Here is a 71,599-nt window from a genome sequence, read left to right as displayed (position 1 = left end):
TTTTATTTCACTTGAGATGTTGTATTTAGCTTGAAACATTGACTTCATGAAACTGATTGTGACACTTGATTTTCTAGTCGAATTTACAAGTTATTTAGCCTGAGATGAGAGCCTTAGACGCAAAGTTATCATTCATTATTTCATTGGCCCATAATCGAAATAATTGAACCAAATCGAATCGAATTATTTCAATTAATCGAGTATTTGATTATTTCGGTAATTTGATTAATCGCGATTATGATTTTAAAATAATCGTAATTGAATGATTATGAAAAATTTAGTAAAAAACCGAACCGAACCGAACCGAACCGCGCCCACCCCTAGCATTATTTACTGACATATCACTTGTTTACTTATTGTTCTTTTATAACAATCAGCACTGACCATTGGAGCCGATGTTGATGGTTTTGCACAAGCAGCTAGTGTCGAAAAACCTTTCATGCCAGACTTTCACAAGTGCCAAAAGGTTACTCTCTAAACTCTCAATTGATTAATTTTTTACTTTCACTAAAACATCTTTTATAAGAAAGATACTAATTTTTTTTTTGCTAGATTTACGTTCCGATTAACGACGGTGCCTTTCATTGGTTCTTGTTCATCGTGAATGTCAAAGAAGGCTATGGTGAGGTTTGGGACCCTCTTCCTGATGGTCGAAGCAATCGAAAACGCGAGCAACAAGCTGAACGCATAGTATGTTACATGTGTATATGTTGTTCATCAATTTCGTGTAGGTTTTTATTGTTTAATAATCTAATTTGCCATTTTGTTTTGAACTTGGCAGTTACATTCTCTTGATTCCATATTTCATTCTAAGTTACCTTGAAATGCCAAGCCATCAACACGGTTCATTTGGCTCCTTATCTGGTCTAGAGAGGGGGTTCCGAAACAACCAAATGGATTTGATTGTGGAATTTATGTCATTAAATTCATGGAAACTCCAGGGCTCATTCCCAACAAATCATCTATGGTAAAAATTAACAATTTTTATGTACATATTTTAACTCATTGTCTCCTTATTGTATTGATCAAGTATAACAACTTATTCCAAAATATTCTTCTTGCGTAGCATGATTCGCAAGATGATCGTGGAAGACTAGCAGTTCAACTTATCGACTCGGCCTTCAACGAAGCACAAGTTGGATTGCTTGCTCAAGCAAATGTAACATTTGATGAGCATACTATCTTAACAAGGGTCGTAGCCTCTATGCAAAAGGCAAACACATATAGAATAGGCATGAAAGGTCTTGGGAAAAGCCGAAAAAAAAAACCAAAAAGATTACGGTCGTAAATGTTAGGTCTTCGTAATGGGGTTTGTGTGAAATTTCACATTTTGTGGAATCAAAATTGTTCATTTTAGGCATTGACTTTTATAGTATACATTGCTCATAGTTTACCACTAACATTGTTCTGATGAGTGTATTCAAATAATTTTTTGTCATGAATACTACTTCGAATGCACTCTGTTTGTACAATGTATATTTTAATATACGAAGGTGTTGTAGTTCATGCTACCTTGGGTCGTACGCAATTATTTTAGTATTTTAATTGTTTAAATACATGTGAGTTCATAAATCATGCATTAATCTGGCCTTTAACATGTGTTGGATCAATAAAATGATCTCAGAATGTATTATTTGTTGGCCAAATATTAAAACAAATATGCGAAATCATAGATAAAATAAACGGATAACCGTTTCTAAATAAACAGTGTACCATTTAATTCCAGAAGCTAGGATATGTTGCCTACCAATTACTCATTTACCGTTGAAAAATAGAAAAGTCACTAGAATTTACTCCTTCACCGTTAATGACTACCCGTTAACCATTTTCTATTAAGTTGGTCTCTGGAATTTACTCTCTCGCGGTTTACAAAAAATGGCTCGCCGTTTACATATGATATAAAATGGTTCCAAGGGTTTTTTCTTCCTCTTCATTTACTCTTTTACCGTTTTCGTCATTAACGCGCAACCGAAGTTTTCTCTTCCTTCAATCCTCCATGTTTCTCCATTTTCTTGCCAAATCACGGCTATAGAAACATTTTTACTCATCATTAGATCATTCTTACTGATTCAAAAACTCAAATCGAACCTCAAATTCAAAAAACCCAAATCTAAACCCTAAGAGCAGCCGAATGGATTTCATCACTTTTAACCGAATTTTTGCCCTTTCTTGGCCAAATTAAGCCTCAAAATCACTTCTTCTACTCTCTTTTAACCTAATAATTGATTCATTTTCCTCCATTCTCATCTTCCTCAAATTTTCTCCATTTTCTCAAGTATCACCATTGCTGCCTCATCTCGTTCAACTCAGACAAGAAAAAGGGCTCCCACTAGGAACCCTATACCACCACAGGAAACTTCAGAATTCAAAAGAATTCATTTTCCCACAGCCCTATTGGTCAAACACTTCGAGGACCGCTTCATGGGTCGGAAGGTACTTGACTCTTACTATGTTGATATTGAAGATTTTAGAGAGTTAATTGTATGTAATAGAAGTGTTAAGAATATGCTTCAACCTTGGGAGTTAGCTATAGATTTTGATGATCGAGTGTATCCTAATTTAGTCCGAGTTTTCTATTTAAACATAAAAATTTTCGCAACTCGATTAGATAGGATAGTTACTTAAGTTGGGGGTGTTTTCATTGAATTTGATGTTAAGTATTTAAACAACTTCTTAGGAATTTCGAATGATAGACAAAGGATTTATACATCCCTGAAAGCTCTGTCTTTTGATAGCCTTGCTCATTGGAAGGGTGTCCGAAATATTTGTCAGCGTCGAGACCTTAGTGGTGACATTTGTGCTCTTCTTTTTCGGTCTTAATTGTTACCTCTTCAAGTTCGCATCTGTCATACTATTTTATAGTATATCATTACACCTAGGAAGGGTCACTTAGATGAGGTGACAAGATTAGATGTTGGGTTATTAGATAGTCTCATTACGAGGTGACTTATTAACTTTATATATGTTATTGTGCAACACATGCTGAGTACTCCCGCGATTAACCACCGTGCTTCTTAATGGTAGTATCATTTCTAAGATATTGCGGCACTTCCAAGTGCATCTTCGAGATATTGTGTATACGGAGACCAAACGGATTGGTCCGGAAGCCATGACTAATATTGGCTTTTCTAGTAAGAATAGCAAATATATCAAGACCTCAAACTTTAAAAACTGAGATACTTTGCCTACTCCAGAGGATGATCTGATGCTTAATGATATTTATCCCCCCTGATCAGCTTTCAGATTTTAGACTAGGAGCTCACCCTCCACCTTCTCGTAGACGATCTGTCCCCAAGCCTCCAACTGATTCCGATACTGAGGAGCGTGAGATGGATACTGATCTTCCCTCCGCTCCCGACCAACCTTCTGCTCCTGAGTAGTCTTCCACTCTTGAGCAGCCTCCAGCTCCCGTACAGCCACCAGCTTCAGACACTTTGCTGCAGTTAGTTGATGATGTTCGCAGGCTTTTTGAGCGACAGCAGCATATTCTCGATCGCATAAATACTCTCTGCCAGCAACAGCAGCAGCTTCACTCTCAGTTTCAGACCTTTCAGCAGCAGAGTATCGATCAACAGCTTGAGCTCATTGCTGGACAGTGCACCCTTCTTCGATATTTTGATTATGACCCTGACAATTCATCTTCGTCGCCTTAGTTTTGTTCTTTGTTTTTTGCACATACATTTCATATTATTTTATATGTGTGTTTTGATATCTATATCTCTTTGCTTGGATTACATTACTTTTTCTAGATGATTTTGATTATGGATGATTCTATGACTATGGATTGATGCTTTGATGGAGTTGGTATATGAAAACTTGTTTAATCATATTTGGAAGTGTTTTCACCTTGATTTATATTTGAGAATTTGTTCAATTTTAATGGGAGACTCTACCGAAATATTTGCTCGCCTAAATTGGGTCATCTCTTCATCTTGCTCATCATGCTTACAGTATTCTTTTTCTATATTTTCTTTTTGATGATGAAGGGGGAGATAATGTATAATGGGTATAAAATTTATCTTGAAATAATTTATTTTGAATGATTTATAAAAATTTATTTTTTTGGTTAAAATTTATAATTAGCCATACATTTAAGGGAAGCATACATTTAGGGGGAGTATATGAAATATTGATCAATTGACCAATTCCAAAACCATTTTATGGTCCCACAAAATTTGAAACACCATTTTTAATGCAAATTATCATTAACTTTAATGTTAACCATTTTATAATATTTCTAAATGTGTTCATAAAATATGAATAATCATTAACTCTAAACCGAAAAAAACATTCCCTGCGAAATTCTGTTAAAAACTGTGATTCTGGAAATAAACGGTGAACCGTTAACTTTGAAATGGTTAACCGATAATTTCCAGAAATGGGCAATCCTTAAACTTGAACTGGTTAGCAAAAACAGACATTACAAGTATGCTGAGCATATTACTGGAATTAAACAGAGAACCGTTCACATCAAACGATTAATTGATAATTTCCATAATGGAATTATTTCCAGTAATCTTGAACCGTTGAATAGAAACATATAAGACTATTTTGTTTTCCAAGTTACTGGAAATAACTGACGAATCGTTAACTTCAAACGGTTAACCAATAATTTTCAGAACTATGATGGTTAATATTATGCCATCGGAGGATTAAAGTGCATGACAATATTACATGGTAAGGAACATTAAAAATAGCTTCAATTAAACACACGTCTTAGTTTTAGTGAAAAGCTTCAAGTAGATACATTTAAATACATGTTTTCCAATTAGTGAAAAGAACTGTCACGAGGCCACATATCAGAGTGCATGGTGGGATATGGAAGAAATGTAACGGTATTCCTTCCCACCGATAGTGGCATTGATGAATTATTCCAAAAGTGATATGTGGATTCAGAGCACGGTTGAGAACTACTCCTACATTCATTTTGGGTTTCAATTTCATACGAGACTTCACTATTGAACCATGGAAATTATTCACTCGAGCAAGCTAACATAGATGTTCCCCAACTATCGTTTTTGCTAGCATTGGCTTTGCAACTCCTGCAAATAATCAATCGTGAATGAAATTTTATTTAGTTGCCAAAAATGGACCAAACAAGCAATAACAAACATAAAAACAACTTACCTCGCACAATTAGTGGCAGTAGGACATCATCTTGCTGTATGGCCAAGCTTACTACAAACGCTAAACTTCCTGTTGTTTCTAGGGGATTTTTTTAATATTCTTGCAGCACCTTTTGTCCTCACCACAACTGGATCTAGTACCCTGGAATTTTCTGTGGACCGTATGCATGACTTCTACGGCTAGTTCTCTGTTCTTCAAACAGTTCATGAAATTTTGATGTCAATTGATTAATTGCAGCTAAAGCTTCTTTATACGAGTGCTCGTTTTTTGCCGCATAGAAACACATTTTGTTAGTTACAGTGCTCAAAGCACTGAATCCAGCAATATCGAAAATCTCACTATCAACTTATGATCGGGCTAAGCTGCACGATATATAATCCTTCGCCTTTTTTGTCCTCCGATGAAGAATCATATTATGAAGAATATTTCTAAACTGTTCCACTTTCATGACATGAAACATGTATCGACACGGGATTCCAAGAGAATCCATGATTTGACAAGAGCAATCGATTTTGTTAATAAGTTTATTATAAACCACTGTCCACTTTATGTCTGCGTTTCTAAATTGTGTCAGTGTGTAGTAGTGAGTATCAGTGCAGTTCAAGGCTTCAAACTGAATCAAAGTGGCTTCTTGACGAATTTCTTTCCTAATCCAATGGAATACCCTAATTGAGAAAACATTTGTAAGTGTGTGGTCAACATAGGAGTACTAAGTTTTGTTTTCAACTCATCTTCAGCTTATGTGGTCTGAATGTTGCGAAGTGCATGATCAATTTGTAACACAAATTCATATAATTTCAACTTGTACTGCAGAAAATGATTGAGATAATAATGCATACTTTCACACCGTTGAGTGCTTCATATACCGGCAAAAAATGTTCCTTTAAGGAAAGCTTCAGCCCATTTATGTCGCTTTACATACATTTTTTTAATCATATCATGTTCATGCAGCTTGAACTCATCAACTAAAGCAAACCGCCGTTGTCAAATTCACATGGACTCATGCCTGTCAACATAAGATCACGAAATTGACGAGTGAAGTCTTCGTTTTTAATATTTGCTTGTGCATTTCTCTCTAAATGCCAGCTACAAAGACGACGAGTAGCTCCAATAAAAATTGTTTTAATTGCCTTTGACATTGATTTATCGCTATCAGTAATCATAGACTTCGACTTCTGGTTACCCATAGCGGACAAAAAAGTTTAGAGTAACCATGTGTATGATTCAACGGTCTCATCTCCCAGTAAGGCAAATCCAAACACTGTAGTCCTACGTACAATGATGGTTAGTGCCAACAAGGGTCATAAGTGATTTTTGATATGCATTAGTTTTGTACGTCGCATCAAATGCCAAAACATCACTGAAACATTCATAATCATACCGTGCCATATAGTCGGTCCAAAACATGTTTCTTAGCCTATTCTCATCATCTAACGTGTACTCATGATATAGACCAGGATCATTATCAGATTTTATCGTGAAATATGCTATAGTTGCCACAGAATCAGTATCACCAATTTTAGCACATCTATTTGCATCTAATGTATTGTCTAAATCCTTACATTTGAACCTGAGATTTTGCAAACCCCCAACTTGATCACCCATGTAATCCACAACTTGGGACGTCTTCACGCCAACATGCCTCAATGCCTTAGCTTGAGCAAGGTCTCTTTCACTAACATGCCGATGTGAACGAAGGAGATGTACTTCGTTTGGAGAAGTCAACGGATGATTGTGCTCAGTTTTGAATTCTGTCACAGTATACTTGCCACTGGAATTGTCGTAATTCACTCGAAATGATGTTTTACAACCCGTACGCGTTATTGGTCGTGGTACCCGCACTCTATTATCTTTTGCCAAATATTTTTCAGCCTTATATCCTTCCAAATTACAAACCCACTGACGGATCATAGTTCATCCAAACTTGGAACGATGTAGCTCATTTTTTCTAATACTAAAACCAACCATTCTTGAATAGTTCATGTACCATGCATCTGCATCTTCTACTAAATCAAACTGAGCTCCAAGCACATTCGTCTGAGGTAACTCAAGAACATCAGAGGATTTACTCATCTGTAAATCTTGAAAGGTAATAGCACGAAATTTGATAATAAAAATCAAATACAGTGATCAAATACAATGACAATGGGTATATTTTAAAAGATCAATCAACATTCATCCAACAGCACACATCATTCATATATTTTAAAAAGTTAATGAAATTGACCATCAAAATCTACTTGCTATAAAAAAAATTAAAAACAAAACTAAGGTGTGGAGATAAAACAAGTATTTAAGTCATAAACACTTACTTAAGGAACAACACAAATTTTTTCAACGACCGAAATTTACACCTGCAGTAGCTATGCAGATGAAACAAAATCTTAGTCCAAGGTGAGTGAGTTATGATGGGAAAGTGGCATTTAAAATGGAAAAAAAAAAGTATATATACATAGGTATATTTATGAAGGAAGGGACAATGATATTAATTGGTTCAATAGTGAGTTAGTTATCAATGCAACAATAAATATACTGCTAGATTTGGTGAAAAAATATGAGTACATTTAAAAAATAAATACATGATACATTGAACAAAACAAATGAAAAAAAGTACTTAACACATGTAATACTGAACAAAAAATATGAATACCTCCGTAACAGTGAACCTGAAACATCAAACATAAAAGAAAGAACATGAAACATGAAACTTGAACGTAAACATGAAATGGGGGCAAAAAAGAAAATTTTCAAGGTATTTGGAAATCAGCACATGAAACATTGAACAACAAACATGAAACATATCACTTAAAATATGCAACAACGAATATAAAATATGAGTACCCCTGTAACAGTGAACATACAACATCAAACATGAAACATAGAATAGCAAACATGAAACATAGAATAGCAAACATGAAACTTGAAAGTAAACATGAAACGGGGGCAAAAAAGAAAAATTTTGGGGTATTTGGAAAATTATTACATAAAACATTGAACAAGAAACATGAAACATATCACTTAAAATATTCAACAGCGAACATAAAATATGAGTACCTCTGTAATACTGAACATACAAAATCAAACATGAAATATAGAACAGGAAACATGAAACTTGAACGTAAACATGAAACGAGGGCAAAAAAGAAAAATTTTGGGGTATTCGAAAAATTATTATATGAAACATTGAACAACAAACATGAAACGGATCATTAATATAGCAACAACGAACAAAAAATATGAGTTGCCCTGTAATAGTGAACATACAACATCAAACATGAAACTTGAATGTAAACATGAAATGGGGGTAAAAAAGAAAAATTTCGGAGTATTTGAAAAATCAGTAATGAAACGTTAAACAACAAACGTGAAACATGTCACTTAAAATATGCAAAAACGAACATAAAATATGAGTACCTCTATAACAGTGAACATATAACATCAAACATCAAACATGAAACATGAACAACAAACATGAAACATATCACTTAAAATATGCAACAACGAATATAAAATATGAGTACCCCTGTAACAGTGAACATACAACATCAAATATGAAACATAGAATAGCAAACATGAAACTTGAAAGTAAACATGAAACGGGGGCAAAAAAGAAAAATTTTGGGGTATTTGAAAAATTATTACATGAAACATTGAATAAAAAACATAAAACGGATCACTTAAAATATGCAACAACGAACATAAAATATGAGTACTTCTATAACAGTGAACAAAAAACATCAAACATAAAACATAGAACAGCAAATGTGAAACTTGAACGTAAACATGAAACGGGGTAAAAAAAATTGGGGTATTTGGAAAATCAATACATGAAACGTTGAACAACAAACATGAAACCTATTACTTAAAATATGCAACAACGAACATAAAATATGAGTACCTCTGTAACAGTGAACATATAACATCAAACATGAAACATAAAATAGGAAACATGAAACTTGAACGTAAACATGAAACAAGGACATAAAAGAAAATTTTCTGGGCATTTAGAAAATTATTACATGAAACATTGAAAATAAAATATGAAACTTGAAATGTTAAATATGAGACAGATTTCAGTAAAAAATGAATTAAACTTTTGTCTTTATGTTAACACACATTTTATTTTATTTTTTAAAATATTTATAATAAGGGTTCCTCTATGATGCTGTAAAAAATTTACAGCATCAATAATGTATTAATTGTGAACCATTAGATTTAATCAATGGTATACAATATTTGTACTAAAAAAATAATTTAAAAATAATAGTAAACAGTTTGTTAACCGTTCAAGTGGGTGGAGAATTTTTGTAAAATAATTGTGACCACCCTTAGAGTTTGAAACAATTTCACTTAAATAGCATATTTTATTTAACATTACTTTTCAGTCCTCCTTTAAATTTGTAATATGATAATCTTTTTTAAATAAATCTTCAAAATCAATTATCATTAAGTATAAAATATAATATCAAGTAGGCTATTTAACACAAAGTCTTATAATAATTTGTATTGTATGAATTTAATTACAAACTATTAATACCTAAACAATAATGATAATAGAAGACATTTCAATAAACTATTTTATGTGTTTTATTAATAATACTATATGAGTCACAACAAATGAGAAATATTTTATTCACCAATTATTATTGAAAAATATAAATGTCTATATAACTATAGAGTGAGAAATATTTTGATTTAAATTTTTAACAAAAAATTAAACTATTTATTTCATGCAATTCAATGGTGGAGGATATAACATTATGAAATGTTGCTTTGACTTTCAATATCAATCATTAGATTATGATATATTTATTAATGGCTCAAATATTGTGTCAAAATTTTAAGTTAAAGTATCCCAAATCATATCTTTATAATGGAAATATAAAAACATGCAATAATTTTTTTCCTCATTTTGTCCATTAAATATTATTTGATGTGATATTTTATTTATTGCCACTATTAATTATCACAATAAAAATAATGACTCTTCGTAACATAAAAAAATTATAATTACTATCAAAGAATAACAATAAAATAATCTTTCATGATTCATAAACTAAAGTTAATTAGGAATTTGTGTTAGATTTAACTTTTATGAAATTAACAAAATGACATTTGAAAATAAAATGAAAATAAGCTTGTGAAAGTTAAATTTTATAAGGCTCGGATAATTTTCTACCATGTCAATAAAAATCTAAAAATATAAATGATTTTCTTTCACTTTTTTTCCCACGTAAATATTATCGGAGGCAATATTTTATTTATTGTCACTATTAACTATCATAACAAAAGTAATGACTCTTCATAACATAAAAGTTTATAATTACAATCCAATGATATCAATAAAATAATCTTTCACGATTCATAAATTAAAACTCATTAGAAATATATATTCGATTTAACTTTTATGAAATTAACAAAGTGATATTTGAAAACAAAATGAAAATATATAAGCTTATAAAACTTAAAACTCCCATGATGTAAGGATATTAATTGTAAGATAAATATAAAGTTCAGAAAATAAGTATGTTAAATGGGTGTTAAAAATGATACATATTTCATGATCAATTATACAATGGCCCTTAATATTATATAAAATAATGAGTATTTTAATATACGATATTAAATTTTATTAAAACATGTGATCAAGTAATTTTTATGTTACAAGCAATCTCAACAATGAGTTTATTGATATAACTATGACATTTACTTAACTATATGTACTTAGTTGTGTTATTTATCAGTGTTATATCATATATAAATTTTGCAATTGCAACTTATTTATTTGATTTGTGTTAAATAACCTACCATTATATTTAATACTTAATGGTAATCGATTTTGGAAGATTTATTTAAAAAAGATTATCACATTTCAAATTTAAAAGGGGATTGAAAAATAATTTTAAATAAAATATGCTATTTAAGTGAAATTATTTCAAACTCTAAGGGTGGTCATAGTTATTTTACAAACTCCTCCACCCCTTACAAGTTTTTTAACCATTTATCATTATTTTTTTTTTTTACCTACAAATATTGTGTACCATTGATTAAATCCAATAATGCACAATTAAAAATATTATTGATGCTGTAAAAAAATTACAGCATCATAGAGGAACTCTTATAATAAAAATTTTTTTTATTATTTTGCTTGTCCTTTTTGCTTCTAATTATTATTATTTTTAAAATTTTATTCATTTTTTATATTTTTTATTTTAATTTATTTAAATAAAAAAATACATATTAATGGCAGCAACCGGCTGGAAAACCGGTTGCTGCCAGTCATAAAAGTTGGAGGCTTAAGAGCGTACAAAACAACAGTGGGGTCAATTCTATGATACAGGGACTGAGCCATCCCCCAAATTGCGATGCCTAATTAAACCTCTACGAAAAAAAAGCGTACAAAACAAATGGAGGCTTAAGAGTGAACTTAACCACAAACAAGAGATAAAGATAAGCTAACCTCAAATGATGAAAAAACCAGACCAAAAGGAGACTCACCGAAACTATCTGACCTCAATTTCTCACAGCTTGTTTTTGCTTGGAAAATAAAAATAAAAAATTCACCATAAACCTTCACTTCACTTCACGTATTCATAGGTAAACAAGTTACATTCATCATTATCGTCTCTGTTGATTGATGATATGTCACCTGAGCCAGGTCCAAAACCAATCCAAAGCAGTGGCAGTATCAAAATCATCAACCCTCCTGCTTCAATCCTCGCAGCATTTTCTGTCCTCTGCCTCTTCACTTGTTCAAAACCTTACAACACCACCAGTACCCTCAAAATCCCATTCCTTACTTTCCCATCAAACCCTCGCCGTTTTCTCAAAATCCCCATCATGTCCCGGACCAATCACCAACTCCATCACCACTCTTTTGCGACGCCGCAGTCTCTCTCTGATTGGCTGAAGCCCCGCCTGCCCTCCGATTCTTTCGCTTCATGGGGTGTCAAACCCGGCACTAAGAACGTCCACAACCTCTGGCTTGAGCTCTCCGACGGCGAGACCTGTCTTGCTGACGCCATCCCTCCAGTTCGTACTGTTAACGTTGTCACTGTACGAATCATCGGGAAAGACAACCAAATTTTGGTTGAGTCCCATCAAGAATTATCAGACGGTAGTGTCAGGAATCGGTGTCGTCCCTTGGCGGAGAAAATGAAATCCAATGAAACCCCAGAAGAGGCTGTCATTCGGGCCGTTAAAGAAGAGTTGGGTTCAATATTAAATGATTCAATTACCGTGAGGATTGTTCCTGGGTCGTACTCAAAGAAGCTAGACGAGCGCAATTCGCTTTCGTATCCGGGTTTGCCTGCACGTTATGTGTTGCATTCAGTGGATGCTTTCGTGGATGGATTGCCTGAGGAGGGAGAGTTTTGTACAGAAGAAGCTGAGGAGTATGCAGATTCTTCGGCAGCTGACAAGGCTTTGTTTGTTAAGAGGCATTACTGGAAATGGGTTAGTTCTGATCTTATCCCAACATGAGTTAGCCTTTGTTACTGATTTTGAGTTCATATAAAGGTATTTCTATTGTCTTTAATACGTTTTCAGAGAAGGGCAATGAGGGAGCTGAGAATTGACTGATTTGGTTTTGAGTTTATGTGAATGTGATTATTTGATTTTGTGATAGCAAAATTTTGTTTTTGTGATTCAATTACGAAACTCTGTATTAAGGTATTAAGTTCAGTTTTGATGTTGTTTGACGCAATGATGGTCACTGGTTCATTGTTATAAATTTAACAATGTGGAAAACTCTTCTGTGATTCCGCCTAATATGGAATTTCTTTTGTTAGCATGTTTTGACTTGACTTTTTTTCAATCACTGGTATCAGCCACAATGTTAAAGTCTGATGTTTGTTTCGCATTGGCAAGCTTCGTCCATTTAAATGAAAAAATAAATAAATAAAATAAAGTTTAGACGAGATTAAATAGTGCAAACGGCTGTATTGTGTGTGTATAAGGGGTCGTTGCGTGCTGGAGTTGGGGAGTGGAAAAAGAATAAATAAAAGAAAAAGTCAGTTGTCCATCCATACTATTCTGCCTGAGCAAAGAGTACAAAATCTGCAAAATGTAATGATTCCTAAACTTATTTCATGAACAATAGGCAGGCTATTAACTTTCCATCACCATTTGCTGTCAAAGAATTTTGAAATTTATGTTGGCCTGATGCTTGTGGCTCATTTTGTTGTTTAACTTTTTCTGGTCATTTTTGCTCCCTTCTTCAGGAGTTAAAATCGATTTTTGTCCATTAGCTGTGCTTTAATGGTGCATGAGTTTAAATTTACAAAGTTTGGCACAACCAGATATGATGCAGTGCTCAAAAGAGTATATATTAAATGAATTAATTTGACAACTTACACAAAGAAGCCCTGGAAGCCTCATATAGCATTTTGGATTTATGCATCTTGATTTTGCTGTATTCTTAAAGTTTTGGTGAATCATTCCATTCTTTTCCAGTCTATCTTTTGTATAATCGACCGCCTTACTTGTACAACGACCTAACACGCTTTACACTTTCATTGTAATGGTAATATTCCAAGTATGGATATGTATTTTTCACCCAAACCCAGGAAATTGCCATTTGAATTCCAAAAACATTTGCAAATTTGAGAATCCATGGAAATATGGACGTGTAATGAGAAGAGGTATAGATGATGGATATCCATTACTGTATCCAAATCCGTAAAATTGTCATTCCTAGTGCGAATCAAATTACTATTGTAGATTAGGTGTAATCAGGTCTAACCAAAATTGCCTTGGTGATGTACCTTGTAACAAATTATAGATACAAGGTGCAATTGTACTTGGTTTACTGTTATGCAGATAGCTACCTAACCTATGATTACTTAAAATCACTAAAGTTTGGCTTGTGGCAAACCCGAAACTCATCCTTAGAGGAATAGATTTTGCAAACCAATTCAATGTTTGCTAGGAATGTATTAAGAGCCAAGTTCTTGCATATGAATTGTTGGCAAGATTTTAATGTTCAATAATTTCCATCTAGCGTTTTGTTTATTTTTTAATTTTTCTCTTCTTTCTGCGGCTGATGGATCCTTAAAGAAGAATATGATGATAACAGTAATTTTGTATGGTCGCTTGTAAGTTATCTAGTATTGATAGAAGAAGACACTCTTATTTCCATAGCCAGCAAGAAGCTACCATTCAGTTGGATCAAAAAAAGGGCAACTTGGAAAGGTATAAATGATCAATTCCTTTGTTGAACGTTTTAATTTTATCTCAAAATTGGTGTGCTGGTGTATAAGTGAGTCATCTAAGAGTAGAATCGTAATATAGACTGTTTTTCCAAAGTTATTGCGACAGACAGATATTCATTTATTTTTAGCATCTTCTATTTGTCTGTGACGTGTGACATTCCAGTATAGAGTTCTCGATTACAGATGGAGCAGCAAAGTGAATGGTACAGAGTGCTTCAACGTCTTGACTGAAGTGAATAGTAAAGAATCTATCATATGATGGTTTGAATGTTTTCCTTCACGAAGATGGTCTTTTTGTGCTCATCTTCTCTTTATCTGAGATTTTTATTACAACAAGTTGAGATACCTATGGAAGGATACAAAATAGTGTTCCCCTTCTGAATTGCTTTCTGGTGGCTCTTTGGAAACCAAGGTTGAACGTCTTTGGTTTTATCAACTTTGGTTTTGGTAGTCTCGTTAACCCAGTGTCTCTTAATTAATTAGTAAGACTTGACACGAGAGTTAGTTTGTGGCTAGAGAATATGCATCGGTTTATAAGCGTTTTGTGTTGTTATTTGTTAGGATCGTCTCTTATGTAAGAAAAGGAAGGGGAATATAATTGTTTGGTAGTTTTAATTGTCTTTTCTTTGACGAGCCATTGAAGAAGAATATAACAGTAATTTCATGATGTAGCTTGCAATTTCTACTCGAGTTGTACAAAATGATTCTCTTCAGTTCCATAGCCATCAACAAGCAAACTCTCAGTTCTATTAAGCCATGGGAGCATGGATAAACCCAAAATCTATCTAATTATTTATTTATCTTAATTGTTAAACAATTTAATTTTATTTCAAATTGGTGTGGTTGTATACAAGTGGTCACTAACAGAAAGATCTCAATATAAAGTGTTTTTGCCATGTTGCTGAAGAGATTCATCCATTTTTAACATCTTGTACCTTTCTGCAAAATCTGGCATTTCAGTGTAGATCTTGATATTGCTGCTGGAGTTGGTGGTTGATAGTACAGAATGCTACTGTTGTTAACCATAGTGAATATCAGATATATAAAATCTCTATTTTTCACTATAGCTTGAATGCTCTCATTCACTACTTTTTTGTTTGATTTATTTTTTGTTCCGCTTTAATAAGCCTTCCTACTTGCAAAATTGTTTTGAGTTAAACTTGGAATGATATATATGTAGTGTTTTTTCGGACAAGTGATTATTTCTATGGAATCTGGAGTTTTCTAGATATTGAGGTTTCTCTTATCATGCCTCTTGTGGAACCAAGATCAATTAGTATTGATAGTCTCTTTTACAGAGTGTCTTTTAATTGATTAGGAAGACTTGGGTTCTTTCCCTTCAGAAAATTTTCTAGCAGAGTAGATGCCGGAGCTATTTCGTGTGGCCGGGTGATGATGTATCTATTAAATTAGCATTGAGCTTGTGCCATCCACTAGGATCACCTTTTTCTCTAAGAAAACAAAAGGGGATTGCGATTGTTTGGCAGTTTTTGCAGAATTGCTCATTGCTTTTCCTTCACTCCTACTTTAGCTAAGAAAACAAAGATTCAATTGTCCATTTGTGATATTGAAAACACAATTGTGAAGTTTTACATGGTTCTGAATCCTTTAGCTAAGAAAATAAAGATTTACTTGTCTATTTGTGGGACATCACGTAGGACATGAGCAGCATGAGCAGCGTAACTTTTCAAGTCTCTGAAAGTCAGTTTACTTTCAAAATTTGAGACACTTACTCTTCCATCTTTTTTCTTTTTATCTTTTGGAGCAATATTAGAAAACTGTTTTTGTCTGTATCACACGTCTTCTAGTATGAGAATCAATTATTTGATTGTGAAAGACCGCGTCTACAGCTGCATGTTACCTCACTCAAACCAATGAAGTTTTAAACTTTATCCTACAAGTCATCTGAAAACATTTTTTTTTTCTTTTGCGTGTTTTAGTTTATTACACACCTCACCTTCTATAATTCTGAGGGAGACTTGATCCTTCTAGACCGCATGTTTTAGGTTGTCCTTTCAGATTTGATCCTCTCTGGTTATTTCTTCTTTTCTGAAACATTAATTTTAAACTTAATCTTATTCATTTTTGAACCTTTGCTTTGGTAGACTTCTTGTAGTACTCAATAGAACTGACAAGCATTAGCATTGTCTTTTATTTTTTCGCTTTTTATTTTTTATTTTTTGGCGTGAAGGGATAATTGGAGCAAAGATATAATGTATTGCCACTGACTTGTCTGTAACAAGGTAATCTTATCCCTGTTTACTACGACTAGATAACTTAAAAAAAAGAAAAAAAAAATACCATAGACGTATTAGGAGATTATATCTTTGTATAGCTTATTAGCCAAGTTTTTTTAACATGTTTTGGATTTGTCTTATATTAATGAAGCGATATACTACGGGCATTATCTTATATATAACGTTTCCAATTCTCTGGCCGCTAGCTCATGCATACATATTGAGGGGTTTCCAATTGCTTCAATATCAATATTGAAGACTTTTATTAACGGTCGTTTTTGGGAACCAGTGGATTTAATTTTACTGGGGGGCAAAACTTAGTGAGTTGTTTTAGTAAAGTTATTTCAAAATATATACACAGTTTTCATTTTTAAATGGCAGGACAAAGCTGCCTGTTCTGGAAGCTGCTAAATTACATTACGATAACTTAAATCAATCACTAAGTTGTAATTAGTGACTCACGAGGAGAACCAACTAAATTACTCGACTTTCTAATAACAACTCAATCGAATTTAAATTGTAGGTAATAAAAGAAATTTAAATGTCTAATTTAATTTATTATAAAGAAACGACACTTACTTTTTACAGTATTCCTAACAATTTTTTAAAATTAATAAAACATAGACTAAATTATGAGTTCAACTTAGGTCCTGTTGGATTGAGGTGTTATAATTTTTTAAGCTGCTGCTATTGAGAAAAAAAAATCTTTAACTATGAGATAAAAAAATTAATAATATATAATAAATATGATTTTTAAATAATAATTTTAACAAAAATAATAAAGATATTATATATTTTTTATCATTCAAGTGGTGGATCAAAACAACATATCTTTCAAAACACAACAATTAATGTTTATAAAATATCTTAGTATTGTAACTTAAAAATTACAGCTACCCTACCTCAGTACAAAACAAGGCCTTAATCAAGTTTTTACATATGTTTCACACACCGTCATATCATTTCATTAAATTAGTGTCTGTGCGTATTCTTAAGTATGGATGTCATTATTTTTTTAATGCAAATATATTGTTAAATTATAATTTAATAACCTGTCTGCACTGATAATTATTAAACTGTAAGGTTTAACAACTTGTTCATGTGAAAAAAAAAAAAAGATATATATATATAGGATTAATTATGCTTCAACACAATCGAGATTCATGCAAAATAAAAATGAAATAAAACAAAATAAAAACAGAAAAGGGGGAAAGACTCGATCGATGAAACCTAGTGGCATAAAAAAAGGCCCAGAATGGGCCCAGAGTTGCATTATAATTACTAAAGGTACTGATTGATTCCTTAGCCAAGAAAGCAATTGATTTCCCGCCTTTAATTTATTTTCACTTTTCACATCCCATAGAATCTGAAGTTGACTGGAAAGAAAACAATAATCCCTCATCATCCTTCCACTCAAAACTACCACATTCTATATCTATTTTGTTTTTGTTAAAATTCTACTTAATTTTTTTTTCCAACGTTTAACTTGTTGCATGTCATGTTTGTTTTCGATTCTAAATAATATCATACGGAACTATTACTTTACTCTTGAAAATTAAACCAAAAAAATACTCAACCCTAGGGACTGAAGTGGAATTTCCCTAACCCAATACTCATGACTTTTATTTCATCTTCCCATTCACGGTTCACCACATGCAAAGCAAAATAATAATGTTCAAAGCACAAGACCAGGATTCAGAAAGAAGATAAGATAAACAATCCAAACAAGCTAGCTTTTCACTATCATCAATCGTACACAATATTAATTAATAATTTTTTTTTTTACAAAAATCAATTCAAAAAGGTAATAATTAATTGGAAAAAAAAAACAAAAATTAAGCAATACATACATGCAAATTAAAATTAAAGTAGCTAGCAGAATAAGCTCAATCAAACAAACTATTAATGAATTCAGAGGCTAGTAGAACAGAGAGTCCCTTGCCTTGCACTCAAAGGTGGTGGGATATTTGGACCGAAAGCCATGACGGCAACACAATTAACATTAAACCTGTACCGTCCCGAAACCCAAGCACCAACCTTCCACCGAAGCTTGCCATTGACTTTGACATTCAGAACAAGCTTTCCGGCCGTCTGATCGCGGCCCACTTCATAAGCGAAGGACGGCGCCACAGGCAATCCAGTTCCGACCAAAGAGGCCGTCAGCAGATTGCTTTCTTGGTGGCCTTGATAGAAGGGAGGAATCGAGGTGTCGACGGTGATCTGTTGGCCTTTGTATGCGGCGTAGGCTTGTATTTGGTCGTAGTAAATGCCAACTTTCTGATTAGGGTTTTTCGAAAATAATGTCAGTTGGATTGAAGAGTTGAGCAGATGAGAGTTTGAGAGATTCAGTAGGTAGATATCGGCTTCTTTGAGAGAGAACTGAGGCTTAGAGGGGTGCAGAATAAGCCAAATCAAGAGTATAAAAGAAATAAGAGAAGTGAAGAATGTCGAGAAAACACAGAATAGTTTCTTGTACTTGAAGTTGTCGGTGTTTATGAAACTTTCCTTGCTTGCACAGTCTTTGGGAGATTTTGAGTAGACTTGAGACATTTGCAAGACAGAGAGAGCAAGTTTACAGGGCTAAGGAATTGGTGGTTGAATCATTCCATTGCCATGAGGGGGTTAAATAAAGGCATGCAATCACTTTGAAGCATGTACAAAGCAGCAATCATTTTGCTCTTTATTTCTTGCTTTTGACTGGCAGCTGCTATGTGGTGGGAACTGGCTATAATTGTATGATATTTACTTAATTATATAATGATTAGTTATTTGGTCTGCCTGACTGATGGCCTCGATCGAGTGTTTTTAAGTAGCTCATTTAGTCGGATTTGGATTTCAGTACTTAGCTAATGTTTTTGTTGAATAAAAAAAAAAGTAATTATTGAATAAGAATATAAAAATAATTGAATTTTAACCTTATATTGTTATACATATGTATGTAGTAGAAGATTTTAAAGAGCTAAGCACAAATTTTCTTAGCACTAAATTCAAATCTACTTAGTACTAAATTCAAATCTACTTAAAATAGGGATTTGAACTATAAATAATTTTTTTAACCTCTTATTTCTCTAAAATTCAAACAGTAACGGATAATTTAATAGCATTTGAATTTAATATTGAGTTGAATTATGCTTAACTCTTTATAACTTTTTGTCACACCTGAATAGATAATAATATACCATTAAAATTTAATTAATGACAAGCGCACGCACTTAAAATAGGTATATATATATTTTTTTTAATATTGTTATACAAGATTGTATATTACATCAAGTATTATAATTAATATTTACAAACAGATTCTACAATTGTGACCTTTTTCGTGGCATATACTCCTCTGAAGCGCTGCTCAGATTCTTTAAACCCTCTCAAATATTCGAGAGTTGGCCACTCCACTCACATTTCGTGAGGGATAGACTAGTTCTACTCAATTATTTGATAATTGAGTGAGGATTGTAAATAACCCTCATAAATACTTTTATGGAGGCTCGAACCCTTACACTCAACATTGTAAGTGCAAGAGTTCTCCCATTGGACCAAAGGCCTATCAGTAAAAACAGATATATTTACTGTTGCAGATTGAATATCTTGTTTGAACATGCATCTCTAAACCGTGGGATCAAATCAATAATGCCTTTGCCCTATAACAAATCTCGTGCGTGATTGATGGCACTGCTAACAGTGAGCTGCTGCCACTGGCTGTTGTCATGCATGCCCCTTTTATACAAAAGTTCATGCTTGAATTTTGCAGTCCAATTATTAAAGATTAAGCCACTTTATATAAAATATCTGGATGCTTCTACGATTAGTAATATTATACATATTCTAGCGATATCAGACTAATAATTCAAATTTCATTTGGTATACTGTTACTATAATTTTATATGTGTATTCAATCAAAGTTCCGTCTCTAATTATTAAAAGTATTTATGAAACTGTGTATGACAAGAAACATAACTCCCCTATGCAATAAGCATGCCCCATTTGTAGAAATGGTTAGGGGCCATGGACAAAAGAAAATTATGTTCCATATGAATATTCAGTTAATCCTTTATGTATCCGAATATTCAATTGCCCGTGTTTTATGATATCTTTCTTAAAATCCAAATTAAGTAGATTCTCAATCGAAGAGAATAATATGAAAGATTCGACCCTTTTTTTTTCTATGTATTTTTTTTTCTTTTCAAGTAAATTCGCAGAGAAACAAGAATATGCTATTTCTTTTTCCAGCATTTGAACAATTAAAGTTATAAATAGCTTTTGACCAATTTAGTTTAAGTTGATAATTACCTGTATATATAATACGGTAAAAACCAAAAAAAAATTAGCTTCTCTTCCATCTTTCTGCTACATATTCAGAAATATTGATACCACACATCGTAATAATTTATTAATAATTCTATTTTTATTTATTTGTAATAATTTACTATATATTTTACAGTTCATTTATTTTTTAATTAGTTAAAAAGTAGTGGCACTTTATTGTGTGGAGTTATAATATAAAGTCATAGAGCATGATGGAGAAACATATTTTATATTTGCTATTTTTAAGATGCGAAATCTTAAACCAAGCTTTAATTAAAGCCTAATGTTATTAGAGGTTTCTGAATATTATTTTGTCTATAGCTTGATCAATTTGTTCGTTTGAAGTGCCAACAATATCTTTTAGAGGCTTATAATTTTTCGAATTAACCAAGTTCTCTTCTTCTCTTCTCTCTCTCTTTATTATTATTATTTTTTTTTTTTGTTCTATTTTTGTGTCATTTATCGTTATAAACAATTTGAGTATGCAACAAATGACATTTAGAATATTGCTAGTCATGAACATGCATGTAGTAAGACTAAACATTAGTTGGGTGGCAAAGCCATGCAACAGTTTCATTAAGTTTTGCATTTCATATATATTTTATATGAATCATGATGATCGATAGAGGTGGAGTTCCTCAGCCGGAATCAAAATGGGAACTGCCTTTTAGAATTATTGAAGGGAAAGTGAATTTATTAAAAGAGCTAGCGATAGCCTTTTTTTTCTTGTTGATAATAGAAAGTATAGGGAGCCCAGAGGCATCTCTATCTCTTTGTTCAACCCAACTTGGTTGAGAGTAAAAGCAAAATCATAATGTTGAAATTAAAAAGATTGCAAAGTTGATTAATAATTTATTATTAAACCAACGGTTGATGGAAATTTAAATTATAGAAAAATAAAGAGTTTTTAGCGTCGTGATGGGTGTCTTCTATTTTATTGAGCCGTGCATTAAAAGATTTGCAAAAGCAGAGAGAGAGAGAAGACATGAAGAATCCCAAAACCAGCTTTTTGGAAAATGGAAACCCCGCGGAATCATCCTCATGATTTTTCTTCGTGGACTTTAATCACTTTATTGTGTCTTATCTACGGTTTCGTTTAAGTTAAGAAAAGGGTTTATATTAATAGAGAACTGATGTGGGGGAGCCACGTGCCCGACATGTCCAAATTTTTATTGGGAGAGTTGTTTCGTGGGTCTACCTCTCTCTCAATAAGAGCTTAACACATAAACCGTAGCATATCAAAACCTTATATTAATATAAGCGAAAGCGAAATATGAAGGTTCAATTTTAATTGGGGTAATAGTAGTTTTTTTTTTTCAGAATTTTAAAGTGTGAAAATTTTTAAAAAATTTTAAAATTATGCGTTTAAGAGGTTTAAAGTTTAAAGCGTATAAACCTTACAGTTTATGTATTTTCTCAAACTTTTTAGTATTTTAAAATTCTGAATTGAAATATTTCTAATTAGAGTGATATTATAAATTTTAAATTTTTTATCTAAAACACTATCCTAAATGATATGATATTCACTAAAAGTTATTTTAGATGATGTAATATTCATGAATTAGTTTATGAGATCATACAAATATTTTTTTTCAATTCATAACATAATTAATTTATTACTTCTAACCGTTAAATTTTTTTTATTAAATTAAAAAACTTAAAGTGTCTTTATTAATTAAAAAAATTTAAATATAATTAAGTTTAATCCATCTCAAAAATTGTTATTACTACTTCAGTCCTTCATTACATTTTCAACCTGCATTAATTATTTTTCAAAGTTTTTGAATTATTTGGCGAGGTCTTCATCTTTAGATGTGCAACATGTGTGACTACGCATCTTTGGGTGATCATTCTTGCGGTGATGGATCATGGAAATTATCTTTGTTAAAAGCTATGGGGCCTTTGAAATAACAGGGATCTTGAAAAGAATATTTTACAGAGAGTTTTGAAAACAGGGGACTGGTTTTTTAGCTTTTGAGTTATTGGAGTCTTCTTCGTTCAAGAGAAAGTTGGATGACCCCATCATGCCCTTAGTGACTTCTCATCAGCTCATTTCTTTACTTGCTATAATTCTCTGGCTTGCTTTGCTTTGTAACCAAACATAGGTCCCCCTGCATCTTTAGTTACATTCAGGAAACAAAAGATAATGGACTTTTTTTTTCTCAAAATATATGCACACACACACATACATTTAGTTCGTTTATTATGTAATAGTTAACCATATGCAGATGGCCTTATGATAGCGACCTCTTATCAGTTTTCTGTTCTCAGACAATCTAATTGCTTTAGCCTAATCATCACCACTGGGCAAAGACTAAATAGTGTTTTTTAACCACTTACTTCTTCGAAGATTTTAACTTGGATGGCTGTTTAAAGAAAATTACTTAAAAATCATTTGGCCAAATCTGTTGGGAGCCCAAGTAGGGTGCTATGAGGATATAAATGATATATTTTACATGTTGGTCGAGAGCGTTATGCTCGTGTGGGCGTACACAATGTGTCTATAGAATGGCATACTTGGGGTCCTACAAAATAATTGATAAATTTGATTTACTTATTTATTAAGAGGGTTATTTGATGAAAATTGATAAATTTAGTATTGTCTTTGGTCAGGTTATCTAATATCCAACTTAAAAAATTAATTTATTAAGTAGAAAGACTTATTCTACTTATGAGTTAAAAGTGACTTTTTTTTATTAATCCATACACTCTTTGACACCTTCTCAAATAGCACCGCAACACGAGTTACAAAAAGAAGCACTCTATTGTTTATGGGAAAGTAGCAGCGTGTGCAGGTACGCCAACCGCCATGTACCGTTTGAGAGCAAGAATACGAATTGAATTACTGTTGGACCACTATCACGAACTCATTTATAGAAGAGGGTGGGTGACAATTGACAAATAGATGAATGTAACTGTGTAAGCTGCAAAAGCATATCGACTATGGGCACAACCGCACAAGCAGTGACATATGACACCGTCAATTTAATTGTTTTCGAACCTCCGGATTTTTCTACTTTGTCAGAATCTGTGACGACACACTGTTCAATAATCTTTGCAGAGCCTTTTATGCGCAAACAGGTACAAAGTGCCCAAAGATGGTCTCTTAATTAGCACGGTTTTTGAACTTCTAGTGTTTCTTGCTGGGCCGGAGCAAAAAATTATAGCATTGAGTTACTAGTCAATTTCGCCATATCTCCAGTCTCCACCATGAAAGAAACAAGAATGAAAAATTATCATTTATATACTCTTAGTTTATTCTATTATCAAAAATATTATAATACTTTAAAAGTGTATCAATCGTCTACTCAAAATTGACAAAATACATCAATTGACCATCAAATCGTTAGTTATCGTTTAAATATGATGACGTTAGAAGGATAATTTAATCTTTTCATATGATACAAGTGATAATTTAAGAGCATACAAGTGATAAAAAGAGAAATTAAGGGTATACAAATGATAATTTTCAAGGATAAAATTATCAATTCACTGTAATTCCGTTAACTTTCAAACAGTAACTAACGATTTGGTGATCGGCTGATACATTTTGTCAACTAATAATGAACAATTGATACACCTTCAAAGTGTTGTAGTATTTCTAATAACAGAACAAATATAAAATATACGAATGATAATTTCCCAACAAAAAAAAAAGCATGATAATAACATGAACATTTGACAGTGAATTTTAGAAAACTTTGTGGGAACCAACAGTGGAGAAATATAATATGGGACTTGAAACTTGTGTTCAAAATTTGACCTATTTTTAAGTGACAAATCTCAAGTTCAGCTTAAAATCAACAGATTTACGAGAAAAAACCCATAACATGGGAACACGGATATCTGTGAATCCATAATGCACAACAGAAAAGTTATTTGCATCTTTAACTGGGAAAGAAAAGCTCGATCAAGTACAGCTGTGTTGAAACTTGTCAATTATATTATATAATTTATATAACAAGATGCCACATTGCCAAGTCATTACTCTTCAGAAAAATGCACTAAAAACCTGCATGCAAGTCTACTTTGGCTTCACAACATTTGCCGATCTGATTACTAAACAGAATTGCAATAAACTAGCTTCATCCTCATGTTTCTCTATTCTCTTTAGTGCTAAGAAGATTAGCGATAGCCACATCACTTATTTTGTTATCTAGCAATCAGTTTTTAACTGAAAATTCCGCATATCAACAATTAGACCAACCCAAAAAAAAAAAAAACAAAGGTACACAGAAAACTCTCTCAGCTCCATTGCAAAATAAATAAAAGAATGGGAATACATATGTTACAACGCTGCTGTCACAAAAGATACACTGTATAATTGTATTATCTGTCATTTACATATATACGAACAAACATGGATCTGAAGTCAGCACAACCACTATAAGAAATGTAAACCTAATCTAAGTCATATACTATTCTATCCCCATTCTAACTATGATATGTTTATACACTAACCATCTGATATATTGCCAGAGTGATTCTCAGATTCTAGGGGTAGAGTCTCCGAATGTACTTGACGAACAAATTGTCCTTTGACTCTGGGACGCTGTTCTGCAAGTTTTTTTCTACTTTCGTACCGGACCTGTACATAAAATTATTGCATAAATACAATGTAAAATATTCTGTATATAACAGATATAGGTTTTTCCCATACAGATTAAAAAAACAGCTAATCAGTAGTTGATCTAACAATTATCACAGTGACTGCAGTTATTTACCTTCTTATCATAACATCTGTCTTTCCGCTTTAACCGGAACTTATTAAGAGCTGCTTCTCTTTGTATTGATCGCAAGTTGCCATTGGAAGGGAATAAACCTTCTTCATTCTTGCTCTCTGCAGCAGCCCTTCCAGCAGTAACCTGATCCAAATTGCTGTTACTTCCACAAGCACTTCCATACCCCATGCTGTTTAGTCGACTTACAGCACCATTACAGAAACTGCTACTTGCACTCTGATCAGTAGCAGGAGAAATATGCCCTAGATCCTCCAGAGAGTCTAACTTGTGATCTAACTTGTGCATAGCTTGATTGGTCGAATTAACTGCATTTTCACCAAAGTGGTCAAAAATTCCCATACAATTATTGTGTTCAGCTTTGGAACTATGCATTGGATTCATTTGAAATGTGGGTTCTCGCTGACTGGCTGAATTTGGACTTGACATTGGTGATAGACCAGATTTTGCACAAAAAACATGAGGAACAGAACCATAGCTGGTGCTTATATTATTAAGATTCATACCTTTCACTGAAACAGGGACAGGACATGGCCGCTGTTGAGGGTGTGACACTGCAAGTTCAGATTGCTTAGAGTGACCAGTAGCCAGAGAGTTAACACTTCTTTGGGTGCTTAGAGTGGCAGCTGGAGTATAAGAGTTACAGGCAGTAAGAATATTGGAAAAATTCTTCTCAGAATCAGTTTCGAATTCTTTCTGCTGATTACAAACACCACTCAATGATGAATGTTGTGGCTCCGATGGCTTGTTAGTGTACCTAAATAAAGAAGTAACAGATTGATTAGAAATTACAAATTCACATCAAAAAAAATTTCAAATGATCCAGTGCCAAAAGAAAAATTAGTCCCTGCATTTTCCACCCATTTACTACACATAAATGCGCAATACAAAAGTTGTGGTAAAATAATTTGCATTTAAGATTTAAAGTTTTATATTTTGTAATTTGAACATTGTACCTTTTTTGTCTTCCATGTGTGTTATATTGTGGCGCATTTATAATATGTTCAAGTCACTCTTTGTTGAAACAGTTAAAACTGTCAAGTTAATCAAAAGTTCCCAACCAGTGACCAGTCTCAATACAACCAAAAACCATGAGGAAGTTAATTTTAAAAACTGTGCGATTTTTTAACTTTTTAGTTTTAACACAATTCACGAACTTTTTTGTGTTTTGAGTAGGGATCAGAAAGGTTATACGAATATTTATTGGCGATAAGAAGAATGGAAAATGTTAGTAGCTGAATAAACTCACCGTGTAAAAGCTGAGGCATTAGAATGCCTTAGGATAAACTTTCGCTCCATCACTTGATTCTCAAAGCCATCAGGATGAGTTCTTCTCAAGGAAAGGTCCAATTGTGGAGACGAATCAAACTTGCTAGCTCCATTATTTGAAGGAGGCTTATGATTATTGAATGTGCTCATGAAGTCAATGACCTGTCTGGGAGAATTGACAGGGACATTGCAGACCTCACTGGTGAGGATAACATCACTCCTATGAGTTTCTAGTTCAGTATCCTCGTCGAAATGGGCTCTTGTATTAGCTTCCTTGCAGGCAGCCACCTCTGATCCTGATTTAAGCGAGAAAATAGTGTAATATTAGGTGATATTTGATGGAACTGAGAAAACAATATGAAGCTTGATTGAAAATGCACAAGTGGTTTACCCTGTGCTTCAGTGACAGGCACAAGCGATTTCTGGCCATAATTTACACGTGCTTCATGATTCTGCATCTTCACATCATTCTGTAAGGATTTTCCCCATAACTGCCTTGACATGTCCCGCATATCTTCAACGTGCGCACTCTCAGCTTCAAAGTCCGGCTTTGTACAAGAGCTCTGCAAGAGACAGCAAACATTCAGTATCTAAATGATACTTCATGAAGCCAAACCAAAGTGGAAGCAAATTACTTTTTAACCATAAGAGTCATACACAAACAAATATACATGCCCTCATTGATACATACATTAAACATGCCCAGATTTGTCAACGGATAACCTTGAAGGGCCTGATGGCATGCACATCTGATATAAGTCCATCAAATTCATACCAATCAAACTATGGTCATTCCTTTTAAAAACACGTGGTCATCATTAAATTAGTACAGTATAAATTTTCGTTATCTGGGCTTTACACGTAAATAAATTCTGTAGTGAAAAAATTAGCGGTGATTTCACTTCCATTCAAGACCAAATGTATCCACAACACTGGTATAAAATAAATGATTTAATAGTTTATACCCCATGATTTAATTACGATGACCAACATCATTAGAGTCAACACTCTTTGTATCCAAGAAGGTATATCAAATAACTAGGCATATCTTTCTTACTGCAAAACCATGCGAATTGGGCACAATTTTTAAGTATGGGCAGCATGATTTACAATAAGAGGAACACTCACCTGTTCATCACTTCCTTTCTCAATGAATTCCCCTTTGCTCTGGATGCAAGCCATGTAACCACTAGAATGATTACTTGCAGCATCGTTTTCAGAAGTGGCTTCAATCTTTTGCTGTCCAACACTCTCATCTTGGGTTTCATTACCAGAAACCATTGACTAATTGAACAATAGAAATAAAACAAGACTTAATTAGAATGGTAGGTTATAGTTCAATAGCAAATTATAGAAAAAAAATATGGCAGGAGACGGAGTTCTAAGTATGAAAGCAAGCATACAGATTGTCTTCTCCACACATGCTGCCACAGATTCCTCAGCTCATTTCTCCTTACAGGCTTAACGAGATAATCAGCAGCACCTCTCATCATGCATTTATAAACTGTACTAACTGAGTCCTGAGAAGACATCACTGCATAATGACAAAAATAAAGAAAGAAACCATGTAACTAACTAGTAAGTATTATATTAGAAAATGAACTAGTGATACACAAGTAAGTTAATCCTTGCTGTATCGTACTTATAACAGGGATATTTTTGCAGATCTCATGCTCCATAACAAGTGTGAGAAGAGCAAATCCACTTATTGATGGCAAATCCACTTCAGTCAATATGAGATCTATGTTACGCGGTCTTCCCTTCAGTACCTCCCATGCCTTCAAGCCATCGGGAACCGCTGTAACTGCTCAAAAGAAAAAATAAACTACTATCAGTTCCCATCATAGTATGTCCATGAACTTTAGAATTGAAGCACAACTCAACATAAGACATTACAGGGACCATCACCAAACAGGATTAAATCATAAAAATACCATGAATCACTCAGTTCCCATAGTAGAAAGTAAGCAGACAAGTGGATGATTATAAACCAAAAGTAAACAACTTAAACCTGAATAACGCGTTTTTGCCTTTTGGGTGGAATTCTGGTATCTGTTGCTCGAGTTGGAATCAATACTAAAAAACATTTCAGTCAGAACAAGGAAAATGAGAGAATCCATAATTGGTTCAGAAAAGAGTTTGAAAAGCTACTTTTTTTAATTTTTGTGTCCTTTATTCATTTCATTGCACATATTTTAAGACCTTAATGGATGATTCGACAGTCTTATCTCCAGGAAGACAGGACAACCATTAAAAAATTTAAAAGAAAATCCAGGTTTAACCAAGAACATACTGAAGTTCAATTATAGTCTGGAAAACATGAATATGAATGGTGAGACCAAATAAACGGCCAACCTATATTAAGGAAGTGAACTGTAGAAGTAAAGAGAAAATTGAACTCTTCTAGAAAAAGCAGATTTTGATTTTCCTTTTCGTATTCAAACAAGATATGCATCCTAAATTTGAAAACAGAAACCACGAACTAGTCCAAATAACAAAAAGTGAAATTTACAAAGTCACAAATAAGTTGTATATAAGGCATGAACTTGAAGCTCAAAAGTATCTGCTACTAAAACCATACTCTCCATTCCATTCCCAGATACAGATGAATCCAGATATTCAAATACACACATAGTTGAATAAATTTTTTAGAATCAAACATGCAAAAACTATCTATAAGCTTCAAAATCCACCGCTTCAAAACTGATCAATTACAACAACCAAGAAATAAATAAAAACCAGAGCAATGAAACAATCCAAGCACGAAGAAGAAGAAACAAACCTCTGTAACTAGATTTTCTCAAAAGGGCTGTTACAATTTGCCTGGTAGAATCGTCAGCCTCAACAAGCAAAACCCTTAAAGCCATCCTCTGTAAGAACCTCTCCCACTTCGATATCCCCTCGTTACCGTTCATCTCCTTTAACTCTTCATCGTTCAACACAACATCTCCCATTTCTTCAGTTTTTATTTTTTATTTTTTCCCCTTTTTTTTTCTAATCTTCTGGGTGAAAATGAGTATGAATGAGCCTCAACTCAATCTCATCCTCTGTTCAAACTTTTCTTTCGTAGTAGTATCCAGTCGCCGGTTTTGAGGAAAATATATATATATATATAAAATATCTAAACTGTTTGGCATTTTAGAATTTAGACATCTAACAGCTGGTAAAATATCTTAACGAAAATATCTAAAAACCAAAATGAGTGGCCTACGGGTGCCACGTCGGCAAGTTTAAGAAAGACAGATCAAAAGGCAATGGCTTATTGGGAGGCCATCGATGGTGCATATTTAAAGGTCAGCATTGGTTCTTAACATTTTTCCGATATTTTTTATTCGGGGATATTTATTTGCCTCTGCTGGGCTCCACTTGAAAGATATTAAATATTAATTTCACTACTAGATATTTTCTCAGGGATCGATCTCATGGACAATAGTTTGACACGTGGACGTCTATGGAGCAGTGCTTTCGTTTGTGGTTTTGAAGTCGTCAGTCAAACGCCATCAGTTTTTCAACTGTTCGACGGTGGTTTCCTCGTCTGTGAAAAGATTTGTACTCGCTCTATGATCGAACGGGTGTTGTACGGTTGTGCATTTCTTATTGGCTTAAGGCAATTCATGGGTCATTTTCGACATTTACTCAATTGCCCTCTTATTCTCTGCTGTTTGCGTTTTGGTGATGAGACGTGTGAGAAGATGAGAACATATATCCCCAGGAACAAATACGTGGCGTGCACATGGCATAATAACGCCCGTGTTCTTACAAAAGTCCACGTCCTTCTTTCACCGTGCTTCTTTTTGCTCCCTCAAAACTTGAAGAAGACTAGGGGTGGTAATATGGGTCAGAATTTAGTTATTTGATTCGATTCGATACGAATTAAATGGGTTTAAATTTAAAAAAATTAATTTATTTAATAAATGGGTGAATTCGATTTGATTCGCTAATTAAACGAATCGAATACATGTTTGAAGATTTTGATTCATTTATTCGTTTAGGATTCATTTAATAAATTAATGAATTTGATTCGATTAGTTTAGGATTCGAAAAAATTGATTCGTTTAATAAATGGGTGAATTTGATTCGATTCATTTATGACGCGTTTATTAAACGAATCGAATACAAGTCGATTCGTTTAAAATTCGTTTGTATCGTTCAATTAAATTACTTTTTTATCCTTAAATTTATTTGAAAACTTTTTAAAATATAAAGGTTAATATTGTAATTTTAAGCATTACACATAAAGTCAAAAGACCAACCCTAATTTTACACTTCACACGCACTTTTCCCTCACCTCCTAGCAACTCAGCCGCCACTGCTACATTTTGCCATCTCTTTCCCTTCATTTCCTTCTCCAAATCCCCTTTTTTTTTTTTTTTTACATCCAGCAAGTGCTACGTTTTGCCACTGCTTCAAATCCTTGGATTTGTGTGAGTATGATAGGTAAAGTTTTGTCTTGTTTAATTATTATTTTCTTAAAAATATGACAAATTTGCTATATATTTGATATTTTGAAATTTTACAATGATTATTATCAATATTTCAGTATGTTAAATTGTTAATAATATTTTTATTTACTTTTTGGTGTAGGATTTTTGTTTTCAAGGTGAAAAAAACAAATGAAGAGAATTAAAGAAATTACCTTATTTTATAATTTGAATTTGAATTATTGTTATTTGTAGTATTAGGGATTTGTAATTTAGTATTTAGATGACTGCAAAATATGGTTTGAGTTACTTGTATTTTGTTGTGGGATGTTAAAATTGTGATTTTTTATATTTTATTTTGCTTAATTTTGTTTATTAATTATATTTTTCTAAACGAATTGTAAATGAATCCTTATTCGATTCGATTCGGTTCGACTCGTTAAGGATAAACGAATAATAAACGAATCCGGATTCGATTTGATTCGTTTATCAATTCTATTAAATGAATTAAACGAATCGAACCGAATATTCGTTTAATAAACGAATTGAATCTGAATCTGCAGAATTTTGACCCAATTCGTTTACGATTCGATTCGAATTCGATTCGTTTATTCATTTTGCCACCCCTGAAGAAGACCCCATGGTTACCATCAAGAGCACAAAATTCTTATATAAATTCTCGAATTTTGCATGGCTGTATGTAACGAAATAGGTTATATTTATTGAGTTGACGAAATAAGTCATGGAATTACAAAAGAAAAACAATCAAGTATTTAATAAATGCCGTGTTAAAATTGATGTGAACTTAAAAAATAGAGCATATGTTATTAATAAATTTTTTTCTTTTGTATACCGAGTAAAATATACATAAGCTTAAGTTGTCTTTTTTTTTTTTTAAAGTAAGATACCTTTTTTTTTGGTCAAAAATCTAAATAGTGTGAATTTGACTAAAGTGTAAATAGGTTTAAATACAAATGTCTAAATGATATTTTTTTAATATATAAGTATGAGTGACATCTTATTTATTTTTATGAATACAAAATATTTTAAACATAATTTTTGACATTCATGTCCTTAAAAGTCAAATTGTCAAAATGAGTATAGAGAATAGGGTTTATAATTTAGGAAATAAGTATATTTAATAATAATATTTTTTGATGTAGTATTTACTTTCTATTCAAACTAATGTTACAAAGTTTTACCTTTTCTATTCAGATATAAATATTTGAAAAACAGACATAAATTAAAAAAACTAAATTTAAAAAATTATTAAATTATTAAAATTTCAAACTTCATATATTTAACAAACAAGCCCCAAGTTTAATATCTTTTCTTTTTAGTATACGCAAAATTACATAAAATGAAAATAAACTAAATTAATTAAAATCCAATGAATTTTACTATGAGTTGAACTATTGGCACCCCTCTATAATCCTTATAAAACCCCTCTCTTATTGTAATTACATTAAAAGACAATAAATCTAATATACCATTATATTTCTCTTTTCAACTCTTTACACCCATACAACTACACCAAAGTCTTTTACAATTTTTATTTCCTCACAAACAACTTTTTCTTGAGAAATTTACAAAATTTATTTTTAATTTAAACTTATTTTTAATTTAAAAGAATAAATAATAGCTATATGAGTCTACTTTAATTTACAAAACCTTCTAAACTTATTTTTAATTTAAAAATAATAATAGCTATTTGAGTCCACTTTAATTCTACTTAATTCATACATGTATTTGATTTTTTTGAGTAAAATATGTATGATTTAATAATTCAAAAATTTATAAAAACAATATTTGTAATTAGAGTTGTTTGGAAGAAACTGAATTATTTTTTGAATTAAAAAATTTGAAAAAATGGAAAAGTTTATTTTTGGAATTAAAGTAGGTTTTGATAGAAAAAGGATTTGAAAAGAAAGTTATAGGGTACTAATAGTCCCACTATTTTACTATTTATACATATAACTATAAGGTTATAATAAAAACTTTAAAGTATCATTAATTATGTGGTGATTAATTTCATAAGATAAAGCTTTAGTACTAAATTGAATCTTTCTTGAGCACTAAATCAATGTTTGGGATATATTTTTCATTTTTTACTTTTCATTTCTTTCGTCTAGCAATTATTGATTTAGAATTCACTAAAAACTCAGCTCAAAATTGAATCTTTCTCTAATTTCATAAGCTACTTTTAAGAAAACAATCTCAACTTACTTTTGAAAAAAGAAAAAAATAGAGAAACTTATAAAATAAGTTATTATATAACTAATAATTTCATAAGCTGCTTTTAAGAAAACAATCTCAACTTACTTTTGAAAACAAGAGAAAAAATAGAGAAACTTATAAAATAAGTTGATTTAAAAAATTTACCAAATTACTATATAATAAATTGCTTTTAGCGTTTTAACTTAATCATAAATGAGGCCTTAAATCTTTAGGTTAATGTGTTTTCAATGGTTGACATTAAATCTCAATTGTGAATTAATTCAGGTGTTAATTACAAATGTTCTATTTAATCTAAGGATTATGATTCTCTCATGATTTAATCTCTTTTTGAACAAAAATACACATAGGTGAATGGTAGTTAATAAATAAAGAAAACAAAAAAGGTAAATTATATGGCACAACATTATTAAAATCTCATAAGAGCTCAGATCAGGAGATGATCTTTATCCTTAATCTAAACCTTTAAATGTGGAGTGTCCAATAGTCCGAAACTTGTTTATAATAGTAATAGTAAGATTGATAGCCATTTTTACATGTGGAGAGCCTGACTAATAATAGTAGAAACCTTACTTAGAACGGGAAAAAAAAAGAGTATTGAAATTTGGTACTTGAAGATGATCCATTGGAATTTTTGCCAAAACAACTCAATTTGTTAAGGAATTTTTGCGTGTTTCCTAAATTTAAAAATGCACGTAAAATTTTTAAAAAACCTATGCTGGGACAGCATGGTGCCGCCAACGGATACACAATGCGAGGCCGTGGATGCACAATGCAAGCCCAACCTGCAGCCACAAGTTACATTATTTTATTGAATAATGATATTTGACTCACGCAAATTTTATTACAAGCTCACACTTTATAATTTATCTTATTATTTTTTATAATTGCTCTTATTATGCATAAAAAATAAATATTATTTTATTTTATTTTATTCTATTCTCTCTCCTTTGAAGCCCCCTCTCTTTAGATAAGGGTAATTTTTAAAAAACTTCCCTGAGGTTTGGGCTTATTGCAAGTAAATGGCGAGAATCTGTTTATTTGTAAAAAATCCCCTACCGTCAGTTAATTTTAATATTGACCGTTAGTTGACTATGCAAAGATAATATTGCCCTTAACCATAGTTTGTAGACTAACATAACTATAAAAAAAACTAAAATTATTGGCATGAAAAGCACAAATCCTATTTTTTGACAATTTTATCCTTGTCAATTCCAAAGATTTACAATATCATAGATAAAAATTTTGACTAGTTCATTTTCAAGTTTTTAATTTTATCTTTTTTATAGGAACTTTAAGGAAATATCAATAATTTAAAGAGGATTTTTCAAATTTTTAATTTTATTTTTTTAATAGGAACTTTAAGAAAATATCAATAATTTAAAGAGGGTAAAATAGCCAATAATTTTAGTTTTTTTTTAGCTATTTCCGTCTACAAACTAGTGTTAAGGGTAATATTGTCTTTGCACAGTCAACTAACGGTCAATGTTAAAATTAACTGACGGTATGAGATTTTTTACAAATAAACCAATTCTCGCCATCTACTTACAACAAACCTAAACCTCAGGGGAGGTTTTTAAAAATTACCCCTTTAGATAACCATAACTCTATCAGATGTCTTCTTAATCATCAGTCAATCAATCCATCACCTCTGTCAATAAATAATAAATTTCGATTTCGATTTTGTTATATTTTACGAATAAGTGGTGGATTTTATTATTATTGATAATATTAGTTTTGATTTTATGTGTACCCTAAAATTCTATTTTAGTTTCAATTTAGAATATAATTAAATCTTAATACTTAATTCAAATCGCATATCAATTAAAAAAAATAAGAGAGAAGAGAGAGAAGAAAAACATTTACTTTTAATTTTTTAATAAGGATAATTCTGAAAATGAAAAAAAAATGGTTGATCAAGAAGTGGGCGCCGGTCTATTTTATTCAGTGGCGGATCCAGCTTGGAACCAGTGGGGACTTAAGTCCCCACTGAAAAAAAAAATCCTTTATTAACTAATTTAATTTATCAAAAATTTCTAATAAATTTTTTCCTAAGCCCCCACTAATTTATATTCAAACCCCTAACACATAAACATAATTACATACTTTAAGTTTTTAAAACAAATAAAAAGATATGAGCTTTACAAACTAAAATTAAGCCCACAAATATTAATATTAATCAAATTTTTAAATAACCCACAAACCCATTAATAATATTTTATTATTCTTTACCTTTCTCCAATTCCACTGCCTGCACCAATACGCAAATCTGAAACCCCTAAATCATCTTCTTGTTTCGGCATCTCCAAAAGCAAAGTGGAAAGTGATTTCTCCTCCAAATTTCAAACAACCCCTAGTTTCTTCATTCAATAAAATTAAGGTACAAATTAATATTTTATTTTCTTTTTATTTTATTGTTTATAAATCATATATAATTATTTGTTGAATTGATGTAGTTGTTTTTCTTCCCCATTAGTTAGTGTATCATCGGGCTATTGGTGTATTTGAAAAATATAATGTGAATTATGTGATTGAGTGTAGATTTCATAAAAAAGAACACATATTATTAATTAAGAAAATAACAATTGCAATTAAGCATTTGCTTGTTTAGCTTTATTGTCTTGTAATGTTTGTTAATTAATTTATAGCATTAATATAATTATATAATAGGGGAATATGCTAAAAGTGCTACTAGCCTAAGTAAACTACTCAATATTCATAATCTTTATTTATATTTTGAAATAAGTATGGAAAGGTTTTACAAAAGAAAGGAGCCACAATTTTTAGAAAAAAATGATGATGCTTCAACAAGCAGAAGCATCCAAATGAGTTCTCTACAATTGATATCATGGCACTTGAGATTCAACTTGATACATATATTTTGGATATGGGCACTAGTGGTGAGTTTTCACAATTAAAGGATATTGGTGATCTTGCAAAGCGGATGGTCGAGACTAAGAGACATAATGTATATCCATTAGTTTACTTGTTAATAACATTGGCATTGACTTTACCTGTTGCCACTGCGAGTGTAGAGAGAGCATTTTCAGCCATGAACATTTTGAAGACTCGGTTATGAAACCGAATGGGAGAGTAATGGATGAATGATAGTTTAGTTGTTTACATAGAAAAAGACTTATTTAATAATATTGATAATGAAGTTGTAATGCAACGTTATCAATGTATGAAAACTCGTAAAGGACAATTATAAACATATATTGAAGTATGATAAATCTTTCAAATTTATATATTTATTACTCTTTAAATTTTTTTATCGTCGTTGGGTAAGCTCCCAGTCAATCAACATGTTGTCTCCGCCCCTGATTTTATTAGCCCGCGAATCTTTTTTTTTGGCCAATACACCTTCATATAACTTTCGTAGATGAGATTACGTAAAAGATATGAAGGCAAATTCTTATCCTTCCTTACAAGGGTTGTACGACGAACGTCTCTGCGGCTCATAAAATGAGAATTAACAATGTTATAACTCCACTTCACGGATTCTTCGTTCTTTAGATTTTGTTTTGTTTTGTTTGTTTTTTTTAATTTTAAGCGAGAGTTGACACAATTATGAACTGCTCTATCTGTGTAAATGAATCATGCGTTTTAGTGTTTATTTGGTATAATTTATTTAATGGTTATAAATACTTATTTAATTTAATAAAATTTTCTTATAATTTTTATTATTGTTTGGTTATTTTTTTAATAGAGTTTTTGAATCTTAAATAAGCTATTTTGCTTCTATTAAAAAAAACTCAAATTTTAGGCTTTTAAAAGTAGAGTTTAAAAAGTTTTTTTTAAATGTTAAAATATCTAAAATATTCTCCACTTTCTTTTTATAACATAATTTTAAAAAAAAACATGACTATTAAAGTAATTTTATAAATTTTGAATAAAAACTCTTATTAACAACTAAACAACTAATTTTTTTTTAATAAAAGCTCTACTTGAAAAGCTGTACCAAACAAAGCTTCAATCTCCATAAAGTTAAGGTAACTTTAATTTAGAGATTTTTGTGTCTTTATAATGTCAAATTTTATTTATTTATTTATTATTTAACAATACATCACTACGCGACCGTAATTATGCCCACATAGTTAGTTACATTTGCATCAATTTGAGCTTTTTTTTTTTTTTGCAATTATAAGAATTAACCCATAGAGTAACCACTCAAAGCTGATGTGCATGATTGCAAACTATGGATAAGATTTTTTAAGAAATAAAAAAGGGGAAAAATGGAGTATAACTATTTTTTTTGGGCACCCTATATAATGTGAATAACACTGTTTCCTTCTATATACTTTTAATTCTTCTTTATTCTTTAACTTATTATACAACACTGTTATCATTTCTTCCTTTTAATTGTTGATAGAAAAGAAAGCCTTGCGAGGGGCAAGAATATGTGGGAAAGAGAGAAATAAGAAAAAGTGTTAAAATAGTCTGAAACAAAAGAGAAACGAATATATAGTACTTGTTGGGGGGGCTAAATTTTATTGATTTTCATTTAAAAAAATTCACGTTAACATTAATTTTAACCATAGATTTTGTGTTAAAAATTAAAAAAAAATCCTAATCCTATTTCTATATGTTAGGCAGTTTTGAGGGATACAAATTTAAATACAAATTTTAAACGTAATTTTTTTTAACCATTAGATGAGAAAAGAATAGAAGGATCAAGATTAAATAAAGATCCTGATCCTATTCCTATATACAATAATATTAAAGACAATTATGTTGAGTAAAAATATCTAGATTTAGTATCAAAATTATTATCATGAGTTCGAAGACAAGATGAAATAATTGGGGCGCATCCGCAACCACCATTGCAAAGCATACGAGGGTATTGGACGTGACGTGGGTGGTGCTATGGATGACGATGTTCCATCAAGTGGTAGAGGTACTGGCCCTAAGATTGAGGAACCAAGCAGCTCTTCCATTACTTGGCTTTTATTTTTAGCATCTAATCAGCATAGCGAATGTTATTTCTAAGTTATAATATTGTAATCTTAATTTTTAGAAAAGATAAAGAGGGAAAAAAAAAAGAAAGAAAGAAAGAGTGTGCGTAAAAGAAAGAGGAAGAGAAAGAGAAGAGAGAATCATAACAATTAACAATAAATGATGGGACTCACAAATTATGGATTTTTTTTTTAATTTAAAAAAGAAAAACCATGTCATCTAACATCTTAATTATTAAATTCATAAATTGTATTTAACCAAACGGTTTAGATTACACGTCTAAAGTATGTCCATTAGTTCCACCGAATATAAATAAAGAAACAATTCTAGTCGCTACTCGAATGTCTGTTTACGCAAAATCAATTGGTCGTTGGAGGGGACCCTAATCAAATGGATCATGAGAATTATCCATTTACACGTATTTGACGTGCGGCTGTTCAGTGACTGTGATCTATGTCGGCAAAGGCCAGAAATTTTCATTCAAAACCCATCAAGGGTCACGTGTCCTTATCTAAATCGTAACCCTCTCCCTCTCTCCTCTTTTGGTTTTATTAATTTAATTATTTTAGAAACCTTTCAGGCCCCCATCCAAAAAAAAAAATCCACTGAACCAACCACGCTTCCCGCGTCAATGGCTACTCTTTCAACTTCATTCAAGCTTTCAACATCACGGCCAGTACCATCTTCATGTTATCTTTCTTCATCATCATCATCATCATCGTCGTCGTCGTCGTCGTCGTCGTCGTCAGTCTCTCCATTCGTCACTCCAAGAAAATCTCAACTTGCCAAAACGTTGTCGTACAATTCCAGTTTCTTCGGTCCTTTCAAGCAAATTACTGTAATGAGACCCACAAAAGTCCACACTAAGCCTCTGCCGGTTCGAATGTCATGGGACGGTCCACTTTCTTCCGTCAAATTAATCATTCAAGGCAAAAATCTCGAGGTTAGACTTATAAAACGTCGCCGTTTCCTGTTTTCTTTTGTTTATTTTTCTAGTTCTTTTACGCTTGGTACTTTTTTTGTGTGGTAACGACGGCATTACCTGGGTTTTGGTTCGACCGGGTCAAAATGAAAAAAAAAAAAGACGAACTTAAGGAGGTCATAACATAATAATGTAAACTTAAGGAGGTCAAAACGTAAATTGCACATAGATATGAGCTATTTCCATTGAAGACCCTTATTTTTTCTGAAATTTCATGTTTGGATAAATATTTTCGTTTTTGAAAGATGTTTTTGGATTAGGGACCAAATGCCTTGCTTCTCTCCTCAAATTAACGTAACAAACAATTAGCCAAAATAGTGCTTTGTTTATTTTTGTCTTTCGTGTCAGTATTTGCATTGAATGATTGAACTATGAACAGATAAGCTGAATTTGTTTGAATACAGTTAACCGATACAGTTAAAAACCATGTTGAAGAGAAAGTTGGCAAGGCAGTTCTGAAGCATAGTCATCTGGTACGGGAAGTTGATGTTAGGCTGTCTGTGCGCGGAGGAGAGTTCGGCAAAGGCCCTAGGATTCGCAGATGTGAGGTGCCTTCCAAAATTTGAACTTCTAACATTGTTGTGATTTCTATTTGGATTTTTAACTCTTGTGGAATTGCATTGAATCTAATCAACTATTTGTTTGGACATGATGTCTTGTACTTTAGGTCACTTTGTTTACAAAGAAGCATGGAGTGGTCCGTGCAGAAGAAGATGCAGAGACGGTGTATGCGAGTATAGATTTAGTATCGTCAATCATTCAAAGGAAGCTGAGGAAGATCAAGGAGAAGGAGTCTGACCATGGTAGACATATGAAGGGGTTCAACAGGCTCAAGGTTAGAGAGCCGGTGACACAGGTTGTGGAGAATGATGCTGATGTACAGTCCGAAGAAGAGGATGATAACTTTGTTGATGAGGTAGTCCTTAACTTTTTCAATTTATCCAACTCCTATTGGTTTCTTTTACTTTGCAAACTCATCAATCATCACTTTAAAATACCTTTTTCCCTTGTTCTATAAGATATGGTAACAGTAAGAAAATTTGAAAACCAAAATAAATAAATAAAGTTTCATGACATCAAGCTTATTCATCATTACTGTCATCAACGCATTCTTTAGATGTAAATGGCAATCTTCATTCCCTAGTCATGTTATGGAGGTACTTGTCTCTCTATGTTAGGAATTGCGCTGTACTTTAGTTTAAAACGTATACATTGTTCACCATTTTAAAAATCTCTACTGATGATTTGCATTCGATTAAACAGAAAGAATTAATCAAAACTTATTTTCTGACAAGTTAAGATGAAAAAGATATCTCAGTTCGCTGAAGTCATTTATGTTTCTCTACCAAGCAATTCACACATTTTGATATACTGAATTCGGGTTAATAGCCAAGCATTGAGAGACTTGTAAATTGAGATTTTGGTAGAGTTTACGGTATGCCCATATCCTTTAGCCTATTTTTGTAAACCTATTGATGTCCATCATCACTGTTCCACACGGACCCCTCCACCCAATCCCACCACATTCCCCCCCACCCCAAAAAAAATCACCCCAACAACCTACTCTGACCTTGTCTCTCCTTTTTTGTAGTTTTCTAGTTTTCAGTTAAATGCATTTTCATAGTTTAATGCTTAAAGGCCGTCAAAAGCATTTCATGAGCTCCATCTAGTATTTTTTTGTCTTTCCTTTACACTATTTTAGCTTGTTAATTTCCATTTGCCTTTCAAAACCACTCAGAATCTGTTTTCTTCTTGGTCCCCACATTCTTGGTTCCATATTGTTAATGTCCATCAAATATTGATGATTCTATCAAATTTTGATTTCATCTTTTCTCTTTTTGCTTTTCTTATGCTTGTTGAAAAAAATGTTGAATAATGTCTCTAAACAATATTTTGGATTTCTTGATAATGACATTGTTTATAATTTGCAAATAGTTGGGAACCATATTGCCAACATAGTGCTCTCATATTATAGATGATTGTTGAATGAAATTATTCTACCCTTATTTATTTACTTACATTCCCCATCCTTCATGTTTGAGTAACGATTGGTACTCTATGTTTCTTTTTATTTCTCAGCATTATAGGGGCCATACCCATATGGACAACATAAAAGTTTCCTTTGTTATCTGCTGGTATTAAGGTCATGTTGTTGCATATGTACTCTTCAATTTTTCTCTGATGCGCCCTAATTATTTATCTATCTGTCAGATTGTTCGCATGAAGTTCTTTGAAATGCCTCCTTTGACTGTCTCTGAAGCTATTGAGCAGTTGGAGAATGTTGATCATGACTTCTATGGATTCCGAAATGAAGAAACTGGTATGAATCTACAGTCTCCCTGTTCATCATTTCAGCGTAAACTATTTAGTGATTAAATTGTATTATTTTATGCTTGGCTTTAGGTGAGATCAATATCGTGTACAAACGAAAAGCTGGAGGCTATGGTGTTATTATACCAAAAGGAAATGGTAAAGCCAAGAAATTGGAGCCTCTGGAGGTAGAAACAGCTAGTTCATCCTCGCAGAATAATTAGCTGAATTGTGGATCCTTTTATCTGATAGATTAAATCAGCCATGTTCAAACCAGTGGCAATTGTATAAATGATTACAAAGGTACGATACGAGCATCACAGTACAGTTTTTGAGATTAAGATAGCACAGACTTTTGACAAATCTAAACTTGTCTTGGGTAATTAGTTGTTATGAGCCATGTATGTAAATCTGCCTGCCAAGATGTCATCTCTTTAGCCATAGGTAAGCTTATCATGTGTTCTAGCTTATGAAGGTTTTTCAGGGCTTTGATTTTGTGCTTTTCCATATTTGGGTAAAGAAACCTTAAATTGACAGGTATAAGAACGGATGACTTGTTGCAGAAAGCAGGGAGAAATGACTACATCTTTTTGCGCCCATGGCATTCAAGCGCTACTAGTTTGCTTCCAGTCCCCTTCCATTCTAAAAGTGATGTGCTCCACAGAAGTTTAAAGTTTAAACCATGATCATAATTCATCTCTTTAACTAACACTTTGAAAAAACCCGGAGAATTGCTAATAAGTCCTTATATACAACCGAAAGTGAGATATAATTACCCAATAAAATACGGAAAATAATCTAAAACTAGAACCAATTTCTTGACAAACTAATTCTAGAAAATTAGTTCAAGCACCAACAGCCGCAGATTTAGATTTGAAGTTGTTCTGCATCAAATCTGCACTCCGTAATGGGGTATTATCAAGTGTGAATCAAAGATTACAAGGTATGACTTTCATCATTTACTAAAAATCACTAGCCACTATGTCACGATCATATACAGTCATGAATTTTCAAACAATTTGTCAAAAGAAAATGTCCTAGGTGAAAGCACCAAATAATAGATGCTGCATTTGCTTTCGTCTACTAACATATTACAATTGGAATCAAGGTTTCATAAAACGAAAGGTGTCATGGATGGAGAACAACGCCGGCAGCTAAATCATTCTTCATTAGCAAAGCACACCGGATACTACAGGGAAGATAGCACTATAATATATTAGCCTTAACAAGATGCCAGTCACCATATCGGAATATTTTCAAAGAGCTTTTCCGATGGCACATGCTACAACAAATCAACAAAAATAGTTCATGATCTACTCCCAAATTCTTCATAGGTACTATAATCGATTAGCTACCAGTAGCCCTAAATCACCCGATGGGAACAGTTACAAAGAGGTTTAGTAATGCTACCGCAGCAAAAGAAGAAAAATAGTTTCCGTTTTCTTCCGATATGGTTTATTTGTATTATGAATAACCTTCAGTCAGCTCTTTGCAAAACGAGCTGTCACTGCACCTATTTGGAATTCCTTTCTTCACCAAGCTGCAGTTCTCATTGTGTGTTGTGTTTGCCAAAGTTATTCAAGGTAACCTAGAGTATTTATAAATCTGAGGGGGTCACCAAAAAGCTTAAAATGAGCCTTTAGAATAAAAATGCTGCAACCGTGTGATGTAGTAACACACACCTATCAAAATCATTGAAACTTAAATCGACTAATCTGGTTGTCAACTATGAATAGGATTTTTCTTTATCTTGGTTGAGAATCTCTCCACTGACACACTTAACAACTTGTTGATTGACAGTCCATCCCCTAAAGTCTTCCTCTTTGCTTCGTATCTGTGCTTAATCCTGTCATCAAGCTTGTAACCAAGAAACGCAGGAAAAGCCAATAGCTCTCCAACTTCACGACCCATCCCCACTATCAAATACTCCATCTTGTCCTCTAAAGACTTGTGATTGTACTGCAGTATCTGAGGATGCTTCTTGCTCATTATATAAATGTCTGCAAAAGATAGCCCGTAACTCAAGAACAATCCAATCACCTTTTGCAAGTTTTCGCAGCTTGTTCTGGTCACAGATCCCATTGCTGCTGCCAGTTCCCTTGTTCTACATTCATACCCAATCTTGACCAAGAAGCCAAGCTTTATTACAATGTTATCAAAGGAGAGAGCCAGAAATAATGGAGCTTTTGTCAAGAACTTGAAGATATCCTCAGAGCCCAAACCACATTGCTTGAGAAAGTCTATTCTAGGACGTAATTTCCTCTCCCTGCTAGCACTAATAACAGCTGGGAACACAAGAAAAATCCTGAAAATCTCCTGATCACTAAGTCCAGCAAAGGACCTCAAGAACTCAACATGTTTCCCTATATGCTCCAAACTATAGCTCAATATTGCAGGAAATTTCCACACAATAGCTGCTGTGGAATCAACATCATCCCCACCAAGCTCACTGAGAACCCTAACTTTCGGAATCAACTGGGTATCCAAATCATAATTAAGAATTTTTGGACATCTTACAATTAAATCAGCACCACCAAAGGGGTTCAAGTAAGCAAAAGTTCTTTCAATATCTTCAACAGACTTAAGACATACAGCTTTACTTAAATTAATATTGTTGAGAACATGAAGAATCGTCTCTTGTGGAACCCCAAGTTGAAGAAGTAGCCTAACCTTTTGATCAAAACCCACCAAGAATTTTGTTTCTGTTGAAGTCAAAAGGCGTTCGAGCTTCATTGGCTCAATGTTTCCATCCAAATCATCACGCACAAAGCATATCAATCGATCAATTTCCTCAGCAAGTAATACATTTGAGTCTTTGGAAATCAAACGACAAAATGCCATCCCTTTGATTCCAACAGATTGTAGCGAAAGAATCCGGGATCGCATTTTGTCCAAAGGAGTTACTCTGAGAGTTGGGTTGTTCTCCAAAAGCGAATCCACTTCTTTTTCATTTAGTCCAATTTCTTGAAATAATGTCACTGAAACAAAAGCAAACTAACCCAAAAAAATAAATAAACTTGATATCACCAAAAATTAATTGAATGGAAATGATTGGAAGGTGTTTGACAAATGACCGCTGAGAGAGAAATTACCCAATTCATTCTCTGTAAGAAGATTAGTAGAAGATCTAAAGCATCTGCGTTGGTTGAGAAGACGTTTAGTCAGTGAGGCTCCCAGTTCAATTCTTGATATTTTAGTGAAGTTAGCCAGAGAGAGCGTTCCATGTTCATGGCCATGGCTATACCTAGAACGAGTTTTAACTTCTTTCGAAATGACCAGAATTGCTTGTGACTGTGAGAGAAAGTATGCAGGTGCTGAAGAAAAATGAGTGACCGCAGTAGCGGCAGCAGCCATTTTTTCGTCTCAGCTCAACTGGATAAGCTCAATTGCAATATTACGAATGAGTCTCCAACGAGGGCTTGCGATTTTGAATTGCGGGGCACGTAATGAGTACAGCTATTAACACCCCTTCACTACTCTCTTAAAATCCCTTTTCTAAACTTACCCTATGAAATAATTTAAATTATCATATTACTTCTATTAACACCTGACCAATTTCACAAATACCGCTATTTGCTTTCGCTTATAACCTCACTTGAATTAAACAAATTTGTCTCCATGTTCATTTGCTTTAGCAGCTACATCTGTTGGAAAGCAGCTATAGTTGTTGAAATTTGTCAATTACTCAATTTTTAAATATGAGTTTGATAATTTAGAAAATTCATGATGGTAGAGAAGAGAAGAAAGCTCAACTTACTGTATTGAAAAAAAATATTTGGAAAAGTAAACCGAAATTTATTATATTAAAGTCTAAACTTAATAATTATATTGCACATTTGTCAATTTGTAAGTTCAACATAAAGTTTTTCCAATACAAATTCTTAGTTTCTTGAAAAGAAATAATTGTGAGGAGGGTGTTGATAGTGGATCTTAGCCATTATGAAAAAGTTTCATTGATAACTAAATGGTATCATAATGATTAATTTTGAGAAACTACTCTTAAGTAATATTACTTATTTTATGTTGATGTCAAAACAGGGGTACTGGGGTGTAAAAAAATAAATTGGAGTGATGACATGATCGGTACTTCCCTTTTCACACTATCCTTTAGTGTAATTTTAATTGAGGGTAAAAATGTAAATATGAAGAGGGGTTTTAATAGGAGATTAGGGGAGTGCTAATAGCTCTACTCACGGGTCCTTCCGACCGATCATTGGGCCTTGACTTGATCCTAATTATAATTAGTTTTCAAAAGCCTGCTCGTAAATGCCTTTTTTTCCCTCCTTTTTTTCCTCCCTACAATCTGACTTTTGTTGAGAATCTGAACATATATAAATATAATTTACAGAACGTCTAAAAATATGCCAAGTATTTTTCTCAAAATTCTGCTCCAGATTTCTACGTCCAAATTTTTTTCGCATAAGAGAAATGAGCCCCATTGGACGTGGAAGCTCCCACTGGTCGACTAAAGCAAGTGGCGTTTCCAGCTCATACTTAAAACACCTCATATTCTTCTGCAAATCTTTCTCAAACTTGACCTGGGTACAAGGAATATGTTGCAAGTATGCCAAAATGAGAAGCAATATTCCCTGGTAATATAAAGAATTCTATTCTAGTTTGGAGGCGGGCGGTCCACTGCGAACGTTCCATTTACAAAATAAGATATTATTACCATAAGTTTCTTCTAAACAAAAAATAATAATTGTCAAAGGATATGCTTGCAAATGATACAAATTCATCCCTCATTTGATTGATCAGGATGGTTAGAATATGCTAGGGGATTAGGATTAGTGGAGTGAATTCACTTCCAATCCCGAAACCTTCTCCCAGGTAATAGATTTATTCACTTCCAATCCCGAAACCTTCTCCCAGGTAATAGATTTATTGCACGGAACTTGATTCTTTTCAATTCCGCAGTTTGGAAATGGACTCTTTGAACACTCCGCTATTGATTTCTTGATTGTGGACATGCCTTTTCTAAGACTAGCAGATTTGCCTCCATTTTTACCTTTCTTGGGTGATCTTGAAAGCAGAAGCCTGAAAATAATAATAATAACCTGATAAGCAAGCAGCATCGAGAGATTGAGAGAGAAACTGCATGCAGATTGATGGCGCACTTACCTCTTTTTAGGAACTTGGTTGGGATATTCAATTGTCTCTTCACGAACTTCTTCCCCTTCCTCAGCCTGGGGACTCTATCCAGGGAAACAAATACAAACAGAAACTTATTAACATCTTTCGATTGATGACAAATCATAGTTCATAGAATGAAACATCTAGGAAGAGAGCATTCTCTGTACAGTCAATAGAGTGGTGCACTTTCCAGTTTACAGGCAAAAGGCCAAGGCATGCCAACTTAGGCATGAACAAGCAAAGAACAAAATGAAACTAAAGTTCCTCATACAGGACGGGCATAAGTATTGAAGGCACAAATGACTAAATTTAGCAAAGATCTAAATCAACGAGTATTAAGATGTTTGAAGCAGTATCCACCTACTTGAACAGAAAATTTATTTCTAGCAGACAAGACAGAAAAGTAGATGCTAAACAAAGGAACTGGATAGCATTTCCCCTGGGGCATGTTGAGATGTAAACGAAGTAAACTAAATACAATGCAGATAGAGACTACAGGCATTGCAACGGCAACAAATAGCTCATGTTCCATTCCAATAAAACAGAGGCATGTGTTGCAGACCGCCCAAGAACACTCACCCCGTGACACATGGCTATTCAAACATACATGATCTAAATCAGGTATCTTGTTCTAACTGTCTTTCGCTAACCAGGCACCTCTTCAAAACTTCAAATAGCTAAAAACTACAGTAAGGATAAATGTATGAAGCAGTCCATCTAGAGGAAATTTCATTCACAATGCATAGGTATGCAAGTCAACAAGAATAAACATCAAGAACAAGAAGGGAAGTTACCCAGAAGCTATAAACATCAAGAACAAGAAGGGAAGTTACCCAGAAGCTAATAGTTTAAAAAACCCCAATGAAGTGTCATGTGTAAAAAAAAATTTCTCATAAGTTTGAATTCCAGACAACAGGCATTTACTTTGAAAATGCCATAAAATATCTCTGATTATTGACTAGTCCTCTAAGAAACCACAAATATAAACCCAATCATAATGTAAGCACTTCAAACAGGACTAGACAGATGCCAAATACTGGACATGAATTATTAATCAAATGCAGTTATGTATAGAAACTCTATCACTGTGTATAAAAACCAACAATATTAAAAGTAAATGAAAGAAAGAAGATATAAATGGTCCGATAGCTTTTGAACCATTAGAACATTAATAACTAAGGAGGTAAGAAAATCCCCCTTAAAGTGACACATGTTATCACATTCTAAAGCCAAGACATTGGAGACATTTTGGTACACCAGCCATGTGTAAGGAAACTTCTAAATTTCACAATAATCATTTTTGACCAATGGCATATAGCCCATGGAAGTTGATAAAGCTTAGAACTTTAAGTTTCCATGAAACAACTAAACATGAGTCACTCAACAATATCAAGCTTGAATTTCTTGAACAGAATTTAACTAACACATAATTACAAACTTAAAAGGAAGTTCTTAATAATTTTCTCTGGTCAAAATAGGATGTATGCTCTTACAGCAGGTATATTTGACCAATGTTTAATGAGGAAAAATTGCTTTCAGAGGCATGAATTTAAAACGAAAAGTAGCAGACATGAAATTAGCATTTACACTAAGTGAGCAGGTGGACAACGACTAGCAAATCTAAAACAGCTCCCTCACATGTTTGAGCATGTGTAAGTAATTGTCACAGTGTGATAACATATAAATTAACCCAAATGATCCAACTGCTATTTACTAAGGTTCAATTTAGTATTATGGTGTTGCATAAGGAAAGCTCTAGCAAAGAAATAACGTTGATAATGTTTAGTAAATATAAAAAGAAAGGTAATAATTCTAACAACATAGAAAAATTGATATAAGTTTTTCATCAAACAACTATGAGATGAAATCACCTCAACTTCAAAATACAGTTGCAAGGGTATACCAAACACGTTACAATTATAGTAGCTTCTAGGCCACAGCTGCTAGAAAGCAATACTAAATGAGCCGCAATCCATTATATTTCAAATCAACATAAAAGCCAAAAGCACAAATCTTGCCTTGAACATATCTTAAGCATGATAACATAGGGGATCAATCTACAACACCAGATTTAAAAAATAATAATCTAGAATATAAGATTCCAAGCCAACTTAAATCATTCTATAATTTTGGATAGCAGTATGATATGATTATTGAAACAACACAGTAACATTACTTACATGTTTTGATGAAAAAATGCAGTCCTCTTGGCTGTTGAGTTTAAATTTCTTCTTAGTATCGACATTTGCATCAGCTCCATTTGCTTTCCTCTTCTTTCGCCCGAGTCCGATCATACGAGACTTTCCTTTCTTTTCCCTCACTTTCCACACATTCCGCTTTCTATACACCAACTTTTCAAACTTCCACTCCGTACAGCTTGTATCAATAACAGTCACTTCATTTCTTGAATACCCTAAAAGCTCCTCTCTTTCACCATCTTCCATTTCCACCACATTATTCACATTCTCTTCTCCGTCAACTTCTTCTTTCAATTTATTCTCTATCTGGGCATTTTCGTCTTTTCTCTCACACCCACCGCAACTCTGCTCTTCTTCTACATTACTACTTGTCATTCTTGAAACCAAGCAAAATTTAGGGTTTGTTTGTTTCCTGGAAATCTTTTTCCGAGAAAATTTACAACTTTGGTCGTCATTGGATTCACCCATTATGAAGAGGTCTGACAACACATTGTTCATAATACCGAACCATTCTCCTTTATCATCTCCATTTTCATTTTCACCACAAATCTCCTCCGTCGCTACCTTTCGATTCTGAGTCGACTCGGACGAGTTTGACTTCGGCTTAAGATTGCTGTCCTTGTTTTCAAGGAAATGATCTAGCTCGAGGTCGTCGCCGACCGGGAAACCCTTGTTGGACCGAAGCCGGTCGAGCCAGTTCGAACAAGACTTGCCGGTCGACATTGAACAAATCATTGCTGATGTGGACCAATATTTCCCCAAGATTGTTTGCTCGGGGAATTGAACGGTGCTTTTAGGTTGGCTTGATTCAACTGTACTGCACATGCCGCTCTAAGTAGATCGTTCGAAACTGCATTCGGTTGCGCGATGCGCATAGTTTCTCAATGCCACGTGGATCACGTTTTAAGCTTTTCTTAGTACTGTGCAATGCTCGTGTGTTTATTTTAAGATGGCACTGTGATTTGTTAATCAATTTATAAAATAAAAATAAATTGTTATGCTCCACAATAATACGTTACTGTTGGAAAAAAATTGGGAATTTATTAATTGTCCAATGGCAAAGGTGCCACATGGGAGAAATCTCAAATACTCATCGATTGATGATTGATTGATTTCGTTCCAAGTGCTTACATGTTCATTTTGTATGCTGGACATTAAGGGCCAGTTTGGCATGGCAGGGTTAACAGTAGTTAATAAAATAAATAATTTTTATCATGCAGATTAAATAAATTATTGATTAAAAAAATAATTTGATATTTGTTAAATTGAATGATTATGATTGCTTTGTGTTTGAAAAGTTGAGTATATGAATTTTATAAATTTTAGTATGAAGGTGCTATTTTATTATATAATCACGAAAATAAATATAAGTTTAAATTGTCTTTTATTTATATATTAGGACTTACGAAAAATAACACATAATTATATTTTTGTTAAAATCCATATAACCAAAAAAATCGTTACAAATAAGGATAAGGATGGACATGAACTAATCATGCCAAACTAAATAGTTTTCTGAGTCAAGTTTGATGGAAGACAAACCTTTGGATTTATTATCTTACCCAGCTTATGAGCATGTTCACCTAGAAATTAAAAGAAAGTTGAATTTGTTAAGCAATTTCATAAGAAAGTATGGCAACAAATAGATAAGAAGACTGAATAATATTTTGCTTAAGCAATAAGAGACATATAAAAGTGGTTTTAGCCCAAAGATTAAATTGGGTGCATATGAGAAATGAGAGTTTTCTAGCCCAAAGGTGTTCCAAGCTGCTTCCAAGGGGAGATGGACCTTTCCAATTGGCTACATAGATCAATGACATCGGCTACAAATAGGATCTTTCTTGATGAGTATAATGTGAGTGCTACTTTTAATGTATATGATCCCTTTTGACATAAGTGATGATTCGAGAATGAATCCATTTTAGGAGAGGGGGAATGATGAGAACGAGAAAGGAGAAACCATTGAAGATTCAATTGATCTTTTGCACATTTATGAAGGCTCAATTACAAGAGTTAGAGTGAAGAAGATGCAAGTTGGCTTGAATGGATTAATTGAGAAGATATGGGTGGATTAAAGTGCAAAACATGATGCGGTGCACTTGGAGAGAAGAGAAGGCATTTTGTGCATTATTCAAGCTATTAGACAGCCTAACACACAGTTTGGGGAAGTTAATGTAAGAATGACAATTTCAAAATTGAATAGAAACTACCTCAAATAGAATTAATGTACAAACTATATACCATTGGAAAGATGATTGATTCCACTTTCCAATTTTTTTTATAAAGATGAATTGTTACTTTTTGAAAGAAGCTATGACCAATTCATTGCAACTTATTCAGTTTTCAAGTTATAGGAACTAGTTTCGAGTTTGGGAATATCAACCTTATTTATTGTCTCTTTTACTGTGTTTTAAATTTATCAATGCATTATTTAAGTCTAGTATTAATGTTAGTTAACTAATCAAGTCATCTAAAGGATCATTTTCACTAAACCTATGTTTGGAGAGTCATTCTATTGTCTTTAATTGTACTTTAAGATCTTGGGTCTCTATGATCCTATAAAAATTTAGCTTCCATGGTTTGTAAAATTTTTTATCAAGATTATTATTATTATTTGAATTAAAAGATGATTTTTTTAATTCTTTCGAGGACTAGTGAACTTATTAAGAATTCAGTTCTTGTAATATTCCAAATCTGACTTACCACTCATCTTCTTATCTAAAGCTTGAGTATGACGTCAATATCATTCTCTAAGACTCTTTTTGATTGAGCTTACTGAGTAGAGTTTATGAGATTAGAGCTTTGGACAAAAGGTTGCTGAGTGTTTGGTTGTCAAACAAAAAAGCTCTTTTAAACCATTAGGTATTTGGTTCTGCAACACAAAAGTGCTTTTAAGTTATTAAATTACCAAAAATGATATATAAAAGAACTAACTTCAGAATCATATAATTTTTCACAAAATGCACACAAGCTATTAATTTATATGAAAATTACACATTTCTTCAGTGTTTAAATTCAACAAACCAAGTTTTTAAGGTTGGTATATAAGGGTGTTTTGGAATTAATAAAATTATGTTAGGACATTTTAAATATTACATACAAAATAGGAAAGTTATTTTACCTTAACTCTTTTTGGGAAAAGATACAAAATAGCTTTTAAGAGCATAAAAGCTCTTATTTCTTTTTAATCAAACATTACTAATAACTTTTGATAAGTGCGTTTGGAGTTAAAAAAGATAAAAAAAACACTTAGTACCTCTCCAAAAGCCATACCAAACACATACTAATACCTCTGATTCGCGCTTTCTTAAATACTAGGTCAATGCTTGTTTAACTTAAAATCTATTTAGAATTATCCTCAACAATTGAAACTTCAAAATTGAGTATGGGTCTAAAAGTTTCACAATGGGGTTCGCTAGTCAACTAAGCAGAACTTAATTATTCCAACTATTTGATTATAAAAAATTAATATTTAGATAGTAACGATCAGTCGATCATGCTGAGAAAAGAAGCTGCAATAGTGCAAAATTGGATTTTGATTATTTGCTACTCTAAGAAGCAAAAAAAAAAAAAATGGATGGCATAGATTTATCATTATTGTTATTTTTAATGGATAACTGTAGAAGATAGTGGAGAGAAGCTAGTGGATTTACACTGTGGTGGTTGAGATGTTTTAGAAGGTCCAAAGTCAAGATGATGTTGAGTATGACTAATCTTATCAATGTTAGAAATTTTATTATAATGATTCAAACTACATAATAACTTTTAACCATATTAATATTTGATTAATATGATGAATTATAAGATGAGAATTACAAAAGATTGATAATATTATGTTATTCATTTCCACCATTTATAAGTTACAATATCATTATAATGACATTCTTGTGTCTTATTTATTGATAGTTATTGGTGGATGAATTTGGTTAAGCTAATTTAGGAGCACCACGTGGACTAAAGGGTAGAACATAGAAGGAATAACATGCATCCTCAATTAGAATAGACTCATTCACCTCATTCTTTAGTAAAGGAGACTAAGGGGATATTGTTAATCGTTAATTTTGGGCCAATTAGCAAAGGAGATATGTCCATGATGAAAAGGATCCACGGAGGAAGTATTAGGTAGGCAGGATCTGTAGGCTCCAAGAAGATCTTTAAGCTCCACAAAGGATCTATGAAAAAAATATAGTCCAAAGACTAATGGTAGGATATAGAAGGAAGAGAGTAAAGCGAGAACACCAACGTTTGCTTAAGATAACCTATGATTCAAAAGCTTTTTCTCCATTTTATAAGGTCCACATTCTTTAGTTAATTACTAGTCCCTAAAGGATGTGACTAGTTATCTAATAGGAAGCTCAAGAGTCGTCTACCAAGAGGGGACCCACGAAACTTAGCTTGTGCTTTAAGCTTATCCTAACATTCTCTAGTCACTACCATATGAAACAGTGGTCCTTATGGGACAAACATGTTAACATGTATTTATAATATTGATTTTGGTGATAACAAATTTTATATGTTTTTTATTAAAATGTTGGAGTTTTCATTGATAAACAATTTGTTAAAATTTGCTTAATATTTCTAAATATGTTCATGAAATATGGATAATTGTTAACTTTAATCGAAAAATCATTCCTTGCGAAATTCTGTTATAATTGTGATTCTGGAAGTAAACAGTGAACTGTTAACTTTGAAACGGTTAACTGATAATTTCCAAAGAGGAATAAAATCCTTCAACTTGAGCCGATTAGCAAAAATGGATAAGGCTAGTGTGCTTTGCAAGTTACTGGAATTAAACGGCGAACCGTTTATATCAAATGGTTAACCGATAATTTCCAGAATAAAATTTTGTGCTAACCTTGAACCGTTTAACAAAAACGGATAAGCTTATTATTTTTTGCAGGCTACTTAAAATAACCGACGAATTGTTAACTTCAAACGGCTAACCGATAATTTCTAGAATGTCATTCCATGCTAACCTTGAACCGTTTAGCAAGAATGGATAGCCGAAATTTATTTTGCAGGTCTCTAGAAATTAACGGCGAACTAATAGTGGAAAATGGTCAACTGTTTATTTAAATTTCAGCTCAACAGTCACTTGGACCAGTCAAAACGGTTAACCAATAACTGTTAACGACGATTCGATTTCAGGCAGAAAGTCAATAACGACTATTTTTCAGCTTCAACTATAAAAAAACTCAATCAAATTCAAACAAGGATTGATCACAACATTATCGTTGAGCTTGTAATCGAGAATACAACATTTATTGAGCTTTAAATTCGTTCTTGTTTGATTTATTCACACATTGAGCATATATTTGTAATCATATATTTTGTGTGAGAGAAAACCACTTGTGTAATCTTTGTTCTAAGTGATTGTAATGTTGGGATACACTTGAGTAAAGAGATTGGGGATAATCTCTTGGTGTAAAGGTGGATTGACACCCGTGAAGTCAATTGTAAGTGTTCTTAAAGTCTTGGAAGTTTGACTAGTGGAATCTTCGAGCCCGCTGAGCTTGGAGGCGTGAACGTAGGCAAGGTTAGCCGAATTATGTAAAAATATCTTCCCTTATCTTTTTACATTTTGGTTGATTTATTTATTATTGTTTTAAATTCATTTAAGATTTCCAAGTGATTAGGATCCACTCTAAAGGGATCATAAAGATCCTCCACAAAAGAGTAGTCACTGTAAGAATTCCTCAAAAGAATATTTTCTAAAAAAGATCCTAAGGATCGTCACTGCAAGGGTAGTCGCTATAATAGTTCTTCAGAAGGATCCTCTTTAAAAAAAGATCCTATGGATCCTCCCTAAAGAGTTGATGGTCCTCCTTTAAAATCCTCAAATCAAGGGCCTTCTTTAGGAAGCCCAAATTTATCCCAACGGTCATTATATGGACTTAAGACCATAATGGAACAAATGAATTAACTCTTATAAGTGTCTCTTTGTATGCTTAACACTCTTGTCAAGCTTAAAAAGTTAACAGAAACCTACCACATAGAAAGGAACCACACCTTATCCTTACACAATCAGAGGGATTAACAGGAGTCTACCCTATAAAAAGGGATGATAACATAATATTAACACCTTATTCTTAAACAATCTGAGGGACCAGCAGCCTGCTACATGGAAAAAGACCACAAGCTTTCTTGGTATCCTCAGATAAAGAAATACAGAGGTTTTTTAAGAACGCACTCATAATAATTGAAGAAAATAAGAATGTAACAATAAGCTCTTACATAAGGAAGGCACCATCTATGGGATTCTGCCATATATTCTAAGAGACATAATGGTACCTTTAGCAGTTCTACTATATAAACTAATCTTGAACCCTAAGAAAAGGTTTCGTCCTTTTTTATTTCTCTTTATCTTCTTCTTCTTGTTCATTCTTGTTGAGGTTATGGAGCCCCAACAATTTTTCTGTGCGCTTATGAGTGTAATATCCTTATGTGTAATTCCATTAAGGTAGCAGTAAGGTTACTTAGGGCATAATTGCCCGGCCTGTTGGCACAATTACAAATGTGTGCAGCCTCTCATGTCCATCCACCGCTTAGTGTAGGGCTCTGCGCTTCCATTGTATAAGGAAATAAAGTTGCACCTTGGCTATCAGCTTAAGCTTTTAGCCCAATGGTAAGCGCTTGATCCTAACAATTGGTATCAGAGCGAGATCATGGATTCAAGTCGCCACAAAAGCAATTTTGTGGGGGGGATTGTTGAGGTTATGAGGCCCCAACAAATCTTATGTGCACTTGTAGGTGTAACATCCTTCTGTGTAATTCCATTGAGGTGGCAGTAAGGTTACCTAGGGCGTAACTGCGTGGCCCGTTGGCACAATTACAAATGTGTGTAGCCCCTCATGTCCATCCACCGCTTAGTGTGGAAAAGGTTACCTAGGGCGTAACTGCCCAGCCCGTTGGCACAATTACAAATGTGAGCAGCCCTTTATGTCCATCCACCGCTTAGTGTGGGGCTCTGCGCTTCCATTGTATAAGGAAATAAAGTTGCACCTTGACTATCAGCTTAAGCTTTTAGCCCAATGGTAAGCGCTTGATCCTAACAATTGGTATCAGAGCGAGGTCATGGATTCAAGTCGCCACAAAAGCAATTTTGTGGGGGGGATTGTTGAGGTTATGAGGCCCCAACAATTCTTATGTGCGCTTGTAGGTGTAACATCCTTCTGTGTAATTCCATTGAGGTGGCAGTAAGGTTACCTAGGGCGTAACTGCGCGGCCCGTTGGCACAATTACAAATGTGTGCAACCCCTCATGTCCATCCACCGCTTAGTGTGGAAAAGGTTACCTAAGGCGTAACTGCCCAACCTGTTGGCACAATTACAAATGTGAGCAGCCCTTTATGTCCATCCACCGCTTAGTGTGGGGCTCTACGCTTCCATTGTATAAGGAAATAAAGTTGCACCTTGACTATCAGATTAAGCTTTTAGCCCAATGGTAAGCGCTTGATCCTAACAATTCTCTTAAAAAATGAAATAAACGCCCGAAGGTCGGGGCGCCAAACCCCCCCTCCCTCCGCGGAAAAAGGCCAAAACAACGGGTGAGCTATAGCCTTGATGGGAGTTAGGTTTGGCCAAGTTTGTCCGCCGGACTTGGAATGGGGCGAAACTTTGCGCGGGGCCTCCGTGTGCCAAAAATAGGCCGCGGGCACAGCCGCGCCCAAAAGAAAGCGCCTGAATGTCGGGGCACCAAAACCTCCCTCCGGAAAAAGGCTAAAAAAGCGTACCTCTCCCACTTCTCCAAAAGCTATTCACCTCTTCTATTCTTGGAGCTCTCATAACTGAACACCACACACTATGCAAGTCCCTATCTCTACTATTTATCTCTCTATAAAGAAATTGTCTTCCCGATTCTTTATTCGGTATTCATCTTTCTAAGAGGTAACTATTTCTTATAAGCTCCATGATCGGCATAACACAACCAACTTCCCTATTATGCTCCACATACAAGGATACTCATAAGTACCTCGGGACGAAAATAGAACTTCTTAAGGAGCCTAAAAAGAAAAAACACTTGGAAGACCTTCTTTAGGTCCCTTATCACTTGTAATGTAAAAAACTTCTTATAATATTCTATTTCACATAGTGGAATTGAGATAGTCTTTGTAGACATATGCCATAGGTTGAATCATATAAATCTTGTATGTCTTTTATATTTACATTCATGTACATTTTATGCTCACTAGAGATCATCCCTAGAGCTAGCTCATTGAGCTTCTTAAATAGTCCTTATAGCTCCTTAGAGGACCCTATGAGCCCTATAGGTTCCCTGGTCTAACTTGGCCCTGTAGGGTCCCTTCAGGCTCCCTTAGACACTCGATTTCCTAATCGATCTAGGCCACCATGCTACCGTCCTTCATCAATAAATAAATTCTTATGTCTTTTAGTTTGCGCCACTGAGATGAGCAAAAAACCCAGGGGGGCTAAAACAATAATTAATGGTGGTGGTTATGATTTAAGTTTAAGCCATACAAAAGAGATGAATTTAAAAGAAAATTTTCTAAATACATAAACACTCTTAAATTATATATTCTAGAGATATATTATATTATTTTATAGTTTTCTAAGTGTTTTTTTTTTGGGTGCACCCTTACAAAGCCAAGCCATTATATCTTGAAGGGTAAACAACTATATGACTTATTTTGCACTAAGATAATATCTTCGAGGGGCAAAATCTCTCCTTAAGGACAGTGCTATATACAAGGCCTTGGCTTTTAGCAAATTGTGAGAGATAAATCTAGCATCCATAATTTTAAATTTTCAAACACTCAATTGTTTCTCTATGGATGTGATTGTATTATTTACTCTTGAAACATTTCATGAGATGTGATTGAATAGCCTGTCTCTCTAAAGTAACCTGAGTTATGTTAGCTTAGTTGTAGATAGCTAGAGTTATGTATAGTTTAATTATAAATTGTAAGAGATATGTGTAAATTAGAGGTGGCAAAAATGAGTGTTAAGTGCTAGAAAGTATATATTTATAAAGGAGAAAATCGTCATTTTACACTCCAAGTTTTACTATTATCCCTACTTTTATGTATTTAAGTCTCTTGTGATTTAATTATGTGTGTTGTATTATAATTAAGTATTTTATGCATTTTAGTGACATCATAGTCATTTCACAATGAACGAGAGATCAGACAGCAAAACGGACATCACTTTTGAACTCAGGTAAGTGTTAATATCACTTTACTTGATACTATAAAATAAGTGTCATCTTATGCCAAGTTTCTTAGAGACCTTTGTACTAACAAGAGAAATATTCACGTTCAAAAGAATGCATTTTTAACAGAAAATGTTAGCTCTATACTCCATTACAAAATTCCTCTAAAATGTAAAGACCCAGGCTCCTCCACTATCTCATGTAGTCTAGGGAACCATATAATTGAGAATGCTTTGTTGGACTTAGGAGCTAGTGTAAATCTGTTGCCTTATTCAGTATTTGTAAAACTTGGACTGAGAGAATTACACCCAACTCCAGTGGTGTTACAGCTTGCAGATCGGTTCACGAAAATACCTCGTGGTATTGTGGAGGATGTGCTTATCCAGGTAGACAAGTTTTATTTTCCTATTGATTTCATTGTAATTGACACTCAACCAATCCAGGATTCAAGGAAGCACATCTTCATTATCATAGGCCGACATTTCTTGGCAATTGCGGATGCTTACATTCAATGAATGACTTGAAATATGCAGTTGTCTTTTGGCAATATGACTATGGAGCTAAATGTTGAGTGTTAGAAAGTGTCTATTTATAAATGAGAAAATCGTCATTTTATATTTCACGTCTTACTAACACCTTTACTTTTATGTATTTAATTCTCTTGTAATTTAATTATGAGTGTTTTATTTTAATTAAATATTTTATGTATTTTAGGGGCATCATGGTCATTTCACAATGAACAAGAGATCAGACAGCAAAACGGACATAAGTTTTGAACTCAGGACAATCGAAAACCTTAGGACGACCACCGAAACTCGAGCTCAAACCATTACTCAACACTTTCAAATATGCATTTTTGGGTGAAAAAAGTACTCTTCCGGTAATCATCTCATCATCCCTAAATGATGAACAAAAAGGTAAGATGTTGGATATTTTAAAAGAGTACAAAAGAGCATTAGGATGAAGCATAACCGACATAAAATGTATAAACCCAATAAACTGCATGCATTACATTCACCTTGATGAAAATGCTAAACCCACTAGGGAAATGCAACGTCGGTTAAATTCTAATATGAAAGAAGTTGTTAGAACTGAAGTCCTTGAGCTATTAGACGCATGTATCATTTACTCAATTTCTGATAGTTCATAGGTCTGTCCTGTACAAGTTGTTCCTAAAAAGTCAGGAGTGACAGTATTTACCAATGCTGATAATGAATTGATACCCACTAGAGTGACTACAAGATGGTGTGTATGCATTGATTATAGAAAGTTAAATTTTGTTACATGTAAAGACCATTTTCCTTTACCATTTATCGATCAAATGCTTGATAGATTGGCAGACTAAGAATTTTATTACTTTCTAGATGGTTACTCAGGATGTAATCAGATTCCTATAACACCAAAAGATCAAGAGAAGACCACTTTCACTTGGTCTTTTGACATTTCTGCATATAGGAGGATGCCATTTGGATTATGTGATGCACCTGCTATATTTTAACGTTGAATGTTAAGCATTTTGTCTGATATGGTTGAACGATTCCTTGAAGTCTTTATGGATGACTTTTCTATTTTTGGTGACTCATTTGATCAATATTTACATCATCTAACACTAGTTCTGCAGAGATGTATAAAGAAAAACTTAGTCTTAAATTGGGAGAAGTGTCATTTTATGGTAAGACAATGTATTTTTTTGAGTCACATTATTTCGAGCAAAGTTATTAAGGTTAACAAAGCCAAGGTGGATCTTATTTGCAATCTCCCTCCACCTAAAACAGTCAGAGAAGTAAGATCTTTTCTTGGGCATGTTGGTTTTTATAGACGTTTCATTAAGGATTTTAGCAAAGTTTCTAGACCCTTATGCAATCTACTTGCTAAGGATGTACCTTTTGTCTTTAATGATTCATGTCTTGGGGTATTTGAAAAACTAAAGTAGTTGTTGACATCATCACCCATCATTTAGCCCTCAAATTGGAACTTACCATTCAGCTCATGTGTGATACATCTGATTATGCAGTAGGAGCAGTATTAGGACAAAGAGTTGATTGAATTCCTCATGTTATTTACTATACTAGTATGACATTGAATGATGCACAGTTGAACTATTTAGCCACTGAAAAAGAAATGCTAGCAGTAGTGTTTGCATTAGAGAAATTTCGATCTTATCTCATTGGTTGTAAAATAATTGTGTTCACCGATCATGCTACTCTTAAATATCTTCTCACAAAGAAAGTTGCAAAAGCTATACTAATTCGTTGGGTATTACTTTTGCAGCAATTCGACTTGGAATCGAAAGATAAGAAAGGCACATAAAATTTTGTGGCCGACCATATCTCTCGTTTCAATTTTGACACAATTTCAGAACCATTAACATTGAATGAGTCATTTCCAGATGAACAATTGATGAGTGTGATAGTATTACCATGGTATGCTGATATAGTCAATTATCTTGTTACAGGTAAACTTTCAGAGCATTGGACCAAGCAAGACAAAGCTAATTTTTTTGTAGAAATAAAGAATTTCTTTTGGGATGACCCTTATTTGTTCAAGTATTGTGTAGATCAAATTGTTAAATGATGTGTCCCAGAAAATGAATTTCAAAATATCCTTTTATTCTGCCATGAACAAGCTTTTGAAGGCAATTTCAGTACTAAGAAAACAACTACTAAAGTTTTACAATGTGGTTTCTATTGGCCCACTATATTTCGAGATGCTTACATTTTCTATTATTCATGTGATAGGTGTCAACGAATGGGGAGCGTTACATAAAGGAATATGATACCACTAAATCCAATTTTAGTGGTTGAGATTTTTTATGTATGGGGTATTGTTGAGTGTTAGAAAATGCATATTTATAAAGGAGAAAACCGTCATTTTACATTTCAAGTCTTACTAACACCTTTACTTTTATGAATTTAATATTCTTTTGATTTAATTCCGTTTGTTTTATTTTAATTAAGTATTTTATGTATTTTAGGGGCAGCATAGTCATTTCATAATAAACGAGAAATCAGATGGCAAAATGGACATCACTTTTGAACTCAGGACGGTCGAAAACCTTAGGAGGAGCATAAAAGGAAAAATGACACTGTTCACATGTACGGTACTATTCACGTGTACGGTACTGTATAAGTTACTGTTCACGACACTGTTCACATAGACGGACGATGACATGGCATTGACCGATAATGTGGCATTGACTGATGAGGTGTCACGATCCTGTTGGGCTAAAATTCTTATGTACTGTTGATGGTGACGTGGCAGCATATCAATGGACGAAAAATCTCGCGTACGGTACATGCATCACACAGGATTATTTTCAACCAAACCGCGTTACTGTTCATCTGGGTCAAACAGTGTTATTGTTCATCCGCATGGTCAAACCGCGTACTGTTGACTGATGACGTGGCGTAATCCTGAGCGTCTAAACTGTTTTTAATCTGATGGCCATGATTTACTCCATGTATATATAAAAAAAGGGGCCTCTCTCCCCTAATTTAATAGCTTTGAATCTAATTTTGGGATCCATTTTCTGTAATTCCTTCTCCATCTTGTATTTTCTTCGTATTTTAATAAATTCCCATTTTGCCCCTAGTTCAATTATGAGTGGCTAATTTTCTTTCAAGCTTGGGTTGAAGGTGAAGTCTCAACATGTGTCATGGGCTTAATTTGGTAAATTTATTTTCTCTTCCCCTCTAGTTTTTGTGGATGTTTTGACTTCTCGTCGACAAATAATACTAATCTTGTCTAGTACCGCCTTGGTTTCACCGGCCCTCTAGTACAAGGTTATTATTATTTAGCACGATAAGCCCTTAGCACCATATTGATTAGAGCGTGGTTCATGATGTGTGGATTCCCCCCTTATGATTTAATTGGCATTAATAAAGATTATTTAGCCCATGATGCATGTTGATACGGATCCAGATACCCAAGTACGTCATTTTAATAGAATTCTCTTCAATTTATTCTCGCCATTTCAATTCCAACTTTAGAATTTATTCTCGCCATTTTAATTTAAGTTTTAGCATATTCCAAATCATTTCCACCACAAATCCAATCACTCATTTACAAAATTAATTCTACACAGAATTAAAATTCACCTCCTCGTGGGATCGACACTCGTCACCATTAGTCTATACTACAATAGATTCGTGCGCTTGTGAGTACATTAAAATTTGCACAACAGGTATCGACTTCATGGGACCCTTTTGGCCATCAATACATATTGGTTGCTGTTGACTACGTATCAAAATGGGTAGAAGCAATTCCATGTAGAACCAATGATCATAAGGTGGTGATAGGATTTTTGAAAAGCAACATTGTTTCACGCTTTGGATTCCCTCGAATAATAATCAGTGATGGTGGTGCCCACTTTTGCAACAAAGCATGCAAGCTCTTTTGACAAAGTATTCCATCATTCACAAAGTGGCGACCCCGTATCATCCGTAAACCAGTGGCCAAGTTGAGATCTCCAATCAAGAAATAAAACACATATTAGAAAAGATGGTGAGGCTAGACAGAAAAGATTGGTCATTAAGACTCGATGATGCATTATGGGCATATAGAACGACTTTCAAGACCTTGATTGGAATGTCACCTTACAGGCTAGTGTATGGAAAACCTTGCCACATACATGTGGAACTCGAGCATCGTGCGTACTGGGCCATCAAGAAATTCAACTTTGACATGCAGCAAACTGGCTCAGAAAGAAGATTACAGCTAGCAGAACTTGAAGGAATTCGCAATGATGCATACGAAAATGCCAAGATTTACAAGCAGCGAATGAAAGTCTTTCATGACAAGCAAATTATGAGAAAATCTTTCACTCTAGGTCAGAGAGTGCTCTTATTCAATTCTCGCTTGCACCTATTCTCAGGTAAGTTACGCTCTCGATAGTCTGGCCACTTTATTGTTCACATTGTTTTTCCACATGTGGCAATTGAAATTAAGGACTTAAAGAATGGTGTCACTTTTAAAGTTAATGGTAAAAAATTAAAGCCATATCTAGAGTACCAACCACATGGAGAGGACATTGAAATAAATTTGAGTGACCCATCAGATTTGAATTAAAATTTTTCTTTCTTTTCGGTGATTTGATTTTTTTTCTTTCTTTTTACTATTCTTTTGCTAATTGAAATTATTTTTGCATAAGTGTGTTTGTTTAACCATTAAGTTTTCTCTTATCATTGTTAATCATGAGTGCCTTAGCTAAACAGATCCTCCTAGACATTCTTAGACGACTTCAACGTGTAAAATCTCATCTTAGAAGCCAGATTCGATTTTGTAAAACACATCATATTTGGGCTTTACAACCACCAGAGTTAGTATCCCATGTTGAGGATTTAGAACGACAACTCAGAGACATTGAGGGAGGTATCTTCGACATCCAGTTGGAACTTAAGGTAAATTCAATAAGAGGACGATTGTAATTTTCTTTGTGTGTTTTAGTTTGTTACTCCATTTGTGTGTTTTAGTTTGTTACCCCGGTTAAGTGACGGATAATGGTACTCCGTGACAATCAAGTCGGTTACTTCAGTTTCCCATAATAACTGATATTCTGAGGCGAATGTATGGACAAAACCAATATTCTAGCAAAGCTTCACAATCGATTCCCTACATTCCTCAGAATGCCCTCCTTACAATCTATAAAGCTCGGTTCGAACGCATGCGATTGCTTATGAGGAATAACATACCTGCTTACATCCACTGGTTAATCGAGGCCAAAGTATGATTGGCAGGTGAGTTGCCTCCTAAATTTATTGCATACATGCCTGGTTGTCGTAAAGGAAATTATGTAAGAAAATGAAAAGCTCGAAGACTTTATGTTGCTTGTCATAAGTGTGCCAGAATGAGATGCGATAAAAAAACCAAGTTCTTTAAGAATAGTGTCTGATAATAGGGAAGATAAGATTCAATTCATTAGGGATGACTTGAATAAAGAGTCATTGGATGATATCCTTTTGTCTCTTTAAACGCATCCCAATGGATATGTACAATGAGCAATTCTCCAATTATGGCCATTATTCCAGAAAGAGCGTGCACGATATAGTCTCGGGAATCTGACTATAAACGGTCATGTTTGCCAGTTTATTAGAAAACTAGATGGAAAACCCATCCTCAACCCATAGAGGGCGTTCAAGTCGTTTCTGGACATAAAACCAGAGGAAGATGTGAGCCACAGTCACAACTACCTATAAATATCCTTTTACTTCACTGTTGTTTTACTTCACTTTTTGTTTATCATTTGCATTATTGTCTTTAATAATTTTATTTTATGATTGTTTATTTTTTCCTTTTTACTATTTTCTTTTTGACTCTCGAGCCATGTGCTTTACGAGTTAATTGACACAGACATGCTACCTCATACACAGCTGTGACCCATTGTCACCAAGATTCTTAAATATGATTTTTTGTTAAGCACATACAAATTGTTTTTGAGAAGTATTCCAATAGCAGCTACTCCCAATAAACAATTTAAGAACATTTGCGTGCTTTCTGGATTTAACTATGGCAAACATAAAGAGTTCGTTGAGACAACCATAGATCTTGATCGAAGCATAGCAGAGAGAAAATTACACTTGGTGTATGGAAGAGGTAACCGAGGGTTATCAAAATTGGTCTCAGAAGTTGGTTTTGTCAGAGGAAGCCAAGTGTTAGGCATCATCCCAAGAGCCCTAAAACCTTTGGGCAATTTGTCTGACTCATCAATTGAAGAAGAGTTAGTTGTCTCAGGTATGCAAGAGATAATAACTGAAATGCTAAATCATGTTGATGCTTTTATTTACCTACCAAGAGATCTTGCAACTCTAGAGGCACTTATTACTTTAGCATCTTGGGCCCATCTATTCTACAGTAGATTCGTGCACTTGCGAGTTCAATAAAATTTGCATAACAATGAGTTACGACATGATTTTACGAAAGGATATGATATGGGTTTTCCACATTTATGTTGGCAACTATTGACACAATTAATTAGTTGTTTGGAACAACACAACATGATAAATAACATTGTCATATCCGTGATAGACCACCTCAACATGATTACACATTTATGACTCAAATATAAATTAATATGTGATAAACCATATTGTGTTATAAATTTATTCATGTCATGTTAACTTATTTATGACCTATTTTTAAGAATAATGTTGATATATTTGTTATTTTTAAATTAATTTTTATTTTTTTGTATTAAATATGTTAAATGGGTCAGCACAATTATAAATATATCGTAACACGTTTGCTTAAATTTGACATAACATGAATAAATCACGTACGACACCAACACGACACGATTATATGAATTGAGGTTCCTAGTGTAAATATGAGAATAAATTACCAAATACGTTAAAAGCTCGGTTATGGATCACCAAAACTGTGTGAAAGCTTATAGCTATGAACTCCAAAATAGGGATGGCAAATATCTACTTGAATATGAATAGTCATGCATCCATGTGCAAATCTATTATTATTTATGATAGATGCATCCACATCTATATCCAGTTTTAGATGTTAGATATGGATATGGATATTTATGTATGTATATGGGCATTAAATTTACATTTCTAAATTAAAAAAATGATATATGATATTAATACATTAGGAAATTTTTATTTATATTTTCTAAACTCATTAATTTTAAAAGTTAATACAATTACTTTATATAAAAGCACAATAATAAAATAAGTACCACCTACTACGGAGATAGTGGCCAAATGATGACGAATGCGGTATCACTAAACTTGAAATTTCACGGTCTATGCAATGGTTCTAAATTCATTGGTAAAAAATAAATGATGGGCGAAGTAAATGTCACCCAAAAGGGTAGTGACAACTTAATGTTATAGACTAATGGCGATGCAATAAGTTGCATTAACACCTCAGTCAAATGCACCGGCATTCAACGCGTTTGATGAAGGTAATGGCGCATCTTAGTACACTAACTTTAGTCGACAATGTTATGTTGCCGCCACTCTTTGGATGGAATTTTGCCCCACCACCAATTGCTTTTTCCTAAAAAAAAAAAAATTAGTTCCATTATGTAGATCATAAAATTTTGAGTATGTAGGTGCCATATTCCAAAAGGCACCAAACTGTATCATGTGTCCATCCTATTAGATAAAATAAGTTATTTCGGGGAAATAACACCCGAGCTATTCTGGTGTAAATAACACCTAAGGTATTATGGGGAATAACACCTAAGGAAAATTTCTTCCGGAGCTTACAAAAATGGCAAGAGGGGGAATTAGTTCCATAATCCATTAGTCCAGGGAATCACTCTCAAAGGTCGTATAAGTAAGGAAACAAACAGGGTTGAAATAATTCCCTAGATCATATTCACCTCCACGTGTACAGAAATGATGGGTGACACATGTCTTTAGATTGAGGGTTCAAAGAAAAATCCTAAATCCACATCACTCATCATTTATAAATAAAGATTCATCTCTAAGAGAAAGGGGGTCTTTGGCCTCTAAAAATCATTGTTCATACTTAGAGAGAGAAAATTAATTTTCTTCATCTTTCTTTTTTATTTAATCTTGATCTAACAATAACTTGGGCGTCGGAGTGTCTTTTTTAGGCACTTACCCTTCCGGAATTGAGGTCAACGATCATGACAAGTTCTCCACAAGCTACAAATATGTGTGAAGGTAAAAACATTCAACACCGTCATTGGCTGAAAATTTTTTTCTTTCATTATTAAAACCAGATGAACACTACGTTACCATCATCATTTTAGATTGGATTTGGTTACTAATAGTTGAAAAAAAAGTGAATACTCACACATGCTTATGAGAAATAGGTTTATGTATGAGACCCAAACCTTAAAAATGCATTAAAGCCAAAATCCAAGAGAAAAAGTGGAGATCCCTCCTTTAAATGACTTGCTGGAAGAAAAAGAGAGAATAAATAAGATGAAGAACCCATCTGGTCAACATAAAACTTTGACAAAAAATAAAAAGTCAATAACAGTCAAAAGGCTTTAAAATAGTCCCCACGGCTAAACCTAAGACTAATTTATCATTTAATTTATTTTCTCCTCATTTTCTTTTTTATTATGCTCATTCCTAACAACTATGCTGACTTATTTACATTCGTGCCATTTGTTTATTCCATGGTACTTTTTTATTTTTTTTCTCATGAGTAAGGCCAAGGAAAACCCAAGTATTCACCTTATCCGAGGAAATGTATGAAGGGTATTATGCGAATGTGAATCAACATAACTCTATGTTCTAATCTAACAATTATGATTCCGCATCTAACATATCGACACATTTCATTTTCAATTTTCTTATGTCATTCCTGACTTTATTGACTTACACATGTGTGAGGCTAAAGAAAACCCAAACATTCGCCTCCTAATGGGGAATAAATAAATGGGTATTTGACACGACTCAAAAATGTTATTACTGTCAAGTATAAGAGTTTCTAGTTATAATACAACCCGGTGAGTCTGGGGTCGAACCACATGGAATTTAAAATCTAATAGTCAATTTATTAAATTAAGAAAATTTAATGTGGGAAAAGAAATTAATCTAAATTAATCTAAAAATATGTTAAGTTTACGGGATCCACTATCAGATTTCAAATTATGGTTATAATACTATCTCAAATTTTATATTTTGCATTTGTTTTACTAGTCAATTATTATGCCATTTAATTTTTAACTAACCATTAGTGTGATAAATATGAGACTAAGTATCTAATGTGCCACAACTATATTGAAGTGTCGACATTATGTCAAAATACCATATAAATCTGAAGAGATTTGTATTTATAAATTAAAATGACATAAAAGAAACCAGTAAGGAAGAAAAATATAAATAAAAAAATAAACTTTAAGACTCACTTGAGAGAGTAATTAACTCAATAATTTGAATATTTGAGCTTTACTTTTCACATCACCTTAAAAAATTTAGCTACTCATATTGGAAAACAAAACACTCATTTTATTTAACAAATTTATGAAATCCATTACACGAAAATTGAGTACACAAGAAAACAAGAAAAAATAAAGAATGAACTCTTCAGCTTTCTCCCTCGTCTCCAGGCTTCAGCTCTTATCCTCTTCTACCCTCTTGCCTACATCCCCTTTCCTTTCATAGGCAAAGAATGCATCATCCTTTATTTATTTTAGGGTTATTATCATTTTAATACTTCAAAAATTACCAAATATCAAATGACTAAGCAAGTATTGTCTCCTATCATTTTTCTACTATATCTTTATAAAAATATCATTTTACTACTTTTTCGTTATAATCGTTAGTTGACCAATTAGTTGATTAACAAAATACCAATTTCACCCTTCATGATTAAAAAAATTATTTGAAACTTATTTACAAAATAAATTTTTAATATATTTATTAAAATGGATATATAATACCAACATAATTCTTTTTGCTGGAATTATAATATATGTATTGCAAATTTGTCTTATTATTTTTTTTAATCATGAAGGGTAAAATTAGTATTTTGTTAGTCAACTAACTGGTCAACTAACGGTTGTAACAGAAAAGTAGTAAAATGATATTTGTTATAACAAAAAAGTAGTAAAATGATATTTTTATAATGATATAGTAGGAAAATGATAGGAGACAATACTTATTGTAGTGATTTGATATTTAGCAATTTTTGAAGTAGTAAAATGATAATAACCCTTTATTTTATTATTATTATTATTTAATTATATTTATATAATATATATATACCTTAAGAGGTGTGATGGTCAGGTGGCAAGATGGCCACTTGACCATCACGGGCATGGTTGGTCACCTCTTTTTTTATATATTTTATTTTTTATATTTTAGTTTTTAAATATTTATTAATTACATCTCCTCAATGATGCACTCCAAATTACTCCAACAATTCTTCTTTTTTCCCGCTTTCAATTCCAATTCCATTTTTATTCCTTAAAAATATTTACAAGATAAAAATTAATATATTGCGAATTAATTTAACATAAAAATTTATAAGGGGAGCATTCATATAATTTATAAGTTATGAGCGCATTAATCAACACTTTAAGTGAAAAACTAATAATTTTATCCTTATTAAATATACATTTTTTAGTGCCAATCACACCCCCCAACTAGCTTATTGCCAGGCACCAACAATTTAATTGATAAAAACTTAACAAAATTTTAAACCCAAATTGATTTTTTTTTAAATTTGTGTTTACTTCTTTCATCAGATTAATGATAACAATCAAATAAAAGTAGGAGCATGATCTTCAGCCTAAATAAAATGACACTTACACAAATCAGTTAAGTAAAATCATGTAAAGTGATCAATTATCAGAGCTACATTAATCAAGCCACTTTTAAGAGTGATATGTCAAACCCCAAGATCTCACGGTTAAGAGTGACTCCTCAAAAGAAAGTAAACACAGAAAAATTGTCACTCTAAGATGTTGTTAATTGAGAGAATAGTAAAATAATATCACACGCTCTCATCAAGATGAAAGAATAGTGCCTACAGTTTAGAAATAAAATGATCTCAACTTAGGGAAATTGTTAGCCAAATTAATTTATTTCTATTTTTATGTATTGCCATATCTTTTAGTCTGTATTACTAGCTTTTACTTTAGACTATAGTTTCCTAAAATCAATAAGGACTTTAATTAGGACGTAATGTAGGCTAGGGTCATGGGTAACAAAAAAAGGGTAACAGGAAAAAAAAAATTGAAAAATATGGGACTTTTTGAAGATTACAAAGTGCTTTTCGCTTGGAATTTTTTTCTTTTTTTTCATTTTATTTTTTTGTTTATATATGTGTACATATCTTTTTTTTTCATAGCACCATCATCCCAATTTTCAAACATAGTTGAGTGGTCGGAAATATAAAACATAAGGTGATACTCCACTTTGGAGTGGGACAAGATGATACGTTACCAAAGAAATTTTTTTTATTATATAGACTCAAAGGGTTAACTATGTATACTTTATAATAGGGATGACTAGAAAAGTTCAAACGGATCAAAGATGACTTTCTATAATCTTTTAGGGCTCTAAATAATATTTCATATCCACTAGTTTAATGGACTTTCAGATGCATCTGCAAATCTTTTTTTTTTTTAATTTTGAGGAAAATGTAGAGATCTTGTATAATAAACTGTGAAGCTGTATATTTAAACTCACTTGGAGTTATCATGAAATATACATTCCTCCAAATGGTTTAATCAGTTTTAATTTTCAAATTTCTCAATTTACATTTCAACATGCAAAGGGAAAAACACGGTGTAACATAACTCATGGCCAAAGATAGCACAAATACCAAAATTTAGAAATCATCATGTTATCCAATGTTAGAAGATCACATAGAAAAAGAAAAACTCTTTTTTTTTGTATTTTTGTTTTTTTTTAAGTTAAAGAAAACACTAGAAAAAAATTAGGACTGATTGCAGAAACTTAAAGGAGATGATTAAGAGAAAAGAAGAAAAAGAAAAAGAAAGATAGAAACCAATTTTTTTTTTTGGAGAAACAAAATTCTAAAATTTAAGAAAATGTGTTTTTAGAGACACTACATTCTATATTCTGCCATTTTTTACTCAAAGTTTTATCTAAAGTTAGTCTTTGCAACAAAAATTAGTAAAAACATCATCAGAACTGAAATATTTCACAATTGTCAACTATTCCGCCCCCCCAACTTGATGGAGACATTGTCTTCAATGTCTTAGAAGAAAAGAGTAGAGTTTAGAAGATATCACTTAGCCACTGCTAGAAAATATTTACAAAGAGATAGTTAAATCTAATTTACACTTTTTACGAGGGTTACTGCCATTATCATCAGTTGCCTAATCCAATGCCAAAGTCATGGGATCTGGCTTTGGTTTGTAAGTTTGCAAAAGATCAAGTAACTCGTTAGCAGTAGGAGCACAAATAAAGAGTTTTTTTTAAGAGGATGGAATGAAATAGTTTTTAATTGCATGACTAAGAAATGTTATTAAGCCATCATAAAAGTTATTATCATTTAACAAACCGACAAGTTTTTGATGGATATTCAAATGGGCCCAAGAAGCAAATGTGATTTGTGTCTCTAAAGTTGCAAGATCTCCTGGCAAAATAATGAAAGCATCAACATGATTTAACATTTAGGATATTCTTTCTTGCACACTTGAGACAACTAACTATTCTCCAGTTGGTGGGTTGGGTAGACATCCTAAAGATTTTAAGGCTTTTAGAATAATGCCTAGCACTTGGCTTCTTCGAACGAAAATAGCTTCTGAGACAAGCTTTGATAACCCTTGGTCACCTTCTCCATATACAAGATGTAGCTTTCTCTCTGCTATAACACGACTAAAATCTATGGATGCC

The 71,599-nt window shown here is 33.1% G+C and overlaps 7 protein-coding genes and 1 long non-coding RNA gene across 14 annotated transcripts; 3 read left to right on the top strand and 5 right to left on the bottom strand.

Moving 5' to 3' along the window:
* Positions 1–6,396: 6,396 nt before the first annotated feature.
* Positions 6,397–7,200, bottom strand: LOC127900636 (protein FAR1-RELATED SEQUENCE 5-like). Its single transcript, XM_052435812.1, has 2 exons — positions 7,093–7,200; positions 6,397–7,026 (listed from the first exon to the last, which is right to left on the bottom strand). Exons 1-2 carry the CDS (start codon positions 7,198–7,200, stop codon positions 6,397–6,399), a joined length of 738 nt encoding a protein of 245 aa, XP_052291772.1.
* A 4,285-nt stretch (positions 7,201–11,485) lies between these two features.
* On the top strand, positions 11,486–12,919 carry LOC102630660 (uncharacterized). Its single transcript, XM_052438618.1, has one exon. The coding sequence runs from the start codon at positions 11,770–11,772 to the stop codon at positions 12,607–12,609; it is 840 nt and encodes a 279-aa protein (XP_052294578.1). The 5' UTR covers positions 11,486–11,769; the 3' UTR covers positions 12,610–12,919.
* A 5,369-nt stretch (positions 12,920–18,288) lies between these two features.
* On the bottom strand, positions 18,289–19,359 carry LOC102630952 (NDR1/HIN1-like protein 26). The gene has a single exon (XM_006478030.4). It carries the CDS (start codon positions 19,124–19,126, stop codon positions 18,488–18,490), a length of 639 nt encoding a protein of 212 aa, XP_006478093.2. The 5' UTR covers positions 19,127–19,359; the 3' UTR covers positions 18,289–18,487.
* Positions 19,360–25,113: 5,754 nt separating this feature from the next.
* Positions 25,114–30,127, bottom strand: LOC102631246 (two-component response regulator-like APRR5). 2 transcript variants are annotated; one of them, XM_025098585.2, is made up of 10 exons: positions 29,672–29,821; positions 28,901–28,965; positions 28,532–28,693; positions 28,293–28,423; positions 28,018–28,173; positions 27,281–27,452; positions 26,870–27,185; positions 26,127–26,377; positions 25,606–25,928; positions 25,114–25,469 (listed from the first exon to the last, which is right to left on the bottom strand). In XM_025098585.2, the coding sequence occupies exons 3-10, from the start codon at positions 28,566–28,568 to the stop codon at positions 25,338–25,340; spliced, it is 1,518 nt and encodes a 505-aa protein (XP_024954353.2). In that variant the 5' UTR covers positions 28,569–28,693; positions 28,901–28,965; positions 29,672–29,821; the 3' UTR covers positions 25,114–25,337. The 2 variants fall into 2 exon arrangements, with proteins under 2 accessions (XP_024954353.2, XP_006478097.2); XM_006478034.4 differs by lacking the exon at positions 28,901–28,965 and having other exon boundaries at positions 29,672–30,127.
* A 1,010-nt stretch (positions 30,128–31,137) lies between these two features.
* LOC112498376 (uncharacterized) lies at positions 31,138–31,689 on the top strand. The gene is made up of 2 exons (XR_003065672.2): positions 31,138–31,326; positions 31,474–31,689. It is a non-coding gene; the product is annotated as an uncharacterized LOC112498376 (long non-coding RNA).
* A 7,242-nt stretch (positions 31,690–38,931) lies between these two features.
* Positions 38,932–43,332, top strand: LOC102613434 (ribosome-binding factor PSRP1, chloroplastic). Of its 4 annotated transcripts, none has more exons than XR_008053291.1 (7): positions 38,932–39,444; positions 39,888–40,031; positions 40,151–40,399; positions 41,695–41,803; positions 41,887–42,096; positions 42,357–42,736; positions 42,902–43,332. XR_008053291.1 is itself a non-coding variant. In XM_006493139.4 (5 exons), exons 1-5 carry the CDS (start codon positions 39,133–39,135, stop codon positions 42,015–42,017), a joined length of 945 nt encoding a protein of 314 aa, XP_006493202.2. In that variant the 5' UTR covers positions 38,934–39,132; the 3' UTR covers positions 42,018–42,156. The 4 variants fall into 4 exon arrangements, 1 of the variants encoding a protein (XP_006493202.2); XR_008053290.1 differs by having other exon boundaries at positions 42,331–42,736; XR_008053289.1 differs by having other exon boundaries at positions 42,314–42,736.
* On the bottom strand, positions 42,931–45,282 carry LOC102613723 (transcription termination factor MTERF8, chloroplastic). 2 transcript variants are annotated; one of them, XM_006493140.4, is made up of 2 exons: positions 44,886–45,282; positions 42,931–44,771 (listed from the first exon to the last, which is right to left on the bottom strand). In XM_006493140.4, the coding sequence occupies exons 1-2, from the start codon at positions 45,145–45,147 to the stop codon at positions 43,516–43,518; spliced, it is 1,518 nt and encodes a 505-aa protein (XP_006493203.2). In that variant the 5' UTR covers positions 45,148–45,282; the 3' UTR covers positions 42,931–43,515. The 2 variants fall into 2 exon arrangements, with proteins under 2 accessions (XP_006493203.2, XP_052293716.1); XM_052437756.1 differs by having other exon boundaries at positions 42,931–44,787; positions 44,886–45,034.
* Positions 45,283–46,368: 1,086 nt separating this feature from the next.
* Positions 46,369–50,067, bottom strand: LOC102614232 (uncharacterized). Of its 2 annotated transcripts, XM_052438830.1 has the most exons (4): positions 49,107–50,067; positions 46,915–46,988; positions 46,666–46,830; positions 46,369–46,623 (listed from the first exon to the last, which is right to left on the bottom strand). In XM_052438830.1, exons 1-4 carry the CDS (start codon positions 49,947–49,949, stop codon positions 46,581–46,583), a joined length of 1,125 nt encoding a protein of 374 aa, XP_052294790.1. In that variant the 5' UTR covers positions 49,950–50,067; the 3' UTR covers positions 46,369–46,580. The 2 variants fall into 2 exon arrangements, with proteins under 2 accessions (XP_052294790.1, XP_052294789.1); XM_052438829.1 differs by having other exon boundaries at positions 46,369–46,830; positions 49,107–50,066.
* Between the last annotated feature and the right edge of the window lie 21,532 nt (positions 50,068–71,599).

Source organism: Citrus sinensis, chromosome 3 (genome assembly GCF_022201045.2).
Source record: "Citrus sinensis cultivar Valencia sweet orange chromosome 3, DVS_A1.0, whole genome shotgun sequence".
In the NCBI taxonomy this organism is placed as follows: Eukaryota; Viridiplantae; Streptophyta; class Magnoliopsida; order Sapindales; family Rutaceae; genus Citrus; species Citrus sinensis.
The sequence above is the reverse complement of the archived record's forward strand: the minus strand, read 5'-3'. Positions and strand labels throughout refer to the sequence as shown.

Coding starts and splice junctions, on each gene's coding strand:
- LOC127900636 (XM_052435812.1), bottom strand. CDS start 7,200: ATGAGTAAATCCTCTGATGTTCTTGAGTTACCTCAGACGAATGTGCTT. Junction 7,027..7,092: donor ACATGAACTATTCAAGAATG/GTTGGTTTTAGT, acceptor ATGATCCGTCAG/TGGGTTTGTAATTTGGAAGG.
- LOC102630660 (XM_052438618.1), top strand. CDS start 11,770: ATGTCACCTGAGCCAGGTCCAAAACCAATCCAAAGCAGTGGCAGTATC.
- LOC102630952 (XM_006478030.4), bottom strand. CDS start 19,126: ATGTCTCAAGTCTACTCAAAATCTCCCAAAGACTGTGCAAGCAAGGAA.
- LOC102631246 (XM_006478034.4), bottom strand. CDS start 29,843: ATGGGAGATGTTGTGTTGAACGATGAAGAGTTAAAGGAGATGAACGGT. Junction 28,424..28,531: donor CAAAAATATCCCTGTTATAA/GTACGATACAGC, acceptor GTCATTATGCAG/TGATGTCTTCTCAGGACTCA. Junction 27,186..27,280: donor GCCTGTCACTGAAGCACAGG/GTAAACCACTTG, acceptor CGCTTAAATCAG/GATCAGAGGTGGCTGCCTGC.
- LOC102613434 (XM_006493139.4), top strand. CDS start 39,133: ATGGCTACTCTTTCAACTTCATTCAAGCTTTCAACATCACGGCCAGTA. Junction 40,032..40,150: donor CTAGGATTCGCAGATGTGAG/GTGCCTTCCAAA, acceptor CTTGTACTTTAG/GTCACTTTGTTTACAAAGAA. Junction 41,804..41,886: donor ATTCCGAAATGAAGAAACTG/GTATGAATCTAC, acceptor GCTTGGCTTTAG/GTGAGATCAATATCGTGTAC.
- LOC102613723 (XM_006493140.4), bottom strand. CDS start 45,147: ATGGCTGCTGCCGCTACTGCGGTCACTCATTTTTCTTCAGCACCTGCA. Junction 44,772..44,885: donor TCTTACAGAGAATGAATTGG/GTAATTTCTCTC, acceptor CTTTTGTTTCAG/TGACATTATTTCAAGAAATT.
- LOC102614232 (XM_052438829.1), bottom strand. CDS start 49,949: ATGTGCAGTACAGTTGAATCAAGCCAACCTAAAAGCACCGTTCAATTC. Junction 46,989..49,106: donor GCATTTTTTCATCAAAACAT/GTAAGTAATGTT, acceptor TTCCCTGGATAG/AGTCCCCAGGCTGAGGAAGG. Junction 46,831..46,914: donor AACCAAGTTCCTAAAAAGAG/GTAAGTGCGCCA, acceptor TATTATTTTCAG/GCTTCTGCTTTCAAGATCAC.